The 60,899-nt window shown below is 31.1% G+C and overlaps 5 protein-coding genes across 7 annotated transcripts; 3 read left to right on the top strand and 2 right to left on the bottom strand.

Annotated features, from left to right (window-relative positions):
* Positions 1-932: 932 nt before the first annotated feature.
* Positions 933-4,702, top strand: LOC130801616 (mitochondrial import inner membrane translocase subunit TIM14-1-like). Its single transcript, XM_057665493.1, has 3 exons — positions 933-1,127; positions 3,499-3,671; positions 4,271-4,702. Exons 1-3 carry the CDS (start codon positions 1,125-1,127, stop codon positions 4,425-4,427), a joined length of 333 nt encoding a protein of 110 aa, XP_057521476.1. The 5' UTR covers positions 933-1,124; the 3' UTR covers positions 4,428-4,702.
* Positions 4,703-17,055: 12,353 nt separating this feature from the next.
* On the top strand, positions 17,056-26,190 carry LOC130801185 (calcium-dependent mitochondrial ATP-magnesium/phosphate carrier protein 1). 3 transcript variants are annotated; one of them, XM_057664965.1, is made up of 8 exons: positions 17,063-17,228; positions 17,368-18,910; positions 21,390-21,807; positions 23,302-23,446; positions 23,814-23,929; positions 24,013-24,091; positions 25,415-25,648; positions 25,763-26,190. In XM_057664965.1, exons 2-8 carry the CDS (start codon positions 17,722-17,724, stop codon positions 26,093-26,095), a joined length of 2,514 nt encoding a protein of 837 aa, XP_057520948.1. In that variant the 5' UTR covers positions 17,063-17,228; positions 17,368-17,721; the 3' UTR covers positions 26,096-26,190. The 3 variants fall into 3 exon arrangements, with proteins under 3 accessions (XP_057520947.1, XP_057520948.1, XP_057520949.1); XM_057664966.1 differs by having other exon boundaries at positions 17,363-18,910; XM_057664964.1 differs by having other exon boundaries at positions 17,056-18,910.
* Positions 26,191-29,968: 3,778 nt separating this feature from the next.
* On the bottom strand, positions 29,969-32,168 carry LOC130801691 (uncharacterized). The gene is made up of 3 exons (XM_057665577.1): positions 31,401-32,168; positions 31,180-31,323; positions 29,969-31,094 (listed from the first exon to the last, which is right to left on the bottom strand). The coding sequence occupies exons 1-3, from the start codon at positions 32,139-32,141 to the stop codon at positions 30,153-30,155; spliced, it is 1,827 nt and encodes a 608-aa protein (XP_057521560.1). The 5' UTR covers positions 32,142-32,168; the 3' UTR covers positions 29,969-30,152.
* Positions 32,169-36,703: 4,535 nt separating this feature from the next.
* LOC130801514 (amidophosphoribosyltransferase, chloroplastic-like) lies at positions 36,704-38,919 on the top strand. Its single transcript, XM_057665383.1, has one exon. It carries the CDS (start codon positions 36,876-36,878, stop codon positions 38,583-38,585), a length of 1,710 nt encoding a protein of 569 aa, XP_057521366.1. The 5' UTR covers positions 36,704-36,875; the 3' UTR covers positions 38,586-38,919.
* A 6,144-nt stretch (positions 38,920-45,063) lies between these two features.
* Positions 45,064-49,950, bottom strand: LOC130801358 (LOB domain-containing protein 1-like). Its single transcript, XM_057665201.1, has 2 exons — positions 49,580-49,950; positions 45,064-45,721 (listed from the first exon to the last, which is right to left on the bottom strand). Exons 1-2 carry the CDS (start codon positions 49,886-49,888, stop codon positions 45,362-45,364), a joined length of 669 nt encoding a protein of 222 aa, XP_057521184.1. The 5' UTR covers positions 49,889-49,950; the 3' UTR covers positions 45,064-45,361.
* Between the last annotated feature and the right edge of the window lie 10,949 nt (positions 49,951-60,899).

The raw sequence follows: 60,899 nt of genomic DNA, 5'->3' as shown, positions 1-60,899 counted from the left end.
TAAATTTAATAAATGGGTTAAACAGGTTTTTTCGGGTTTAAATATTCAACCTGAACCTAACCCATTTAATAAACAGATCAGGTCGGTTGACCCATTTAATTAATTAGGTCAAAAATCTAAACCCAAACCCGCTAATTTCGAGTTGGTTTCAGATCAGGTTAGCAGGTCGGGTCAGCTTTTGCCAGCCCTAATATTAGGCAGATCAATTTATTTCAATTAGTTTATATATATATATATATATATATATATATATATATATATATATATATATATATATATATATATATATATATATATATATATATATATATATATATATATATATATATTCTGTATGCAATCTCTTCTGTATAGAACCTGTGTTCTTCCTTTTTTCGTTTTATTAGAAAACAGAAATTGGACTTAATTTGCTAAAATTAGGTGAAAATTTGATTTGGATTTATAACAGTTCGATTTACAATCGGTTCGGGTTTGTATCAGTTTGGGTTAAAAACAGTTCGGTTAATAATCGATCGGGTTCGTATCAGTTCGGGTTAAAAACAGTTCGATCTTAATCGGTTTTAGTTAGGTTACATTCGGTTACGTGCATAATTCGTGTCGGATTTGACTCGGGTCGATCATTGTTCAGTTCGGGTAACATCGGTTAAGGTTTATATGTCGGTTATAAAATTCGGTTGCAGTTCGAGTTCGATTTTGCCCTTTTCGGTTATCAAACGGTTCGAGTGAAGTATCAGTTCGGGTAATTGCGGTTCGGTAAACCTAAAAACTTCCATTTTTCGGGTCGGATTTTCGGGTCGAGTTTGTTTTGAACAGCTCTATCTCTCAGTAAAATAATTTCAAAGTAAAAAACTCATATGCTAATAATTTCTATTAGATATATTATTTAACCTATATATAAGACGAATGTTATAATGCATGGTAACCCAGTCACTTAAATAAACACAATTTGAGTCTTTCGGGTTCCGATTGCTGGGCTTCAGTTGGGTTCATCGTGACCCGGTCTAGTTAAAGGAGTTTCATTTTGTGTACGCCTAATTTAAGGCTTCTAGCTGACACCCAAAACTTCACAAAACTTCGAATGAAAATTCAAATCCTCGTTTCTCCATCATAGATTCCGCATAATAATGGTTTGTACTATTTTTCTTGTACCATTTTTGTTATTTTCGACTATTTTGATTGTTAGATCAATCGAAAATCATTGATTATTTTGCAAGTGTGTGTTAGCTTGATGAATTTATTTTATTCTGAACATTTCAAATTTTCAACCTTTTTTTGCATCGTTTTGTGTGATTTTTTAGTAGATACATTCGATTTTCTTAGCAAGATAGGGTTAGCTCTTTGGTTTCTGTAAAAACAATGCAACTCAAACTTATAATCTAAATGTATTGGAGCTTATTGTTCTTAGGGTTTTTGTGAACATATTGGCTAGGATTTGGTTGATTCTAACATGATCTGCTTTGTAATAGTTCGAGTATTTCTTACTCGTCTTGTGTTGAATTGACATTTATGAGTTTTGTAGCCTGGTTTTCCATAAGGAAATTATGTAAATGTTTTGTTTCTCTTTTGTACCTTTAACCTTGGAGTTTGACTTATTTAATGTGATTTGAAAAGCTAACTACTGCTGCAACATATCAAGCATAAGGAAATTATTTATTTTCATATGTGGGGTGGTTTTGGGCATGTGCAAGGTGTTAGTCGCACATGATCCTTAAATTAAGGGACCTTAGATAGTAATTTGAATTGTTTACATTGCTTTTGATGCTTAGGTATTTGTCTCTTTGCCTTAAAATTGCGAAAAAAATGTAAAATTAACAAGGCCCTTAAATTATTGTTTAATATTCCTCTAACCCTGATTCATATTTGGCCTTTATACTAGTGTTCTATTGGAAGCTTTATAACATAGAGTGTTTGTTTAGTTGATTCAAATTTGAGATAAAGTTGAGCTCCTAATCCTTGCTTTCAAACATAAGGAATTATGTATGTCAGTTTATCTCGATGTTATAGATATTTGAAACTTTGAACCATAGAGGTTCTTTTTAATAAAGTGCACTCTCTTTCAACACTTCAAACATAGGGAAATTATGTATATGCCACTTATCTCAATGTTTTAGATGTTAGAAGCTTTATACCATAGAGTTTCCGTTTGATAAAGTGAGTTCCTGCTCCAATAGCAAGCACAATGCTAAACAGGAGACCTTGGCACCACGACTTTCCTAATAGCCTCGCTCTATAATGTAATGAGGAGTGTGGAACAGCCCTAGTTTTATCTTTTAGGCACATCCTGGTTTTTCGAGATGGCATTATGGCATCATTTCACTCAGGTCATATTGAGCAAGGTGCTTGTTAAAGATTGTGAGCGATGGGGTAGGGACCAGTATTGTGACAGCACGGGAGGTAGTTCACTTATGCAATGATTTATACAAAACTTGGTAGTGTATAATATTTGATGGTGACTGGTTGAAGGCTTGAAGCAGTATGTAATTTCACTATTCAAGAACTAAAGTCCCATCCATATGTCTTTGGTACCAAACTCCATCTCCAAGAAAGTGTTTTACTTTTAAAAAATTTATTGCATCCTTCGAGTGATAATGGGTGTTACTCCAAGGTCGATAAGTATCCATGGATGTAGACATTGGATTTTTATAGAAAAATACATATGAATTCAGTCCATTGCCAGTTTGCCACTAATTCTTATTGGTTACCAGATGAGTTGTTTAGAGCTATAATCCTTCTGAATCAATTTTTCGGATGTGAGTGCAGACTATATACTTGTCTTCTTGATTAGGCGAGTGGTTTTGGGGGAATCACTTTTTAGTAAGGTAACTGTGAATTGTCATATAGAGGTATATCTTGTATTACAGGCTTATAATAGAACCGCACATTGTTGGCACATGTTTAGACATCCGTTACTTGCTGTTAGTAATCTCAGCCAATATGTAAACCTTGTATTTCATTCCGAATTTGGTGTTTTAATGATGCTTCAAAAGGCACTTTGTTCTCTTAGGAATTATATGGATTATTGTGTGTTTTTTTTTAAATAACCTACACACAGGTTTTACGTGTAATGTTTCTTTCTCTTTTCTTCACCCAGCAATTAGCTTTTTGATTTGCAATTCCTTTAAAATGACCCAAAAATAACCTAAAATCGACCATAATTTTCTTTTTTATGATTCGTGATTTTGTGAGGACTGCTTTTCTTTGTGATACTTCTGAGCAACTTATTTTAAATATTTGTTCTCATGCTAGAAGATAAACACACACACACCAAAACTTGTTATACTCATAATGTTTTTAACAGCATATAGGCAATTGTGTTTGATGTGGATTAATTCAGGACCTATTTGTGAGTCTGGAAGTATTGGGACTTGTGTTCACTTAATACTTGCTTTTTAATGTGAACCTTCATGATTGTTTGAGTTTTGAAATTTACCATATTGTGAAAAACTCTTATTGTGAACATTAGAGTTTTGAATTGAAAGCGTTGCTAGATGTCATCAGGCAACACCTTTTTTCGCTGGGCTTGCTGTTGCGACTGCTGCTCTTGCTGGTAGGTATGGTTTACAAGCTTGGCAATCATTCAAATCTCGTCCACCCAAGCCCCGAAGATTTTATGAAGGCGGTTTTCAACCTAAGATGACCAGGAGGGAAGCAGCTCTTATTCTTGGCGTAAGGTAGTTTTGACAACTTGTTTATTCTTATGAATTTATTAGCTTGCTTTATAAAGCAAGGAGTGGGTTTCCATCACCAATTTATTGTTGTGCTATGTTCAGTACTCCGGACGCAGAATAGGTGCTTGGGTAGCACAGGTGACAGGCCCCATCAGTTTTTTACAAATTTTCCTTACATGATTTTAGGTCATTATAAAATTTTGTTCTGCAGCAGTAATGTGTAGTTATTGGAAAATTTTTAACAAACTAGTGGTAACCAAGTATTTGTATAAAAGCGATGGTGAAAAAAAGTTGTCAAGGACATCAAATGGAACTTAATTCGAAAATCTTTTCTTTAATCTGAACATGTCGTTCTTTGTTATTTTTATATTTTGAATCCTCATTGAAATCATGAAGTCTAATAGTTTTTGATTTGCCACTTTCCCCTTCTAATATTTGCTCATGTCCTTTCCTGTCCTGAAAACTAAAGTTACTTAAAGTTTCAAAGTTCCCTCTCACTAACTTCTAGCCTTGAATTTATATGATCGTAGTATTTGTTTTAGTTTCTTAAAAACAAGACTTTTTTTTGTAATCTCAGTAACTTCTGGACTTTGCCATGGCAGGGAGAGTGCAGCCGTAGAGAAGGTAAAGGAAGCTCATAGAAAGGTTATGATTGCAAATCACCCTGATGCCGGTGGCAGTCATTACCTTGCCTCTAAAATCAATGAAGCCAAGGATATAATGCTTGGAAAGCCCGAAGACACCGGCTCCGCCTTCTAATGTCATCAAAATATCGATTCAGAAGTTTCCAACAAAGCTTAGTTGCGCCAGCATACGAGCTGCAAAAGTTGAGGGCTGTCTAGGTGATTTTAGCTTACGAGCTTGGAAATGGGATTGTTTACTGTCCAACGAATGGGGTTTTGTATTTGTTGTAGTGATAGCAATTATTATTTAGTTTAGCATAAATTTTTATAGAACGAATTTATTACATGCAAACATTGTACTCTTTCATTAGCTTTGTATCTTTAATTCTACGTACTATGATTCTTCGTAAATGCGGGTAATCGTTCGCCTATCTTTATTGAATCGTACACTCGTTCACTCCTTCAAATTCCTTTGATTTCCTCTAGGGATAGTTAATCCATGGACCATTAATCTCTAATTCATACTTGAACAACACTAATCGCCTATTAAACATGCTAATGAATCAATAAGCTTCTACTTCTAGAAAGAAAGTACTCGCACATAGTGCAAAAAGACAAAAACAAGCATGTTATGACTTATATCAACATCTCCCTAGATTGTCAATGAGTTGCCCTAAATCCAAGTTATTGTATCCAAGTTATTTAATTGGTGTTAAATTTGAATTCCAATTCTTATTGATCCAAAACTTTTCAATCAATCTTCAAACAACTACTCTTGTGAGAGACCATGTCTTAAAGAGATGACCTTAAAATAAGTAGCCCACATTTTTATTTTCACTTTAATTTGTATTGATTGGACTATTTAACCCATATATCTATTATGCTGGTCGGAGAGACCATTTCTCACGACAATTTGTGATCTCCTCAAAAATAATTCCCTTCACTAAGAATCTAAGATTGTGCAACCTATTTCCTTTTCTCCTTATGAATACAATTTCATACTTGCCACTAATACTAGTTATTAGGAGGTGTTTATGGTGAATTTACAAATGTTTTTAATTACTTGTCTATAGGTTTCAACAACTCTATCAATATGGCCCGAGCAAGAGAGGGAGAGGCTAAATTTTCTACCTTCGATTCATAGAAAATTTAAAGTAAATAAGCAAAATAATACTCCCTCCGAATCAATTTAAATGTCCCATTTGCTTGGGCACAATTATTAAGGATGGTGTGGGGTCCATTAAAAAGGGTAAGTAGTAAAGAGTGAATAGTGAAGGGTAGTTGGGTAAGTAAGGTATATGAGGGTATATTCGTAATTACATGTGTGAACTAAGGATATTTAGGTAAAAAAAGATTGACAAAAATAGAAATGGGACAACTAAAAAGACTTTGCCAAATAAGGAAATGGGACAACTAAATTGGTTCAGAGGGAGCATTAAAAAAATCTCAAAATAAGTGATGGGGAAACTTATTTCCCAAAATAAGCACTTTTAGCTCAATACTAAGGTCTGGTATATGTTCGCACTTACTAACAGCAACCCATTGCTAAGTTGAGTCAAAGGAAGTCAGCTCAGCAATGGGCTGCTCTTACTAATAGTGGCCGATTGTTGAGCTGATTTTCTTTGACTCAGCTTATTAATGGGTAACAGCGACCCACTGATAAGCTGAGTCAAAGAAAAGTGCCGACCATTAATAAGCTGAGTCAAAGAAAAGTGCGGCCCATTAATAAGCTGAGTCAAAGAAAGTCAGTTCAGCAATGGGCCGCTTTTACTAACAGCGGCCCATTGCTGAGCTGACTTCCTTTGACTCAACTTAATAATGGGCCGTTGTTAGTAAGTGCGAACAAATACCAAATTTTAACATTGGGCTAAAAGTGCTTATTTTGAAAAATAAGTTTCTCCATTATTTATTTTGAAATTTTTAATATTATTTTACTTATTTACTTCAAATTTCCCGATTCATATTGCACAATTGGGCATAGGTCTTGGGGGCTCATAAAAGTTATAAAATGGGCCTTTGGGCTTGGCTTTGGATTATTGGCTATACAAAAATTTCTACATAAACCTTAAGCAAATAATATCAAATCAAAGCATAAAATCATGAGATAAACATAACACATATAGAATATTAATGGTCAATCATGAGATAAATACGAAGTATCTGATTTTTCAAATTAAACTTTTGCTAGTCCCTAGCAAATAAAAAATCCAACCCACACACATAAACAAAAAGGCACTCTACCAAAATTGTAGCAAGTGTGCAAGATGATTGTACAAAAACTAAACTAGCCAACTAAGATTAAAAGCATGGAAGAACAATCATTCAATGGTTCTCAATTCTAAATGCTTGAAAAACACATGAAACACCTAGATTTGGTCTTAAAAAGTGCACGACCAAGCATTCCATTGAATGTAAGTCATAAATTTTTCTTATCAATCACAAGGTGCTTGAGAAAATCTCACTTTATGAAAATCTTACTTAAAGAAATGTGAACCATATGTTTCCACCACAATCAAAGTGTTTGGGGCGTTTTCACTCATTATACAAACCTAAAACTCGAGTAATATTAGTCTTTACACGAGGAGCTATCGATTTGAACTAGTTTTTGTTTACCACATTGGCAATATCTAATCCTAAATTGAGATCAAATCAGCCTGTTGAGCTAGTTACTCTCTCTATTCTTAAGAGATTTCTACACTTAATCCTATATAGTCTATTTCAACCAAACCCAACTCACATTTTTCTTGTGCAAACATCTATAAAATAGATAAAATTTACATAAATAAGAATTATAAAATTTCAATCTTGATAATGAAAACCCATTAATGAAATCAAATACCACAAAAAAAAGTGAGACAAAGGTAAACTACAATACAACCTTGCTTGATTAATAATTTTTTAGCAAGCTTTTTAGTTGACTTTTATCCGCTTGTTTATTAGTCAAACAAACAAAAAACGTTATACTTGAAAGAGCCATTTTGACCACTCTCTTTTGAAAATATTTTTGACTTGTAATCTCACTTTTTTTCTACAAAAAATTAACAACTAATACTTAATTTTACCAACATTTCTATAAACAATCGACTTATCTAACGGACGTAAAATCAGTAAAATTAACCAATATTTCCAATATATCAAATAAACTAATTGAATCGTCCAACAAAATCATCATCGCAAAAAATTTGTAAGCTATGACTTCATTATGAGACCACACTAATGACCAATCCAAACTAAAAAAGTTTAAAAAATAAAAAATTTCAATTTTTGACATGAAAATGATTAATTTCAACTTAAATTATATTCCCTGCGTTTTTTAATGAAGTTCAAGGAATGTTCATGGGAATAAAGAAAAATATAATCTTTTAGATAGTGGATATATTATTTTATTGAATGATAAATTTGATGGAGAAAATGAGCACAATAAACATTAAAAAAATATTAAAAGAAAGTTAGTGGAAAAATTATGGGGACCACAACAAATAAAAAATGTTACTACTTATAAAGTTAGTGGGAAACATGTGGGGATCATAAACAATAAAAAAAATGCTAAAATAAAATCAGGCTCTCTCTTGAGAGACCGTCAATACATATACGCCCCTCAAAAGAGCCCAGCCCACAATCTCAACTTACTATTTTTAGAAACACAAATTTTTTTAAAAAATAAAATAAAAAAAAATTATCTATGATTGCTGTCAGAATCCATACGCGCATGTATGAGGTTCCTTGGAATATGAAAAGTTCCATCATTAACCGCCTATTCCCCTTGAAAAACCAAAAATAGAGTCTTGAACATGAAGAAATCAGAATTTTAACTTCCATCTTCAACATTGCTCTATATTCTTATCCTGAAAACTAAAAGTCTTGTAAAAATGGAGGAATTAATGATGGAATTCAAAAGTATTTATTTGAGCAAAAATATGCAAAAAGACGACATTAATATTCTTCAAGATATGTTATTTAGAAAAAAGTTGCTGTAATGCTGTAAAATTTATGTACTTATTCAGTTTCTTTTTTTTTTTTCTTTAAGCTTTATTAATGGCGGATATAGTTGAATATAACGATGAAGGTGACATTCCTCCCAAAGGAAACAGTGCTGAAGATTGAACAAGTATGTTAAAATATTTATGGTTATTAATATTTGAGATTGAAGATATAACCAAGTGCTATTGCTGTCAATAGCATGAGCATTTTATGTTCCAGTGATGATGGAAAATCGTTTACATCTGAGATCTACGGTGCTGGTGTTTTCAGTTGGGAAAGATAAGGAAGCATATGAAGGATATAGCAACGCCATTTGCTTGTACGTAGGTAATAAATTTAATATCGTTTGTGTTTGTTGTTATAAAGTAATATTTTTGTAGTTATAATAACATGTCGTTGGTATTATAAAATAATAGATTTGAGTTTATAATATTTTGTGTTTTCTGTTATACTTAAATGTATTTTATATTATAATATAGTATATATGGGATTATTGTATAATATATTTTAAAGTATAACATTGATGCTGTTGATTAGCTAATTTGTTTTTGTTGGGTAAATCTTATCTTCACCAACATCTGCAACTCAATTTTCTATATACACAGATACTCATAGTATGCTCACTACACGTTCTTGCTGCAGTGTGGGAAAGTCTGTGCTCCTAACCACACTTACTAGAACTAAGATCAGCTAAATAATATGCAGTGTGGGATAGCTTGAATGCTAGGAATTTGGTAATTGATGGATGGCATGAATATTAGAAATTGGAATCTTGTTTAGGAATTACGATTCTCAGTAATTACCCAAGAGGCTTTGGGTTTGATTATCCCAATTCCCCCTCCCTGAGGCTTGTGGAATGTGGATTCATTGTTGGGTACTACTTTGTGGCAACCTTCTGTGTAACATACACAGTACGCCATGGTTGTCGATTCCCTCACAAGCTCTTGGAGGTTGTGTCCTCTGATACTAGTGATTTACATGAATAAATATACGGTCAATTTCCAATTCTTTCACCTAGGTTTTCTTCTAGCATATTATTAAGCTGATCTGGTGCAACAGTATGCTGCTAAAGCTAAAGGGATTAACCTTTCTATAGTGCACGTATTTGGGGTTTGTTAAAACACTACCACTGAGATTTTATGTACTAAATTATATACAAATCTTTATTGTACTAGTCTACTACAATCTATAACCGAGCTGTTGCGTAACAAACTCAAAATTTTTAATTATAAACTTCCGATTAATTATTCTGAATTTTCAATTCAAATCTCTAATCCTTTGGTTATTCATTTCAAATCATCTTTAAATTCTAAACCTTTTCCGATTTTGTAATTTCTTTCAAATATTAAACTTAAGAAAAAAATATTATTTTGTTTAAAATCTTTTTATAAACACTAAAATATTATATTATTATTTTTTAGTACGAAAAGTAAAGTGTTATTATTATATTCACGGTTTTGTAAAACTTTATGTTTTAACTTTCTTCCTTAAACTAACATTACTACTTATTATTTTAACCTTATAACTTTGATTTAATTATTTTATATATAAAAAAGAGTTGTATTTTTATTATTAACTTTAAATATAGTTTAAGCAAAATTTTCTAAGTAAACTACATATTTTCATTATTAAATTTACCCATTATTTTAAAGTATATTTACTTGTACATACTAGAACAAAATTTTGATGAACCGAAATCCTTTCTATAGTAATCCATGATATTCATCACTTATACAAATTATCACCATTTCCTTACACAAGCTAACCTTCTTCTATACTCCTAAAATACTTTTTCATACAATCTAATGAACTACAAAATTGTCTAAACCCATTATAAATACTCCCCATAGCCATGAGATCACTTACACCACCATCATCAAATCTTTCTAACATTCTTTCTTATATTTTCACTTCATTTAAATCTTACGACCTTAATACCTTTATTATTAGTTGAAGAAATTCAAGAAGATGGAGCTTAGAACACTTTTTATTTAGCTAAATCATTATCATTATGGAGCATTATTGGGCTATTACGTTGGGTACTTAATGTATTATTATTTTTGGAGTTTGGATTTAATTATTTTGGGAGTTTGGATTAATTATCTTTGAAGCATTATTATCTATCTTGGAGGGTCTTATTTCTTATTGTTTTCCTAATTAGTACTTAGTACTATCTTTGGTGTTAGTATGGTATAACTTCTTACCCTACTCTTTTTGTGGAATTTTACATTATATTTACTTTATAATATGCAAAGTATGAAATATGTTGATATGTTTTAGTAGGAAGTTAGTTTAATGAAATTATGATCAAGATTATATTAAGTATGTGTATGCTAAAAGTATTTTTAGTATGTTAATTTAATAATCTTTTAACAAGTTTAGGAAGTTGGGTGCAAAATTATATTCTAGTGATATTAAGTATGATTTATGTTATAAACTAGTGCTAGTATGTGTATGAGTTAAGTGTTACATTAGGAATGTTATTATTATTTTTTTTATGTTAGAATTTTTATTAATATGTTTATGTTAGCCTTCAAACTAGTTTATAAGGTAATAAGTTATTTTATGAACGTATTTTACTAAGTATGATTATATTAAGAATATTGTTATTATACTTTATTTTGAGATTTAAGTTTATTCTTAAAGTTATAGTAAATTTCTATGTTATTGAGTAAAGTTTTATTTTTGTAAATGGTTATGTTCATTATTTAAATCTAGGATTTAGTATGATAAATTAAATTAAGTCGTTTTTTATGTGAAAAGGACCCAAAACACTCATAGGCCATTCGAACACTATCATACAATAAAAAAAAAAGAGTTTGATTTACTATTTTAAATTATTACAACTATTTTTGTGATAATACTAAGATAATAATTTAAAAAGATATTTTTGAGAAATTTTTATAAGTTATTAAATATTAAAGTGTTTTTCTTGAATACATGAGATTTCATAATAAAAGTAACTTTTAATCACTATTTAGTACAAAATATTTTATTTGCTAACTATTTGACCAAAATTTATGTAAAATGATGTAAAAGTATTTTTAGTAAACTTGCCGCTCAAATTATGTGTGATATATTGATTGTGTGAAATTACAAGTTTTACTTATAATTAGAAATATTGACTTTTGTGAAAATTATAAGTTTGACTTGTTTTTAAACTCGAAATATTGATTTTTGTGAAATTATAAGTTTTATTTGTTTTACAACTAGAATGTTGATTTTTGCAAACCTAATAAGTTTACTTATTTTTCTAAACTTGAAATATTGATTTTTGGTGAACTTGTAGAATTTTGAAAACTTATCCAATGATGCAATTTTAACTTGAATTTTAATTAGAATACTTGATTTTTTTTTGAAGAGAATAAAGTTTTATTTATTGTAAAGTTGAAAATGTTGATTTTCGAAACTTATTTAAATAGATATAGATTTTAGTAGCTACTTGTGGAAAATATTAATTTGGAGACTAATGATAGAATATTAAGTTATTAGTGTGAATTTAGCGAGCAATTAAAAATAAAGTTATAAATAAAATTTAATGTGTAAAAGTTTAATGATGAATATATAAAGATGTAAAGATTAATTTTACGTTATGATTTAGAATCTTATTAAATAAAAGAGGTTATCACCTAAGTTGATTAAAAGTCAAAGTCAATGTCAATGTCAAATTCTAGTAATAAAAATGTGATGTACTTGTGTGAATGAATATTGATTGAATGACTCGATAGTAAGGTAATGTCGAACCATGGACCGGCATGTAAAATCCCGGCGCTCGTGTTAGCCGACACGTAAAATGCAGTGTAAGACAGGGGGTTAGCTACCTATATCCTGTAGAGCTCGAGCATAAATTGTATTGGAGGGGTGACGACTCCCACCACAGTTAGGGTTTAGGACTACAGTCCTCACCTAACCAGACCCTTACATATATCAGGTGTCATATTGATGTGCTTGCTGATCAGTTATAAACTTGATTAGTGTTGATGCTATGATGAGTGGTATGGTTATGAGTATTAACCAAATGAACTTACTTAAGTGTTAAGATTACAGAATTGTATAAGTGGCAGTAACGTACTTCTGTCAGAAATTGAGAATGGTATCTTAATGACTTAAAAGTATGGAATAGAAAAAGAATATGGTAAAAGTATACAGTGATGTCAATTAATTATCAGTTCGTATTTAAATTATTATTTTGTAAATGTAGCGTATAATTTTCGTATTTTGAGCTAGATAGGAAGTTATGCTCGGCGTTAAGCGCTGACCGATTCAATCGGCTGTCATCCGTATCATGGATGGCAGCATTTTGCAGGATTTAGTTCAGGTTCCGATCCAGGCCGCAGTAATTACTATTTATCGAGAACTTACCTACTTTTTATATCTTTATTGATGACTTGATGATGATGTATTTTTTCCATTTTTAGCAAACAATATTTCTTATCAGATGTAATATTTACTTTTATTTTAAATAGTTTCAATTGTTATGATTTAAAATTTTTAACACTTCCACTTCGGCATTGTGAGACTTCTGCAATATTCTTGTATTAAACATTATTATTAAATGTTCATTATGTATCGAGATTGCCGCTCCTGTTACATGTTGGGTGCACTAGTCTTGGTGATAACCTTTTTTACTAGATTAGTGTTGTTAGTCTTAGACCTTAGTGATATTACTCCGTTAGTCTTCTACTTTATTTGCAGATTGTTGATATCAAGTTTTAAACTACATTCCTTGCTGTTGATAATTTAAGGGCATCTTTTGGACAGTTTTGTTTTGGGCTCGAATTCGGATTGCATGGTTCTGCTGGGATACTGTGAGATGAAGCACAAGTGAAGAATAGGATGTTCAACACTATGAACAGAGCTTGTGATTTTGAGCTCAGGAGATCCATTTCTTCTTGAAAAAAAAAAATACTCCCTCCTATTCAGCTTATGTGTCCCATTTCCTTTTATGGTCAAGTCACCTTAATTGTCCCATTTCTATTTTTGGTATGGGTTTTTGACTTTTATGCCCTTAGTAGCTTTATCCTATTTTCAATTATATCCTTCATTACCCATACTAATTTTCCTCCCTTACATTAAAAACCCATAATACCACTCTCTTTCCTACCCTTAGGGTCCCACTTTTGACTCTCCATAAAATCCGTGAAAAGTTAAATGGGACTCTTAAGGTGAATAGGAGGGAGTATTAGTTGTTGTATATAAATGTTGATAAATATTGATATCAAATGTATAGTTGCCTTATTTTTTGTTCACACTTATTTTTTATTCTATATATGTGATAGAAATATTTATATGTAAACAATCTCTTTTGGAAGATGATGTATCCATATAGATTTTTTGTTGTTAAGTATTGTTATGACCCTTGAGTGTTAAAGTATTGTTATGAGCTTTACTTTAAAAAAATATATTATTATATTGTATTTTATTCATAAAAGGCAAATCTTTTCGACGTTTAAATGCGAGTAAAATGTTTTCAACCCTTAAAAGCGTCTAAAATGTTTTACACATAAAATCGCCTACAATGTTTTCAACTCATAAAAGCGTATAAAATGCTTTACACATAAAATTACTTAAAATGCTTTCAAAGCATACAAGTGTCTAAAAAAATAAGCGCTTAAATTCCTTTAGTAGGTGGGTAAATTCATTTTAGACACCCTTAAGCGTCGGAAAACAATCTTACTTAGACGAAAGAAAGCGTTTAAAAGCAAGCGTCAAAGATTTGTAACTTCTGTTTTTTAGACACTTTGTGAACCGTTGAAAAAATAATTTTCGACGCTTTTTGGCATTGAAAATAATACTGTTTTTCCGTCTAAAAGCTCTGTATTTTTTTTGTAGTGAGTGTAATAATTATTATGTATATAGTTTTTAATATTAATTGGCGAATAAATATAAAAAAATATATATGCACTATATGCTGCGGTTCGGAACCGCAACATATAATATTGTGTCATATGCTGCTATCACAAGTGCTGTAGGTCAGAACCTTAGCATATAGTGGGGATAAAACCGCATCATATAAGCTTTTTTCCACTAGTATATTATAACTCCAATTATATGATATAATAAATCCAAATATATAATATTATAACTCCAACCTCAGTGTTATGATCTAAATACATCATATGATAACTCCAATTATATGATATTATAAATCCAAATATATAATATTATAACTCCAACCATCACAAAAACAATACAACACAACACTTTATAATTTGTCATGCATTCAACGATTTCATAATTCCAATTAAGTGGGTCAAAAATCCAAAATATGTAATGCAATAATCACAAATTAGATCAAAAAGATGAACTTACATTCCCTCGTCCGTCTCTATTTTCACCAGTGAAGTCTGAGGCCTGGGAGCCCTTTGTTTGAGGACTTTTTCGGTCGCCTCTGTCACTTGATCGGTAACATTTTGATCCCTTGGAGGAACCCTTTTGTTGTTTTTAGAAAAAACAGAGGCTAACACATCATCGTCACTGATTTTTTTCATTATGAAAACCTAAGCACATTTCATGGAATAGCGAAAAATCAACAAAATTAAAAGCTTTTTCAAACGAAGAAGTTGTTTGAAAACCTAAAAACACTACAAGAAATACCGAATAATCAACAAAAATCAAAGCTTTATCATCGTTCATGGAATAGCAAAAAATGGTAAAACCTTAAAAGAATTTTGAAACACATACCTTTGATGAACTGAAGAAGATATTTGAAAACCTAAAAACAGTACAAGAAAATATCGAAAAATCAAACAAAAATCGAAGCTTTTTCATGCGAAAATAAAGAAGCATTGATAAAATTTTGGAAAACATACCTTGAATGAAACGTAGAGATTGAGAAATTTGACCAGATAATGAAAATTGCAAGTGAAAATAATCTTGAAGAACAAACAGGAAGATTAAAAGATGAAGATTTGGGAGAGTAACACACGAAACTGGACCTATGATGGAAGAAATTGGGTGATGTCAGAAAAGAGGGTAACGAGAAGTTGAGAGGAAGTTGAAGTTGAAAGGTTGTGACATGACTTTTCAGAACGCACATTTTTCAAAATAGGCAGTTACCTTAATTTTTTTTAAAAAAAAAATTTCAAAAACTGGGCCAGCCCAAAATGTAGCCGTGGAAAAATAGATGATTCTTTATGAGAACAACAAATAGAACACCTCAAATGGAAAGTGAGCACTTCATTAAGGAACGGAGGGAGTATAACCTTAAATGGATCAAGAAAAAGTCTAGTATGGACTTAGTCTACACTAATATTAGTGCGGACCAACATTTGTACTCCCATCCACTCCATTCTTATACTCTTACACTCCATTCTTAAAAAATTTTAAAAAGTTAAAATTAAAAAAAAAAATACAATTTAAAAAAATAAAAACTAAATTAAAATTTAAAAATTTAAAAAATTAAAAAATTAAAAAATTAAAAAATTAAAAAATTAAAAAAATAAAAAATTTAAATAAAAAATTAAAATTAAAATTAAAAATTTTTAAAAAATAAAATTATATTATTTTTTTCAAAAAGTTTTTTCCCTGTTACTTTGCATTAGGTAATAAAGAGAGAAAAAAGTGAAGAGAGTAGGAATAGGAGTGTTACAACTTGATCCACACTATTTTAGTGTGCACCAAGTCCACACAAGAGTTCGATTATAACATTAGAGCTTATAGTGCTAAATTATAAGTCATCACATGTATATTGATCAATTATCAGTTATAACTTATAATCTTAAACGAGTTAATTATTACTTTAAAGGAATCAATTATAACTTTAAATTAATCAATTAATAGTCATTTATTGTAAAAAATTTTAGGAAAAATTAATATTAATAATCTAACTTTTCACCCATACGCCGTAAATAATCTCACATTTGGATTATTTTTTAATAATCCAACCTTTGCTCTAAGTTTGCTATCAGCATAACTATTTATTTTATAATAATTCAATCTTGCCTGTAATTTGTTATCAATATACTCTATTAGTATGTTGACAGTAAATTGAGAGCAAATATTAAATTATTAAAAAATAATTTAACGTTGAAATTATTATAACGAATGAGTGAAAAGTTGAATTATTTTAATTTTTTCAAAATTTTAAATTGAGCCAATCAAATTACTTTTATAATGATGATCTCATGGTAAGACGGTTTTCGCATGACTTGGATCCCGGTGAACTACCATTAGACAAAAATGGTGCAAACCGTATAGCAAAACCGGATAAACACGTATGTAGGTTTTGGGTTGCGAGAATTAAAAATGGAGACCGTCAATAATGAAGTCCTACGTGTCATTTCCATAGGATTACATTTCATGTCTATCCATTTCTCCACATAAATTAATAAAATATATACTACACCATTTTATGTTGTTTTGGTTCCGCTAATAACAAAACAAATCGTTCCACGCCGATTATAAGAAAAAACTGTATGTTTAAAATGAATTTAATTTACATTATTTTTATAAATTAATTTAATTTACATTATTTTTATTGTGCAGTATTTTTTTTATAATTTTCTTCATAAGTATAGACTCACGCGACTCTTAATCACATTCGCTAATTCATATTTTTAAATTTAAGGTCAATATATATTATTTTAATATGCACTAAATTTAAAAAAGACTAATTTTAATAATAAAACTGCAAATAAAAAGCATTAAGTTTTTTTTATCGTAAGTCAGAACTTATCGGTCGCATCACTTTTTATGTTATAGTTTAGCGTTATTTATTCATTTAAATTCTGATCTTAGTTTCTATTAACAACATATACATATACAATCATAAAATTTAAATTAATAAATAAAATCCTTGAAAAAACAGTATCAGAAAAATTACGCCAAAAAAAAGAACTCATCTCTTTCACTTTTAGCCACCAAAATTATCGTTTTCTTCTTGATTTGTCTGAAAAATTATCTGGGAAAAATTTATTATCAGAGATTTCTCTCTCATATCCTCTAATCTTATCAGGTACTTCTCTTTCTAAAGGAAACACTAGATAAATAGCAAAAAAAATGGACAAATTGCATCTGTAGATCAGACTTTTTAATCTGTTGTTGATAATATTTGGATTAAATTTCTACCCTTTATGTTTTTTTTTGAAGTTCAGGTGTGCTCATTTGTTTAATTCATCAACAGAAGCTGATTTTTTGTGGTGTAAGAGTTTTGTTTAGCCTTTTGCTACCATGGACAAAGTTTATTTATGGGATCCATGTTGCTGTTACATTGACACCGAATTGCATTGAATTCTTCGTTTTTTAATTGGGTTTTTGTTATTTTTGGTAAATTTGTTAGGAAGATTTGATTTAATTGAATAGCAATTGAATTAAGTTGGGGAATTGGAATTTGATTGATGAATAAGTTCATTGGTTTGAGTAATCTTTAAAGGGCGTGTTGGTATTGGAATTATTTGTATTTTTTGGATTTTGGATTAAAAGAGGGCTTAAGGATTAGGGTTTTGGGAATGGTGTCTGGAAATGACCCTGTTGAATCATTACTTAATTCAATTCAAGTTGTTTTTTCTCCCATCGAAGCGGGTTTTAGGAAGGCTACTAAAGAGTTTGAGTTAACATGGTTGAACTCGAAGAGTACCGCTCGTAATGTTGATGTTTTAGGGCATTTGAATGATCCTAATGGTGTCAATACTAAAAACAACAAACTTCATTCACCTACATTGAAGAAGAAAACTACACCCCCTTCTCAATGTACTTCTAATGAGGATAAGAGAAAAGGGTCATCAAAAAAGCTTCCAAAAAAGACCATTTTTAGCATGCTTTCCCCGAATTGTGCTAGTTCCGATTATAAGGACAATGCGCTCAAGGAAAGGTCGAAAGTAAGGGATTGGGAGAAAAAAGATGGATCATGTTCCAACTGTTTGCAATTTGCAATGAATTGGTCGATGTTTGTCAATGGATTTGCTCAGGCATTTCCCATGTCTTTTAAATTAGGAAAAAAGCGTTGCTCGAAGACATGTGATGAGGAAAAGAATTTGTATGTCTGCTCGCAGAAATCTTCGGTTATACATGACTTCGAGAGAAAAGAAACGAAAAAGGGTACGCTTGTAATGGTGTTGCCAACCGAGGATACTAAGAGCAAAGACGGGAAGCATCTAAACCTTGAGCTGGTTTTAGCTCTCATTTTAGACCAGATTACACATAATCTCCAAAAGCTTGATCAGGGTGTCAAATTAAATGGGGAAAGAATATGTCGATCTTCTCCAACTCCAATTCCAAATCCAACCACAACCACACCCCAATCCCCCTCTCATTTTGACCATTGGAAGGCAGTGACTACCATCATAGAGGGCAAGAAGGCAGATATGAATGTGTTCTTGGGAAATTTTAACTTTGCTAGGATGGGTGGAGCACCATCTACCCTTGTAGGAGTTACGTCTGCAGTGAAAGAAGACAGGGATGATAGTGTGACTGCTAGCAATAATGAAGAATCGGGCGGGTTATCAGCTCAAAAGATTGCCAGTGGGCTGCTTAATATCCCCTTGTCCAATGTTGAGCGCTTGAAATCGACACTGTCGACTGTGTCAATATCAGAACTTATTGAGCTTCTGCCACAACTCGGTCGTTCTTCTAAAGACATTCCTGACAAGAAGAAGTTGTTTTCCGTGCAAGAGTTCTTCAAATACACTGAGGCTGAAGGTATGTTTGAATAGTTCATTTAGCACCTCTAAGTTTAGATAAAACAGTAGACCATTTTGCTTGTCTTTTTTCTCCATTGGTGTTTTAAGCTAAATGTATGGTTTTTCTTTATCATAATATCTGATGACTAATCTAAAAACAACAGTTACAAGAACCTGATCGAAATTTGGAGAACAATAGGAAGGAAAGTGTAGTACAAGCAAATAAAATATAATGATCTGATGCTCGGATCCGCCAAAAACCCTTGCCATACTTATGTTGACACAATACGACCTCATATAGATACGCGGGTCTGGCTAGGTAGAAGGAAAGGGAAGTTTCTCTTCTCTAGTTGTGACACATTGTGAAACAGAATATCAACACTTACATGTTAAGGCTTTGTTTGTCTTGGGGGTAAACAATTTCCAGAAAATTGGCTTTCCACCTCCAAAGTCAATCGGTAGAAAAGTAACAAGGAAAAGAGTTCTCACTTTGTGTGAATCATTTTTCTTTCAAAATTGGAGGATTCCAGTTTTCTTTGCTCTTTCGTAATCTTACTCGGTATTTGTTTTCCTCTTGCCACTTTCTTCCTTTATCCATGTTATTCTGTAAGCCTTTCTGTTAGTTCTCTATTTTTTTCTGCATAGAACCCAATAGAGGAACACTACTTTTCATTTGTGGAGCAACGTAGAGGCTTTGGCTTCTTTTGACTTTTATCTACTTACCAATCTACCAGCCTCCATGTAATATCTCCTTTTTTGATGTGGGGTAGGAAATTGGGATTTCTGAAGAACAGAGGGCAATCGAAAGAGTTACCCACATGATAGTTGATGGCGAGTGCCTACTCACTCCCTTCTTATTGCTCCTATGTTTTCTTAGGAATTGGGGAGTTGTTACTATTAGGAACGTCCTTGACTAATAATTCATACAATTTTCGTATTATTTATATTTATTTTCATTTGCTCCCATAATATTTCTATTATCATCATCATCATTATCGTACTCAGTATATTCCGCTCACAGAAACTATGATTTAGCTCCTGGGAGGGATGAGAGACGACAACCTATACTCTTAAAGGAGGATGCGGCCAAAGAGCCCCTTCGGACCGAGAAAGACGACCATATGAGAGGATCCTGCAGCGAGAGAGAATGAGTAAAGCTAAACCCGCAAGCTTGCAACTTACAACACAAGCCTGCACTAGAATGTTTCTATACAATTCCCATTTCTTTTGTGAAATTTTTTATATAAAGAAGAAAAAGAAAATATTGCTCTTCCTTCGTTCTATGAAGATGTTAACTTAACACTTTCCATATTGTATATACTTCACAAAGTCTTTTATTTTTTCACTTTAGTAAGGTGTTTCTTTCACTCTTTATGTTTCTAGAGGTTATTAATCTCTCATGTGACGTGTCTTCACTTCACAGTTCACATCTTTATGGAAGGTGCGAGTGTCAAGTAATAGATACAACATTTTATTACCCCAATGTCACTAAGTGATAGTGTCAAGTGATAGATAAGTTTTAAAAAAGTTGTTTAGGTGCTTCCCTACATCAACAACCCTGTTTTTTAAAGGATGATTGGTCACGTGAATGTACATTATATGTACTTGTATTTTACAGTCTATTATACTAACAAAGGTAAACAAGCTTTGGAAATCTTTTGGTGATGCAACCGGAGAATTCTGTTGCATTAGATATATTTGTGTGTTTCTCTACTATTTAGTCACGTGAAGTTTGTGCATTGTTGACACTTGACTCTTGTGCCAGAGTGGTGAGTTTTGCATGGAAGGAGCTTTGTTGATGCATATCTATTTCAAATTGTTGTGTCGTGCTTTTATTCCTGCTTTAGCATGCATTTTATTGAAGCCCATCAACAAGGTCTTCTCGAACAAAGAAGTACGTAAGATTGTTGGAGGGTTCTAAGGACAAGAGTTATTGTCTATTTGATTCGGAAACCAGTGGACATATGTTTCTCAATATTATAGCCTCCACATAGGATCTAGTGTATTACTATTACATACTCTGTTTTGGTGCTAATTACGATAATTGATGTTCATGTGCATTTTTACGTATGTGGAATTTACTGAAATAATGTATATTGATGAAATGATGTGAGTAGATCATCAAAATTACCACCATTATGAATTTGTAGTTTGGCTTTGGCACTTTTTCCAAAATGGAGGATTGGAGAAAATTTTTTTTATCTAGAGTACTAGAAGAAATTGAACCACCTTAATTGATTTAATCCTCCAAACTGTAAAAGCTAGGTGATGCAATCTTTTCTTCTTTTTAGATAATTAGTTGGTCGAACTATTTAAATGAATAAACAATAAGTCCATTGCCAAAAATGGTTGAAAGGTTTTGTGGAACATAATGGAAATGAAGCAATAAATCTAATTATTTCATCTATTTCACACTTGATTGTTTTATAGGATTCTCGGGGATGGGGTTTATGGATTTTAGAAGCTCATTAAAAGTATGATGTCATGAACTTTTGCAGGAAGGAGATTCTTTGAGGAGTTAGACAGAGATGGGGATGGGCAGGTAAACCTAGAAGATCTCGAGGATGCAATGAGAAAGCGAAAATTACCACGCAGATATGCAAAAGAATTTTTGCAACGTGCTAGGAGTCACCTATTTGCAAAATCATTTGGCTGGAAGCAGTTTTCAACCTTGATGGAGCAAAGGGAAGCAACTATTCTACGAGCTTATACCTCTCTATGCCTCAGCAAATCGGGTACCCTTCAGAAAAGTGAAATATTAGCATCTTTAAAAAATGCTGGACTCCCTGCAAATGAAGACAATGCAGGTGCTATGATGAGATTTTTGAATGCTGACACTGGAGGGTCCATTTCTTATGGACATTTTCGGAACTTTATGATGTTACTCCCTTCTGATCGTTTGCAAGATGATCCTCGGTGAGAGCTCATTATCATTATCTTTTATACCTTATGTCTGGATATCTTACTAGTGTAATTATATATAATCAAGCTCCGATTTCTTTATAAATGTGTCTTTGCTGTACTTGGCTATTTTATGAAAAATTGTCAAGATCTTTGTCAACATCGAAGTGTCGAAGTGTTGTACCCATGTCTTGCAGAGGATCTCCATTATGGGTACATTAAGGTATATGAAGGTTCTGGGCGACAAAGTTAATATCCTTGGTAATCTGTGAGGATTCGGCGTAGGATTTCCGGTGGCCTTGTGGCTATTTGGATGCAATATTTTTAGCTTACAATTTAAATGATGCTGGGAGAAAGGTTAATTTGGATGTCCTTATGATAGGCTTAGATGGGGTTTTCTTGGACATTATAATGAAGCTTAAGGATTTTGTTCTGTAACAAAGGAAGTGGATTCTTTTTGTCTTAGCTTTCTTTGGCTTCTTAGATATCTCTGTTCTTCTTTCGTCTTGTTTTTCTTCTTCCAGTTTACCTTTTCTTTGATTTTTTTGCCTACATTTTTCCTCTGCTTTTTTCTTTTAGTTTCCACTTCTCTTATTGCGTAAAATTTCCTTTGTTTTTTCTTTCTTTTTCTGGATTCTTTTTTCCTTTTCTTCTTCTTGCTTCTTCATCAACTTCTTTGATACAATATGATAACCATTAGACAAAGAACAATTACACACAATAATGTTGGTTTTAGGTATGCCATTTTGCGCCATATTAATCGTTTAGTATGATAATAATGAATGTTTTAGATCTTTTATGCAATTATGATATGAATATTATATGGTTATAAGTATAAAATATGCTAGTATAAGTTATTTGTAAGTCTTTGAGCAAAAAAGTGTGCATCACCCACGTTTGCGCTTTCACCTTGCACCTGGCGCTTAGGTTCTAGGACCCTTCCGTATCTTGGAGCACCTTGCACCTTTTAAAACTATGATCATGGATAGCTATATGCTTAGGATTCACGGGGTTTGTGTTCCCACACATTTAGATTTTTGGTTGTAGGAGCTCAGCCTTCATGAGGATGAAGCCATTAGCCATGCTATCGATTTTTCTTCCATGCCCCTCTCCGTATTTTTTGAAAGCGGATTATGTTCACTTTCACCTATTTTGGTTCCCAATGATCACTTAAATTTGTTTATCATGATTATTGGGACATGAATTGAAGGATGTGATATTCATGTTTTCTTGTTTATATACGGTTGGGATGTGCCTTTAATGCTGTTGTGGCTCATTCAACATCTTTATAGGAATATTGTGATCTTATCTTGTAGCAATTGTTAAGTTGATGCGTTCACAGCCTCAAAAGAATGCATAAGTTTTGGTTGGGCTTATCCCAATTCTGCGTATTCAATTAATGCTGGATTGGGTTGTTTAAAGTTTTTCTGTATTACGGTTCATGTTCTTGTTCTTGAGCTTCATTGAATAGGAGAAACTCATTAAAGCATCTGTATTTAATGGACACAGGAATGTATGGTTTGAAGCTGCTACTGTAGTTCCTGTTGCACCTCCTGTTGAAATTCCCGCAGGAAGTGTTTTGCGATCAGCTTTAGCGGGAGGCCTTGCTTCTGGCCTCTCAACATCTTTATTGCACCCAGTTGACACCATAAAGGTACTTGTTCACGTTTGAACTTCTAAATATTGGGATATTGAGGTTGCTTAGCTTTTACCTCTGTTTCATGTTCTAGTGGCATTAAAAAATCGGATGCGGTAGTAACCGCATGTCCATAACACTTTCACAGAACTTCTGTGGGGGCAATGTAGATTTGGTTTTTGCAACTTTCTAAACTGTAAGTTGAAGAATCATTTGCAATGTTGTCATGATGTGATCGAGATCGAATACCATGTGGCTTTCTGAGTTACTTTTTCGGTCATAGTTCTTAGTTTCTGCTAGGAATAAATAGTCTCACAGCTGTCAAGTTCCATAAATTGTCTATGTTCAACGTTAGACGCTCTTAACACTGCTTTATTGGTTGCAGACTCGAGTTCAAACATCAACTCTCTCTTTTCCGGAAGTTATATCAAGAGTTCCACAAATTGGAGTTCAAGGCTTATACAGGGGCTCCCTCCCTGCAATTCTTGGGCAATTTACCAGGTTATTGCTGCCCTCATGTCATTTGTCACTCTTATCCCTATAGCTTGTTTCGCTGTGTCCTCTTACTCTACTTGAAATTGCAGCCATGGACTACGGACTGGGATTTTTGAAGCTACTAAACTTGTGTTGATCAACTTTGCTCCAAATCTGCCTGAACTGCAGGTAAGAGTTTTATACTAGTAGCTCCATTGAATATTTGCTTCATCACAGAGACAATTGGAGGATAAGTTTTAACTGTACCGAGTTTGCAAACCATATTTAAAATTGAGAATAGTCTTGCGTGTTTTGTTGTTTGTTGTATCATTATATAGGTTGTTGTATGAGGAATAACATATGGCTTCAATGTGTTGATTGAATACCTACTTGCAACCGGTGGCATATTTGGGGTTCGTTGGCGGAAGGTTAACTCAAATCCATTGTGTTTAGTAGTTACTGTTTTATGTGTTCAAAATAGACCCGACGATCCGATATCCACCCGACCTTGTAGCCGAACGGATTTGACTTGACTAAAAAATGGATTTTCAATTATGTAAAAACAATTTGGATATCCGATCCAATCCAAAACGCCCGACTTGAAATCGACTTGATGACCCAAATGAACTCCTCTCAGACATGGGTTCCCAATGCACTTATTGTAAGGCAAAACTATGGGTTCGCACAGCGTACTTTTTGTAGGGTTGCCATTTGCACAGTACCCTTAGATAAATGGGAGAACATCGGGCCAGTTTTGAGGAGAGGAAATGAGATTTATGCTAGGTATTGAAGTCCTCAATGATCCCTAGGCTTGTTGATGTAAATCCTGAGCCCTACTAAAAATTTTTGCAGAACATTGGCCCCAATGCCCCAATTTTAAAATCTTCAGCAAAATTTCAAATCACCTATGCAATAACACCAAGGGATAGAATTTATATATTTAAAATTATATGGATCCTGATAATTGTTCTTCTAGAAAGGATCATATATCAAAATTATATGTATGATGAGATGGATATGCAATAACACCAAGGGATAGAATCTATAATAAAGATTTTTGGTGGAGCCTGTATACGTGATTTGGTTTGTGATGCATAATTTTGTCTCTCTTTCATCTTTCACCTCTCTTCCATCTTTCACCTTTTGTTTCCTTTGCTTGTCTTCTGCTATGTTTCTATCTATTCTATAATGTTCTAACACATTTTATTCTTTTTGGTATATGCCTTTCCACCCTCTCCTGTTTTTAGTGTTTCATCCACTCTCTCGCTCTTCTTTGTTCTCAACACCTCGCTTTTCACATTCTCTTCATTTTTGTTTGCTCTTTTGGGGGGGAGGTAGATGTTGAATGTAAAAGCTTCTTTGTGATTTTCTGATTCTTTTGTTGTCTTCCCCCAAACATATACTCAATGTTAGTTCTTTTTATTCTTTTGTGACTTGTGAGCATGCATTTTGCTCAATTGTTATGTCTTTTCTAGTTCGCCGTCCATATAATGGTGTTTATATATGATGTAGATTCAATCTTTAGCATCATTCTGTAGCACATTGCTGGGAACTGCAACGAGAATACCATGCGAGGTACTGAAGCAGCGTTTACAGGCTGGGCTTTTTGACAACGTTGGAGAAGCTATCGTGGGTACTTGGCAACAGGATGGTCTCAAGGGCTTTTTTCGTGGGACGGGTGTGACTCTTTGTCGAGAAGTTCCATTATATGTTGCTGGCATGGGGCTTTACGCCGAGTCCAAGAAGGTAAATCAGTTTACATGAATGTTAATTCTAAGATTAGTCCCGTGTGTAGAACTTTTGTTATTCATTCCACTCTTCCCTACTTAATATTGTGAACGGTTTTCCATTGAACACTAGCTCGCTCAGCATCTCTTGAATCGAGAATTGGAGCCATGGGAAACAATTGTCGTTGGGGCGTTATCCGGAGGAATTGCCGCTGTTGTCACTACACCTTTCGACGTGCTAAAAACTAGAATGATGACGGCTCCTCATGGCCAACCTATATCAGCTTCCATGTTGGCGTTCTCCATTCTGACACACGAGGGCCCGCTTGGATTCTTTAAAGGAGCAATACCGAGGTTTTTCTGGGTTGCTCCCCTCGGTGCGATGAATTTTGCTGGTTATGAACTCGCAAAGAATGCAATGAGTAAAACCGAAGAAATGTCGGTGGATGAAATCACTCAGAAATAGCAAACTATTAGTACTTAAAAAGTTAAAAGACAGTTTTCTTTTAGTTTTTCTGTGTTTTGTAAAGCTGGTTTTATGCAGTACAGTTGCAGCCTCTTTTTTTTTTGCTTCTTATAGAGATAGCCATGTAGTTGCTGCTGCAAATTTTGAGGTGTTTTTTCCTTTACATTTCAAGTGGAGTATTTTTATTGCATGATGTTTATAGGTAGAGGGTGTCGAACATGTTGAATATGTTTAGTTTCTCTTTCATGTTTATAGGGTTTTATGTTCCGAAAAATGCAATTATCCTTTATTTAGTTTTTCGTTTTGACATGTAAGAGTTGAAGGGGCCAGGTCACGTTTACTGCTCCTCTTGAGCGTGCTTGATGAGTCTCTTTTTTTATTTCCATGGCAAAAAGAGGTGAACAAAAACGAAATTTGAGTCCCTTTAAGTTGAATATGCTTAGAAACATGTTGAACATACTCAGAGGCCTCTTGATGCTTGAATCAGCATATGAAACTTGATGCTCGGGGTCATTATGCGGATTTAGAAAAGAAATTGACTACCACATAGAAAAGTTGAAAATTTAGAGTTATTACGCGAAATTTTCCAGTGTTTTTTTACCATGTCAATTAAAAAAATTTTATACCGCTTGTAGTCTTGCTTGAATATAAATTAATCTAAATTAATTCTCGCTGGCCTGTAGCCTCAACTTTAGCTTATCCGTTAGAGCACTATCAATAGTGAGTAAAAAAATTTCCTCATCAATCTCTACATTTTCCTTTCTTTCACAACAAATTTTTTGTGTGTAAATATTTATAGGCAAAATGTTAAAAAACTACCTAACATAAACCCAACTTTGCAAATAACTACCTTAACTAAAAAATTTTGCAAAAAACTACCTTACATAATACATTATTTTGCAAAAGAGTACCTTGTAACGGAATTAGGCCTTTGACCGCTAATTTTGACGTTGACCAGCACGTGCCAGTCACGTGTCACCTTCATTAACCTAAGTCTCCTTCTTTTCACTTCCCAGCATTCAATCCTGCTTCATCTTCCATTCATTCCTCTTTTCTCCCATTTGCGATAAACCCTAATTCTCTCAAAGATCATCATTTTCTTCCAATTAATCAGTTATGTCTGCTTCTTCTTCAAGCGAAAACTCTTCCATTGAAAATTGTGCGTGTGGAGTTCCCTTTGCAAGGAGGGTTTCATGGACCAAGGAAAATCCTGGAAGAAGGTTTAATACTTGCGTTTTTTATAATCCTGATACAAAATCGAGGGGTTGCAAAAAGTTTAAATGGGTTGATGAACCTGAAATGGTTGTTTGGCAAAGAAAACTCACTAACAAGCTTGTGGAGGAAAAGCGTCAATTGGCAACCGAAATCAAGATCTTGACATCAAGGATATGTTGCTTGGAACACGAAAATGAACAAGCTCTTTCAGAAATTAAAATGTTGAAGAAGAAATGGTTGAATCAGAGGGAGCTTGGAAATCATATCAAAAGCTTTTTTTTAGGGTTTTTGTTTTGTTTTCTGTTGGCCTCTTAAGGTTTTGATGATGACTTTACTTTTAAATAAACAAACATATTTTAGAGATTGTTTTGTAGGTATATATCCGATTTAATGTGAATCGTTGATGAAGCCTATGACTTGATTCGTGAAAGAAGTACATGTCTCAAATATCCAAGAAGTTGGGAAATTGCTCCTGAAGACAGTTTACTGTTCCTAGAGTTGAAGTTCTGACGAATGTTGTAGATGGAGACAGTGTGCTGTTCCTCACGATACAGGTCCGAAGAAGACATTGACTGGAAGTTACGAAAATTATATTTTCTGTTTTTAGTTAATGTAAAAGGTTAAAATTTAATTAGTTGCTTATTTAAATTTATTTATTAATTGGCAAAGTGATTTTAATTCGCCTAAAAACATGGAGAAAATCAACTCCTTGTTTATCTCCTATAAACTCGGAATTCAAGAGACTTGTTCTCTTCTTTGAATTGGTCTCCTATAAAATAGGATCTTCCTTAACCCATGATGTTTTAACCGTGCATGTGTACAGCAGTTACATTCCACTCCTACCTTTAACTAACTTTCCATTTTCTTTGGGAGCAAGTAAGTTATGGAGAACGTGGGATATGTGCAACTCGTGGAGAACATGGGCTAAGTGCACTACTTGCTGTTCCCCTTATAAAAGAGGGAAATTACGGTTCAGTATGCATGGATGGATGAATGAATGAATGTTGCATTGAGAGTGTCCATCTAAGGGAGAATTAATTGAGAAAAATATTCTAAGTTTTAAATGCCAATTAATTTATAATATTTTTCTTAAGCAACAATTTCATTTTGATCTTTATGAGAATTGGCCTTGTAAAGGGTATTTAAGTGTTTTGTTGTAATTAGACTTATGGGAAGTCTAAGGGAATAGAGAATAGAATCGAGAAAAGAGAAAGAGAAGGAGAGAAGAGAAGAGAAGAGAAGAGAAGAGAAGTAGGCCTAAGTAGAGAAGCTTTGAGTAAAGCGTTTAGAGAATTGAGAAGCTTCAAGTGAAGCAAAACATTGTTATGTGTAATTGTAATTGATTGCCTTAACATAGTGAGAATTTTGAAATCCCGGGGGTCGTGGTTTTTCCTTCTTATTAGGCCAAGAAGGTTTCCACGTAAAATCTTTGTCTCCTTTATTATTTTTCTTTTCGTTTTTAAGTTTAAGTTTTTGTCCTTTACTTAATATAATTCCGCAAAAATTAGAGGCAAAAATCTTAAACCTACTACACAACAATTCATCCCCCCCTCTTGTTGCATTCGATCATCCATTAGTATTTCTACATTTTCTGTTGGTATTTCTTGTATTAATCAAGGGTGCTAACTGATGTTTAGCACCTAGTTAAGCATTATTGTAAGATTGATTTGGATATTGTAACATGATAATTCTGATTGAATGAATGATCTTTTTATTTTTTCCATTTAATTTTCTTTGCAGGTATTGTTCTGTGCTTCCTTTGTTTGATGTGGTGCTGTGTATGTTTGTTGTGGTGCTGTGGTGTTGTGTATGAATGAATGAATGAATGATGTACTGAGTTGTTGAACATTGCTGTGGTGCTGTGTGTGAATTGATTTGCCAAAATTTGCTGTGTGTTTGCTGGTGAACTGATGAACTGATGTGGTTGATGATCTGTTGAACATTGAATACTAAACATGGCTCTCTTCAATTATTGAACATTGCTACATACTTTAATGTTCAACATCAACATCAACATTGTTGCATACTAAAATGATCAGTTCTGTTGGTGATGTGTTTGATGATCAGTTCAAAATCATCCTCAAACACAATTCAAACACATTTGCACCACAAGATCAGTTCATTGCTGTTTCAAACACCTTGTTGCACAACATCAACATCAACACCTTGTTTCAAACACATTTTCTGATTATGGCCAATATTGATTCAATTTGTTGATGCACACACATTCTTGATTCAAACACACATTGCTAATGATAAACTTAAATTACTGAACTGATCATTTCAACTTCTATTCAATATTCAATTTTAGTTGAATTACTGATTACTTCAATACATGCTGCACAAACAATCAGTTCAACTTCAAACACACAGTTGCTGCAACAGAAATCAACTTAAATCCACATGATCAGTTCAATTACTATTCAATTACTATTCAATCAACTTAAACAATCAGTTCAATTACACATTGCTGCACATATTTTCTGCATACTCATCTTCTGCATACTGATTCAAAGCACAAAAAGTACTGATTCAAAGCACACTTTGATACTCAGCTTCACTGATACTCTGTATACTCATCTTCAAAATGTGAACTGATTCAAAGCACTTCAGGGTACAGGGTACAGCAACATTACTGATTCACACATATATGCCTACTGATTCAAGATAGTGCAAATAATTCAATTACTGATTGCAAGGAACATTACATTAAGTTCAACTGGGTACAGCAATATTAGAGCAACAGTACATTCTGAGTATACATACTTCATTTGCTAAAAAACATTTAATTAAGCTCAACATTACAGGGTACATCCCAGACATAATTCAACATAGTACAAGTCTATATTTGACTATTTTGATCCATTATACATGAAGTAGATGCAGCGTTTTGCGTTTGTTGTTGACCACTGGAGCTAGGCACATCATTGGTTGTAGATTGTTGAGTAGAAGAAGATCCCATTTTAGGCCTTCCACCTTTTGACTTGGTCTTTGTTGGTGGTGGTGGTTTAGGTTGATTTTTGCAGCCCTTTTTGTAGTGACCAACTTCACCGCAATTACCACATCTCCTTTGCTTGAATTCTGTAATAGCCTTCTTTCCTCCTTTACCTTCACCAACTTCCTTCTTTCTTTTCCTCTTGTTAGGCCTTCCAGGCATCTTTCTATATGGTGGAGGAAGTGGTTTGGCTAAAGTGGTTGTTGGCCACATTTTGTGTCCTGGCATACCATAAAACTTTGGACTATACGTTTTTCGATACGTTTCTATGAGATACGCCTCGTGGACAAAGTCTTTGGCATCTAATTTTCTAAGCACAATACAAGCAACGGCATGTTTGCAAGGAATTCCTATAAGCTGCCAACTTCCACAATGGCAAGTTCTATTGGCCAAGTTTACAACGTAACAGTCTTCAATATCATCCACCTCAAACTCATAAACATCCACTGGGATTACCCTTAAACCATATATTTCTTTTGCATTTTTTTCAATAATTTTAGTGATAGCTGGCATCAACTCACCTTGAAAGTTACTCAACCCTTCCCTTTTGGCTGCGCTTCGTTGCATTACATATCTCCTAATCCACTCCATTAGGGAAATTATAGGCTTCGCCCTTGCTTCTACTAACACATTGTTGAATGCCTCACAAATATTGTTCAATAACATCCCAGACTTACTCCTACTACAAAAAGCATGCCTAGACCAATGTTTTGCAGGAATAGCAGCTAGATATGCATATGCGTCAATAGAAATATTCTTTATTACATTCATTTCTCTATCAAAATGATTCTGTAACGAAAATTGTTACTAATTAGTTTGACATTAAATTCATTTATGTATCTAAAAGATTCTATAAACATAAATGATTCCATACCTTGTTGTAGGCTCTGGCTGCACTCCAAAAGTGTTGTTTGAACAACTCTCCAGGGAACTTGATCTTGAAGTTCGCCCATATATGCCTACAGCAGAACCTAATTTCGCATTCAGGAACCACTGAGTTCAAAGCTTCGACCAAACCCTGCATTTTACACAAGTTTTTTTAGGGTAAATTCATTAGTTACATTTGAAACAAGAAATGTATTAACAAGAAATTACCTTTTGCCTATCGCTCATGAAGGTGAAAGCTTCACCTTCTGCTTCAACCCAACTACTCGATGCAGTTACCGACCTAAGGTCTTCCACCAGAAGATTTAGAAACCATATCCATGTTTCTACATTTTCAGTTTCAACCACAGCCCATGCAATGGGAAAGATATTATTGTTCCCATCTTTACCAACAGCAGTCAACAAAACCCCAGGGAATTTTCCCTTCAGATGTGCCCCATCAACACCTATAATAGGCCTACAGCCAGCTACAAACCCCTCCTTACACGCTGTCAAGCATATATACATCCTTTGGAACAAAGGTGGGGGTGTGTCTATTCCAATGCATTTAACGATTGCTGTGCTTCCTGGATTAAACGTCCTTATTGCTTCCGCATAATCCCAAACCCTGCTATACTCTTCACTAGCATCACCATATAGCATTTTCATTGCAATTCTTTTAGCCATGTAACACTTAGAATACTTCACTTCACAACCTAACTCTCTATTAACCCGTTTCTTAAATGCCTTTAATTCCCAGGTTGGATTGTCCCTCCAATCATCTATGTATTTCTCAGCTAAATACAAAGCAGTGACTTTCTTATTTTGGTGTTGGTGACCACATGTGTGGTTTGGAAAATAACTCCTTATTTGAACTGTCTCCTCATCTTTCAATTTCACGGCATGAACCTTAAAATAACACTTCTTCTCCTTCCCACAAACACAGTTCACAATTCTACCTTTCAATTTCATGCAATCACATCTGTTGTAGCAATACACACTGATCATATTTGTACCATTATGCAGGTAATAATAATTGTAACCACATTCAATAGCATGGTACCTTAGTGCTTTTCTAAACACATATGTCGAAAGAAACTTAAGCCCTAAAGACAAATTAATCTTACCCTTGAAATCAATCTCAGGGTTGAATGTAGGATAGCTGCATATACCTTCCTCATCATCAATCAAGGCACTCAAATCATAATCATCAGACTGCGGTTCATCATCATTAAAGTACATGTCTGTGTTGTTTTGCTCATCAACCTCCTTATCTAATATCAACCTAACTTCCTCATTGTCTATAAACACATCATCAAGACCATAAACTACATTTTCCGCAAACAAATCAGAATCATTCTCATATTCATCTTCATTAACACATGTATAATCATCATCACTACTACTATCCTCAACCTCATCAGCATTACCATCTACATTTGCTAAAAACAGCTCAGAACTTTCAATCAAGACATCATCTACCCTTACATTACCCACCTCAGTTGACAACTCACACTGCTTCTTTTTCGAATCAATGGCTTTTTTACGGATTGTCAATTTCTTCATCTTAGCTAATTTTTACGGATTGATATAGCTAATTTTAAGAACCCTAATATAGTATTCAGATACAACAACAATCAAATTACAAATTAAAAGATATGAAACAACAAATTCAAATACAAAAAACGCTGCAGGAGGAAGCAAATCTAAAAACGAAAAAATTTAAAATTATAACTAAGATGCAACAAAGAAGTACAAAACCATAATTAATTAGTAGTACATACCGGATTTGCTTAGAAATTCCAATGAACTTGATCTTACGAGCTGGATGGGAGCGAATTGAGAAGGTGAAAGCTTCAGGAATTACGAGCTGGAAGAATGGCTGCGAATTTGGGAGAAAGGAGATTTAGGTTAATGAAGGTGACACGTGACTGGCACGTGCTGGTCAACGTCAAAATTAGCGGTCAAAGGCCTAATTCCGTTACAAGGTACTCTTTTGCAAAATAATGTATTATGTAAGGTAGTTTTTTGCAAAATTTTTTAGTTAAGGTAGTTATTTGCAAAGTTGGGTTTATGTTAGGTAGTTTTTTAACATTTTGCCATATTTATATCCTATCAATGAGAAAACAAAATTTCCACACTAGTGTCTCCCGTTTACTTTTTTTACTTTATATTTTTTTTTATTCTCTTAGTTTTTATTTTAAAATTTATTTTAGATGGTAGGGCCCACTATTTAGGAAATCCCAAAAATTTGCTTTCCCTTGGTGCTTTTCAGAAATATTTACATATTTTTTGTGGGCTTTCATTAACAGGAGTAAAAAACTCATTAAAAATTTTCCACAACTTAAATATTTTCTCACGGATAGGAGTGCTCTTAAAAAAACTCATAAAGCTAGTATTGCATTGTTTAAAATCCCCATAAAACAAAGGTGTAAGTTGTAATGATTCGAATAGCCGTTTAAGGTACACAAAAAACAGAAGCTACTCACTCTATTGTTTGAATTTATCACACTTTTCATTTTAATTTGTTTTTATATTTTATAATATTTTCTTTTTCAACGAAATATATTAACTATATTTTTTATTCTCAAGTGCGTATATTAAATCTTTAATAAAATTATCGACATAATTCAAATATTTCTACTATTTCGTATGTTTATGTAAAGATTTTTGTGTTGCAATATAAAAATGTTTAAGTAAAATAAGAAACTTAAAATTTAGGAAACACGCAAGTTGAAGCAGGTGGTGGGGCGCCAAAAGTGCAACCAATAGGCTTGCGTGGAGCTGACGCTTATTAATTTTATCTCTTGTATTTTTATTCTATACTTCACATTTAGCAGCCACAAGTTTTGGAGGATATAAATTTTGATAAGGACTTCAATTAATTTTTGAATTATATTTTATAAACTTCTATTTTGGGTGGAGCTTAATATTTAGTTGGACAATTTCTTCCCAAATTATTCTCCATTTTTATTCAACTTATTCCACCCCTTCAATTCTCCAAAACTACTTTCAAAATATCGTCTTTGTCTTTTGAAATTTACATGATCTACACCTTTCGTTCGTTTTTATTTTTTTCTCGTCTACTTTTTACATAGTTTTTCAGCAAATGTTAAGCAGACGAATTTAAGGAGATCTCATATGAAATAGTTTATCTTTTAAATATGTCTCAAAAACATTAATCAATTTCTCCCTCCTTAAAGTGGAATATTCCAAACGAAAAAAACTTTAGAGAACGAAAATAATATAATTTTAGTTCGCTTCCCTTAATTTATCCTACTTATACTTTTAGAGTTTATATATAACTGACACTATTTTTAAAATTTTCATTTATATATTTATCTTTTTATCATTTTTTACCCCTTTTCTTAATTTGCTCATCAAATGTACTTGGAGTAAAGATGTCAAGAAAATTGATAGTAGTATTCTTCATCAAAAAAAGGAATTAGTACTCCTTATTTCTAGTCAATATTTCATCATGGAAGATAGTAGTCCATTTATATATGAAAAACAATTTTATAAATTTTTAAAAATATACCATGTTATGTTTTTTTGGAAAAATTTAATAAAAAACATATAAGTATTTTTTAAAAATCTCTAATCGTTTGTATTGATTCAAATCCGACCAAATAAAAAACAATACAGTCCAAAATAATCTGACTCTAAATTCGCATGCTTTATTTTTTTTTGACAAATTAGAATCTAAAACGCTTAATTTTGATATTTTCATACATGAAATAAAATCTATATATTATTTCGAATTTTTTAAAGTACTTATTTTGAAATTTTAGAAGCATAATTGATAGTTATCTAAAGACACCATAGAGATAACAATCATGTCAATTTTCATGAAGCTAAACAACAATACGGTAAGAGAATAAATTAAAGTAGTTTTTTTAAAAGCTTAATTTCGATAATCATAGATTAAGTCGTTGAACACTTTTCCCTTCATTTTTTATAACAATGAATTAAGTTTTACCATCCGTAAAAATGATTAATTCATCTTTATTTACAAGAAGTTCTTCAAAACTTTTCTCATATTCAAAAGTAATTTAAATTTCGGAGATTCAACCTTGAAATTGAGTGGTTTGCATATAGTGATTTTATAGTCTATTATCAAAAGAAAAAAAAGTTAAAAATGTAATGAAAAAAATATATTCCATCTGGTCCTTAAAGTTGTTCCTATTTATCATTTTATGTTGTTGTATTTGTTGTTCTTCACAAATTTTGATCAATATTTAATTTATACATCCCTATTTTAATACTCCATGCTTATGGTCAACTCATATCTTCTAGTAATTTGATTTTAATATTTTTATATTGCTTATGGTCTCTATATATATCTCACTAACTTTATAAAAGTACTTTTTATTAGTTGTTGTCTCATATTTTTTCCATTAACTTTTTTTTAATATCTTTTTTAATGTGTGTAGTCCTCTTTTTTCCTCCATCAAATTTATTATATAATAAAATGAAATTCACCATCTAAAAAATTATGTTTTTCTTAATTCTTAGAACATTTCTTATTGGAACTTCTTTATGGAACAAAAGGAATACTCCCTTCTATTCTATCCATTAGTCCTATTTGTTTTTTTCACTATTCACTTATCACTCTTAATTTGTATTTTATTATTAGTCTATAAGTTAAAACATAGTCATGTAAGATCTTATTTAATTCGTCTCAATACAAAGATTATTAATATCAATTTTTTATAATTTTTAATTAAGAATAATTAGAGATATTAAATGTTAAATTGTTGCCTCGACAAGTGTGAAAAACTAAATGAGACTAATGGATAGAATAGAAGGTAGTATATTTTTTTCCTATAAAAACACAATTTCATAACCCTCCATTCTGGTACTAAATATTAAAGATTCGTCTCAATGTATAAAAATTTATTATATACTTTTATAAATTTTTGTGAAATGTATGGATAATCAATAATTAAGTAAATGAGAACATAGGAATATACAAATTCTCAAATGAGAAAGTCTATGGTGGGACGATCGATTCGTCTATATACCTTCAATGTGTTAAAGTGATTACTATAATTATAAATAACTAGTATAAATTATATAAATCTCTAAGGTAAGTATGAATTATATAAAAATATAGCTTCAAAGAATAATGCAAATATATATTATTATGACTGATTTTTTTAATGATTTATTGAATACATCACTTTTTCATTTATTTTTTTCTTGAAATGACTTTTTCAATCAATTAAATCTATCCAATTGTAGGTTAGATATATGAAATTGTTATAATAAATTATATAAATATTATACCTAATTTAAATATAATTCTAATTTTAAAAACAATTAATTTTTAAATTAGATAAATATTTTCATGTAATCAACTATACATCACTTCCTAAGAATGATATTTATTATTTATTATTATTTTTATTAGTATGTTTAATATGATAGAAATAAGTTTATTATATGAACTAAGAACGAGTGAGAATATAAAGTAATGTTTTTAAAGATATTTTTGTTAAAAAGACTTTTTCTTAGGAAACACCAAAAAAGTATGTTTAAACAGTCAAAACAAAACGGAATTTCCTCATCTTGTGGATCTTCAGCCCAAAGCCACTCTTCTCTTATCCCTCTCTCATAAAACCCTAGTCCGCCATAACCATTTTATACCTCCACAAACCTTGCCCTCTCTTCTCTACCTTTTGTTTCTCTTCTCAACTTTCACCAATGGCGTCTACTTTTGTGCGCACACCTTCCCTTCAAGACCCATCTCTTTTATCTCCTCACTCATCTTCCTTCTATCCCAGAGCTCTCTCTAAACCCTGTTTTTCGATATTTCCCTCTCCCATATCCCACAAATACACTTCCGTCAAAGCCTCTTACAACCCTATTTCCACCTTCTACACCGCAAAAAATCAAACCCCAGATGAAGAATTTGTCGATTTTTCTGATGATAAACCAAGGGAAGAGTGCGGTGTTGTCGGAGTTTATGGCGATCCAGAAGCATCTCGTCTCTGTTATCTCGCTCTTCACGCTCTACAACATCGTGGGCAAGAAGGTGCTGGTATTGTTACCGTAAACGACGGCGTTTTGCAGAGTATTACTGGGGTTGGATTGGTTTCTGAAGTTTTTAATGAATCAAAACTTGATCAATTAATTGGAAATAATTCAATTGGTCATGTTCGCTATTCAACTGCCGGTTCTTCTATGCTCAAAAATGTGCAACCCTTTGTTGCAGGTTACAGGTATGGTTCAGTAGGTGTTGCACATAATGGTAATTTGGTTAATTATAAATCTTTAAGGCATATGCTTGAAGATAATGGTTCAATTTTTAATACTACTTCTGATACTGAAGTTGTTCTTCATTTGATTGCTATTTCTAAAGCTAGGCCTTTCTTTTTGAGAATTGTTGAAGCTTGTGAAAAATTACAGGGTGCTTATTCTATGGTGTTTTTGACTGAAGATAAACTTGTTGCGGTTCGAGACCCGTATGGGTTTCGACCGCTTGTTATGGGTAGGAGGAGTAATGGGGCTGTTGTTTTTGCTTCTGAAACTTGTGCACTTGATTTAATTGAGGCTACCTATGAGAGGGAAGTTTTACCTGGTGAGGTTTTAGTTGTGGATAAAGATGGTGTTCAATCATTGTGTTTAATGCCTCATCCTGAACCTAAACAGTGTATTTTTGAACATATTTACTTCTCTTTGCCTAATTCTGTTGTTTTTGGGAGATCTGTATACGATTCTAGGCGCGCTTTCGGTGAGATTCTTGCTACTGAATCACCTGTTGATTGTGATGTTGTTATTGCTGTGCCTGATTCTGGTGTTGTTGCTGCTGTTGGGTATGCTGAGAAAGCTGGAGTGCCTTTCCAACAAGGGTTAATTAGGTCACATTATGTGGGTAGGACCTTTATTGAGCCTTCTCAGAAGATTAGAGATTTCGGGGTTAAGCTTAAGTTGGCACCGGTAAAGGCAGTGTTGGAGGGTAAGCGGGTTGTCGTTGTGGACGATTCGATTGTTAGGGGAACCACATCGTCTAAAATCGTTCGATTGATTAAGGAGGCAGGAGCGAAAGAGGTACATATGAGGATTGCAAGCCCACCTATCATTGGTTCTTGTTATTATGGAGTGGATACTCCTAGTTCCGAAGAATTGATTTCGAATAGGCTGAATGTGGAGCAAATTAGGGAGTATATTGGGTCTGATTCACTTGCATTTCTATCTCTTGATAGTTTAAGGAAGTTGTTGGGTGGTGATTCACCCAATTTTTGCTATGCTTGTTTCTCGGGGAACTACCCTGTTGAGCCTAAAGAATCGAAAGTTAAAAGTATCGGTGATTTTGTTGATGATGGCTTGACCGGAGTTATCGACTCCATCGATGGAGGATGGGTTCAAGGGCCTAGATTGCCGAAAGTAGAGAAGGTTGGTGGTGCTTTGTAGTATGTCTAGCTTAGTATTTATCTTCAAGATCAAGATAATAACGTATCCTGATCCTCTTCTCGAATCCTCGACCTAGTTTTTGTAGTAGTATACAGAAGATGGATATAGAATCTTCTAATTTGTGACACTAACAATGAAGGGCTCCAAGATTTGGAAGAAGACTTGGAAAGATAAAGAAGGGTCCTGAGCCTTTGTCTTGGTAAAAGTTTGGATCATAAGAAACTTTTGTTATTATTGCTTATCAATTTATGCTTTTTTCATTTTGATTTCTATGTTTAACTATACTCTTTGCTTTGATGTTGATCATGATATACAAGCTTTATTGATCTCAAAATATTTTGCTTGCTTGATTAACAAAAATTACTAACGTAAAACAGCTATTAAATCACATGGGCTTCTTATTTACACGAAATTGTAGACAATATTTACAAACAAGCTTCGATTGGATACTTTGTTTTGTTATTTTTAAAGTTAAGGTTAGTGTATATCTGACCTTCAAATATAGAAGTATTTCAATTGGGTATAAAATGATAGAATAAGTCTAATATAGACTTTTGTGTGCTGTTCATTCCCTCCCCTTGTTGATTGTATTAGCCCGCACTTTCTAACCTATATACTTTCTAAGTCTAAGATTGATGCGCATCAGGGTACATAGAAGCTTGAGATAGTTGAGCACGTATTCGATCTTTCCCTTTGTTGATTGCATTATCTTCATGACATTAGCCATTCATGCTAGATTGCTAGTTAGTACTCCCTCTGTTCCTCTCTATTTGAAACACTTTCTATTTGTCTTGCCTATTTTGCACCTTTTTTTACAATGCTCTTGCTCTCTTTAAATCTCATTCACAAGCTTATTATTTCTTTCATTGTAAACACTTATTTTTATCATCCACCTGTATTTATGTCTTATTTTCCAATATAATTTCTTTCTTTAAATCTCATCCAAAAAGTATTGGGTGTATTCTGAGAGGGACAAAGGGTGTACTTAGTATTATCTCTGGCTAGATAATAATATAAGAGCTTTGGTTGCTCATATTGTCTGTCATGAATGTAGTCATACTTTAATGTTAATACTTGAATGTGTTTCATGTAGTTGAAGAGCTTCTGATAGTTTGCAGGGTTTGGAGTTGAGTTTTGTAACAATTTTTGTAGGGAAAGCTGGTTATTATGCTGTTATTACCTGTATCTAAGCGACTCTTGTTAATTAGGCCCGGTCTGGCCTGGCCTATTCTTACAATCGTACCGACCTACAAGATTAGTGAAAGTATGAAAATGGGTGTAATTGAATTCTATTGAAAATGAATCCTAATGAGAGGGCCTTGTATAATCTAAACAGTAAAACATACTAGCCATAGGGTTGCACGAACTTGTATAATGGCATTCTATCGTACCACTCGTTGGGTCGAATCAACTGAACCAAAAAATCTAACTATAGAAAGGGAATAACGTATTCGGGTAATCTAAGAATGGGTTCCATTTCTGATACTGGATTAGGATTACGAAGAAGTCGCGATAAATTTGGACTCGCTGGTCGGAATTGGGATGGAGATTGTCTTGGAGGGGCGTTTTGCCATAGAGAAAGCAGGGGTTAATAATTTTTAGTAACTGAATGTCCGAATTGAAGGATTGAAATTCATTTTATTTTTTTTTTAAAAATAGGTATTCACAAGTTGTTGTATGAGACGGTCTTATCGTGAGACGTACTCCATATTTAGGTTAAATACCCTAATAATAGAAATATTAGCATAATAGACTTTTTGTATGGACTCGTCTCATGGTGAGACGGTCTCATACAAGAGGGGCCGGTAAGCTTATTGAATTGGGCTTGTGAGATTTAAGGATACTTACATATATAAATATAGAATCAAATTCGTCAAAGTGGGATTTAAGAGAACTACCTTGTTCTAGTTGTAGATCAGAGAATTTGCTCTTCAACAACAATCGATTTGTAACTGATTTTTTCATGTAGAAGGATTTTATCTTCGACCAAAGTCATGTTGTTGGCTCCTCTTTGGCCACTTCCCCTAATACTTCATTCGATAGATTAAGTTATATCAATGTAAGGGTTTTTATGTCTAATTCTTCAAACTTCTCCATGGATTTGCATGAAGGTTTTTTAGACTTCTCAGACTGGGCTTCTCTATCCCATTTTGCACCATAATTGCTCTCATATTGAGTTTCCATAACATCAATATATACCCTAGTTTTATAAGAGTCATCTTCAGTAGGGGTTCCAACCATTGCTTTTTGCATCAAATGTTTAGAGCAAACAAGTAATATAAATGCCAATGATAAAGATGATAAAAAAAAATATATATCATATTCGGCTATTTGTTTTTTCTTCTCATTTATTTTTTTATGTAGTTTCAAAAATAATTTTCAAGCCTTAATATCCTTAAATATACATTAAAAAAAATATATAATAAAAATTTATACATTAAAACGAGTCTAATAAGATCTCATATAAATATTATCTTTTATACATCTCTAAAAACTTTATTTAAAGTTTATCTCCTTAAAATACTCTAAATGGAAGATACATTAAATACGGCGAAATGTGAAAAAAATAAAAATCTGCATTCCTTTTATGATCTAAAATACTCATGAGACATATTCCTTTAGAATAAATTCATTCCATGATAATTAATATATATAACTCCACTTACGACCAGCCCTGTAATAGGCGGACCTAGTTAAAGTGATGGTTTTAAAGAAGTTGTTCTTAGGGCTTGAACTCGTAACCTGCTGCAAATTGTGAATAATTAATGCCATTTTAATACCACCAAACTACAACATTTACATTTAATAATTTATAATTTTAACATAATTTATACTTCATGTGAGCAATTACAAATAATGACTATTAAAGAAAGAAAATTAATGACTATTTAGTTTCCTTAACTTGGTTTCTTTAATTAAGTTTTGTATTGTGAATTTGAGTATGATTTGATTTGTGTATAATTTTAATCAAGTTTTGTATTGTGTATATGTTTGGGTATTATTTGTTCATGAATTAGAATTTTAATTTACTTTAAATTATGATAATTTTAATTTTATTTGCTTTAAGTTATGATAATTTTAATTTTATTTACTTTAAATTATGATAATTGTCAATTTAGAATTAGAATTTGTATTTGTATTTGTGTATGATTTCATTGATTGTTGTTCATGAATTAAATTAAAATCATAAAGAAATGCTAACGAGACAATTGAGTTTTGTCTTCATTTTATTTTATTTATTTTGTTGTTTTTTCAAGTTATGTTTTACTTGTTAATAAGAACCAAAATACTTTTATTAAGATCGCAATCCCATGTTTCAAATCCTAGGTCTGCCATACTCCTATTTTGTATGTATAAAAATTTAATTAACATAATGAATTTGAGAAACTAAACTACTAAATTTGTTTTTTCCAAAAATCATAATTGTTTATTTTCTACAAGGGGTTGGATATTGTCAAACCATGTATACTTCTAATCGAGTTAGGATCCTCTCTATTACTTAAAATGTAATGGAGGGTCCATTACTCAATCTAAGGGCCAGAATTATTTTATGGAGATTAAAAGGAGAGATTTTAACATTTTATTTTTTATTCTAAATTAGGTGTCAAAATCCTAATATGAGTAATGGAGAAAAATAATAAAGAGGATCTTAATACCTTTTGATTATGTGAAACAACAACCACATCAAATCACAACATAATCAAACATATATAAATAATAACTAAACGAATCTCAGTCTATTTTTTGATTTTCACCATTTTAATTGTTTTCACGTGATCCTTTTTCTTTATATATAATGTTTGTCTAACCTCACAAAATAATTAAACCTTACATGGCACTTGAACCAAGCATGTTCCATGTTACCACATTCAAGAATCTTAATAAACTATCCTATTTTTCAAACAAATATATACTAACATATAAAGTGCATTAGCAAACCTAATGAAACATGTCACAATTTCATTTACTTTTTTTCCCAACCAAATATTATTATAATAATAATAATAATAATAATAATAATAAGTGTAGAACTAAAGGTATTCTAGATCGAATTTACAAGGGATCGAAGTTAACCTGGTAATAACAACTTTAAAGATACTCTCTCGCCCTTTCAATTAACATCACTAGCTTTTTGGTAAAAAAAATTGAGTCGGAAAATAAAAAAAAAAGTCATTTCCGAAAATAAGCTGCATCAAGTCAAAAGAAATGGTGTATTTTCTTGACAAGATACTTTTTAAGACATAATAATAAATAAAGAGCAAAATAAAAAATTACTCCTAGAAAATATTAATATTTGGCAATTTGTTAGATTATTAAAATAAAAAGGCTGTCATTCAACGGATTTATTAGTTTGCCGTTGTAGTTTTGTTTTATAGTTGATATTTTATCCCCTTTCAAACCTGTTTTAGTAGAACTTAAAGCAATGTGAGCGGTCCAAAGTGGTCATTTTATTCTGCGTTGGGTATTATTAATGGACAAAAGACATGCATTTTTATACCTAAATTAGCTTACTATTAATATAATGCCGACACAATTTTACACCAAATATACAAGACTTTATATGTACAAGACTTGACATTTCTAGGTTATCGTATACTTCCTACGGATTTAAGTAGTTGCTTAATTTGTATTCGTAAACTGATTTTATTTAGTATATATTTTTTCATTTATAATGTAAAATATAGTCAAGTGTGATCTTATTTGATTCGTCTTAATACATGTTTTCATAATATTAACTTTTAGAATTTTTTATCATGTGAAATTAAAGATAATAAAAATTAAAATCGTACATTGAATAGCGTAAAAAAATAAAAGTGTAGCATTTATTAAAAATAAAGGAAGTATTAATTAGACTCTCTCAATCGAAGTATATACACCCTCCCTTCCCTTATTCATGTTTTCATAAGGAATATTGATGTTTTCATAAAGAATATTCAGAGTTTGAATTTCAATTTTCAACTATGTATAATTGTTGATAGAGTATAAAATATATTGGGGCATTAACTCATAAGCTTAAGCTTAATTTTTGTTGATTTGATTACTTGATATGGTATCAGTACGTAACAGAAGGGTTATGAGTTCGAATCTTATTTAACCTTTGTCTCAATTGGAACATTTACCACCATGTATGAAGAGAATGTCTGTTGAATTCATGCTTTTAGTTTAAATGGTCTTGTCTAAGGAGACATGTTAGCTAGAGCAAGCTTTAACATGCTTCAACTATAAGCTTAAACTTTTGGTTAAATTTTTGATTAAGTTAGTTTTTTGACAATAATTTAAGCTCTTTTATTCAATTGTCGTTTATAAATGTCTCACTTTCTATTAAAATAATTTATTTTTTTAAAGAAAAACATGCTAATAAGCATATTGACAGTTCTTTGATATTAGTATAGGATACAGTGAGCCGCGATCATTCACCTTATGAAAAAATTTCAATGCCATATGTGTTTCATATTACACGCTACCTACTTTTTTTTTATAACTGAGTTTTCTACCATTCAAAGGTCTTTCTTTGATCTTCATTAGTGAACAATCCTTAGCAAAAGGTGTAGTCATGAATCTTGTTAGCTTCGCGGTCATATATAGTTTCTGTAATTCACTTTTAATAATTTTTACTTATATATAATTAGAGATATTAAAATTAAAGTTAAAAATTATATTTGAACATGTGTTTAATGTTGAGAAATGTTTCTATTACACCAACTTAATATTGAAAAATACATTTTTTTCATGGAGAAAATGTAGAAAAAGTGTATGTAGAAGCACAACTAGGGTTCTCATTGGACTTCTTAAATAGGGAAGGATGTCGACTAAAAAGTAAAAAAAAAGCTTATATGGCCTAAAGGCTAAAAGAATCATCCCGTGCTTGGTTTGGATATAAATAAAGCAACTACTTAAATAACATGTAAGCCCACAATTTTATGAACTTGTTAGGGCTTAAAAACACGATTCTAATACCATGATAAATTGTCATGGGCTTGTGTGGACATGTCTATGAAGAAGAGAATTGACTACATACAAATCTAATGAATTCTCAAAATTATATGATAGTAAGAAGAGTAACACACTAAGATGGTAAGGCGGTTTCTTAGTATATCACCAATGTACGATCACATGTGAGCATTTGTTCAACACGCATATCTCTCAAGCTCTTTTTAGGGTTTATCTTTAGAGCATTCAACTTATTCTCCAGAAAGCTCTCATAAGAGCTACCCCTAAGCTTCAATGAAGTAATTAACCCTTTTTGAAATGGTACTATTGTACTATAAAAACGAAACTAGTTATGTAAGTACACACATTAATTAATACAAGAGATTAATATGAGAAAATCTTTATGACATCTCTTATGCCACATAGATGAAAAATCTAAGATAAGATTTAAATATTTAGACAAATAAAAAGGAAATGAAAATAGAATAGATTAAAATGAGAAAGAGACATAAATTATAGTTTTATTATAAGTAAATAAGATGGAAAATAAATAAGAATTTATTAAGATAAAACAAAATTAGGTCACCAAATAAGAGTTGTGTGTGAGTGTGATACATGGATTAGTATACTAGTCATATAAGCTAAACAAAGTTTGCATTAAGCTTGACTAAAAGGACATCATTTTTTTCTCTTTTTTTTTTTTTTTTTTTCTATCATCTCAAGTCTCTTTATGAGTTAATTAATAAATGAAACAATTTGTCTTGTCTCATTTTCACTAACAAACTATATTTATATTTAGCCTTATTTGTGGAAAATAAATGTCTAAATCCAATTATGTTGTTTAATTAAGTCCAAAGAGGTTCCCAAATGGAACTTAAACTACTATTATTGTCATCATAAAAATTCAAAAAACTATTATTGGCGCTAGTCTCAATCGGAGCTTGTGGCGACGATGATATTGTAGGCATGACAATATCTTGAGATTGTGTCATTTCCATGCAAATTAGGGCAAGTAAATTAGCTTGTTGGCATTGCATATTAACCATTTCTGCTCTTGCCTTAGCTAATTCGGCTTGTAAATCACTAACTTGCTTTTGAAGTTGGCAAATAGCACCCGCACAACCATACACAGGGTCTCTAAGCCGTGCGTTTGCTTCGTATACCATACTGCTTACTGCATCTGCTCGTTGTGTCTCTGGTAGGTCCTGTATATTCGTTTTCACCAAAATATATATTCATTAGTCAAATTTTTAAAGTCTCCTATAGTTTGTACTTCAATGTTTTCTATTTCATTTATAGTACAAAAAACAATATTTATTTATTAGGTTTTTAAAGTAATCTCTCGCTAAATGTTGATTATTACTTTGAAGTTTATAAAGTCAATTATGGCATACTCTTTTAGTCTCAAAGTTGGTTGGTTTAACCTTTGAGTTCAAATTAATACCATTTTAAATTATAAGAAATTTCTACTTGTAAATGTCTAGAATATAAAGTACTCTCTTCGCTAAATTTATGAGAACTTTTTAAATAAGTTTTGATAATTAATAATGTGACAAACAAATTAAAACATAATTAGTATGATAATAATAATAAAGGTAGAAGCGATTGGTGTAAATTAATATATGTTTACTCGTGAGTGTGACTTAGCTCAAAATTAGTTGGAAAATGGAATATGCATATGAAACAAATGAGTGCGTTCATACGTTATATTCTTGTTTACATATAAAACACAAGTTTGAGTACCTAGCTAGTGTAAATATGAAATCTAACTTAGTAACATCGTCTGTCCTTAAGGGATTGATACACTTATCTTTTTAAACGTTTTCTTTACATTGCTATATAATTTCTTTTTACGGAGATGTTTTTATTATTTTTTTTTAGTCTCATTCACATATTTTAACTTTCTTTTAATATCATCTACATAATTTAAATGATTTTTTTAATTTTTATATAATATAAAACTGTGAAAATTTCTTGAATATGAACATAGTAGGTTATAACACTATACTTTTGTGGATTGTGGTTGTACATGGCTTGGCCAATTACATGGTAAGTGACCCACAAATACTTTTTCAAGTTATCTTTATTAAAGTGATAGGAAGAGTTGACCATTTTGTGCATGAATGAACACTTGATACCATTAGTGGGTTATTTGTTCTTTGCGCATTGACCCCATATCCTCCTCGTTAGGCGTGTGAACAATTTTTTTGACAACAACTTGTAAATGCTCTTAAACCCTATACACATTACATTTTTTTATTGATTTAAATTCATTTTATTAATAATATTAAAATTTTCGTTAATGAGCTTAAATTCTCAAATATAGAGAATTATGAGTTAATTTAGTGCTTAAAAATTTTCCTTTTATAATTTACTAATAATAATTCTCTATTCTCTAGTCTAACATTGAAAAAAATATATAAATTATTTCTAGCTAAAATGACAATATATTGATCATGTTTAATTCACACTTACATGAAAAGAAATTAAAGCTTGTATTGTGGTATTCATTACTTTATATTAGTCATTCATATTTATTTACGTGTGGTTCATCCTTTGAAAGTATATGCTACTAATTATGACTTTACAATTTTACTTTATAGAAAGAAAAGGAACAAAATAAAAAAAATATTACTTGTACATCATGATAATCTTTTATATATGACTTTTAATTTATTTCGAGTCAAGGGTTACCTACCTAGGACTTTGTTTTAAACCAACTAGGGAAATTGTTTGAATTAATATGCAATTACCTATCAATTTTTGAAAGTTTGCTACAAAGCTTATCAAGAATAGTTTATGGCTACCTACCTAGCTTTAGGTGTTAAGGTTTTAGCTAATTGATCTAGTCATGACAGGTAGGTTGAGAAAAAAGACGAAAATGGTTAACTGAGAATAATTGAACTCATAATTTATTCTGAAAAATAATTTTGCTCTTCAACTGAGATAAAATCCGATTCTCAGTTTAACTGTTAAATTTAGTCCTTGATAATAAACTAATGAAAAGATCGTGATTTGCATTTATTATTATTAATTTGATTAATAATTGTTAGTTGATTAGACAATTTAATTACACTTTTAAAATAGGCATTATTAAACTCAAAATCTTTAACTATATATGACAGGTCATAAAAAATAATTATAATAATTAGACTAAAGTTATTCAACATTTGAATTTATAATTTTTCTTAATCAGTTTAGTATAATAATTTATGGTGGGATTTAAGCACTCTCAAACTCGTAAATTTATAAATTTATAGACACACTTTGTGCATCGGACTATTTAATTTTTTTAAATAAAGAATTTAACGTATTATATGAGTTCGTTTAGAATATTTCCTCAATGGCTGTGTCTTGACTTCAACTACCATTTCACCTTAGCTTATCGTATCAGTGGATAACTTAGTGATCATTCTAACAAATATTCCACTATTTTCATGTAATTAATTAACTATAATAAAAAATGACTAAATTTTTAATCATTCTTGTAACTTTGACTATAATATGCTATAAAAAAATAATTAGTATTTTGGAAAAAACATTTTTTTATTATTATCAGTAAGCTTAGGAAACGGAAAGGTCAAGTAAAAATAGTGAGATCTAATTCTCAAGGAAAATTTGAATAATAATTTGAAGCACATTACTCTCTACGTAGACATTGACACACTTTTCATTTTAATCGTCCATCTCTGTAACTTTACAATATTTCTATTTTAAGTAGTGTCTTTATCACTTTTTTTAATTCTTATTTGCATATCTTCTGTTATTCTTATTTCTACTCATACGATTGAGTGGTTTTTATCAATTTTTTTAATATTAATGCTAATTATTGGTGTTATAATCTCTTAAAGATAGAGGGGCATGTATGTAACAATATTGTCCGAATCTTCATCTCATAAAATATGATTGACTATAAATTTTTGCCTAAATATTTAACTTATATCTTAATATGAAATAATATTTTTTCCAAAGAAAAAATGAAATATAAAAGTGGAATTAAAATATAAATAAATAAAGTGACGATGGAATAATGTGAATAGTAAAAACTTTGTTAATTTCAATAATAATGCATGCATTAAGCAAACACCAAAAGAAGAAAAAGAAACCGGGATCCAATGTTGGGGCATAAAATGGATCACTTTCTAAAATAATTAAAGTGAAAAGGCAATCACTAATTAATGCAAAAAGTGTAAAGAAAAATATGAACAAAAAATAGTACTATTATCGTTTTAATTTGTTTGTCCCATTTTTTTAGAAACTGTTAAATTTTTAAAAAGTGTGACAAATAAATTAAAATGGAAACACTAAATACTAATGTGAATGAAATTGTTTAGTAAAACAAATGTGAATGAAATTTAAAAAGTAAATAATATATAATATTTATTGTGGTTGTAATTAAATATAACACTTGTATTTTAAATTTTACACCATTTATTGTCTAACTTTTTTTCAAGCTAATTTATTCAGATTAATTAATCCATTATCGAATTTAAGTAAAATTACAATTCTAATAAAAAATAACCGATTGCAAATAATTTTTTTAAACATTGTTGGAAATGACTTCTAAATAAATTCTTACTACAAATTACAGATTATATTTTTGTAACTAACATCAATATCAGATTTGGTATTAAAATTTAATAAATACGTAATCCCATTAAATTTATGGTATTAATTAGTTACTTTAAAAGCCAACTACTATAAACTTACATCTTGGTTTATAAATAAGTAATGAGTGAATATATGATGTAATTTGTAACTTTAGAAGTGTAGTAAAATAAAATATAGGATCATATATATATATATATATATATATAAAATTTAGACCTATAAAATAAATAATTAGTAGTTTTTCTAACCTATATATTATCTGGTGTATAGGTTTAGATTACAAAATAAATTAATTTGTTGAAATCAGGTTAATCTATTCTCTAAAATTTTATTATAATTATAAATTTTAGAGAATATTATAAATTATGTTTCAACAAATTTGTGCATAGATTAGAAAAACTGAATAATTAACACTCCATTTCATAAAATATAAGAGGATATATAATGTATACCTGAAGCAACTTGATGATATTGCTAGCACCAAAAACCTTATGAGCAATGGTGAATTTGAGAGGATCAGTCGGAGGAAAATAAGGAGCCAATACACATTTGTCGGCACACCTACGCCGAAGAATCTTACAAGCTGCACAAGGACTCATTATCATGGGTGCACCATTTGCATGCATCCCCGAACCACCACCGACTGAAGACGGTGGTGAATTCGAGGACTGAGGGGATTGTGGTGAAGGTGTAGTTATAGTCATAGTCATAGACCCCGGAGAACACACTACTTGCTTATAATCACTCCCCATATTCTCCATTTTCTTTAAGTTTTTGGAGAAAGAAAAATGAGTCAAGTGTTTGTAAAGTAGTGATGTGAATGGGATAATTATGGTTTAAGTGTTAAGTAGAAGGACGTCATGTATTTATATACAAGTCGTGTAAAGGAAATGATCAAATGCCCGGGAAGATAGTTTAAAGGTCAAGTTGGGCAAGTCGAGACCGTCTCACCATCAGATCTCATATAATTAGCCTATATCTCTACATAATTACTTTAAAATTATAAGTGATTACTTTAAAGTTATAAATGATCAGTTAATCACTCTAAGACTACAAAATTAAAAATGATCAGTTTTAAATGATCACTTTAAATCAATAAGCATATATTGAGTCAACCCAAAAAAGATTGTATCACCTTCAGACTCTCTAATTTGAAAATTTATAAAAAGATAAAAATTATATAACGGTGAAAAAAATATATAAATAAAATAAAAAATGTAAATTAAATATAAGAATCAGAATTAATAAAAATATATATATTAATTAATGCAAAGACAAATATGGTGAGAATGATAAAAAATTATGATACAATGGAGTATCTCAGATATACGTCATTTGAGGTCATCTCTTACCATTCACCTATAATTTGGGGTTGACGTGGCCTTTGGGTGGTAAATATTTTTCTTGCGCTTGGAATAGGGTATGACTATACTATATATGAGGGTAGTTTGGGGTTTTCATTTTTAAAAGTACTTATTGAGGAATTAAGGAAAATAATGTAATGTTGGACTATCTTTTTGATTTGGTCTAAGCTTAAAGTCCACAGTCTACAACGTTTCGCCTTTTACTAGTTTGATGGCAATATAGAGGCAATTTATACTTTAAATACTATACGTTTATATATTTTGGGTCGGTTTAAAATTAGATTTTGTATACACATTGATTTTTATATTATTTTAAAATTATTGTGAAATTGGATTCAATTACAAAATCGGGTAAATATTAAGTCGTCAGGTCTTTTTTAAATACCTTTAGATGGCATTATAGTGGGAACATTGGGTCATTAGATATGTTTTGAACACCTCTAGATGACATTATAGTGGAATTTTTTATAGTTTTAAAGTGATAACTGATAATCTTAAAATGATCACTTACAACTTAAAATTATCAGCTAGAGAAATGGACTGATTATGTGGGCATGTTTCATGATGAGGCGATTTCATTTAATAATTAGTATATAGTTTCTTATAGAGTACATGTTGAGGGAAAGTAAGATTGTTTTTAATTTAAGAAATGAGTATGAGTAATTAATTTAAGGAGAAAAAATAACTCATTTATAAGACCAAAGCAGGTTTAATGAATAAAAATATAAGTATTTTTGTCTTTTTTGAACACGAGTGAATACATAAATTGAAACATGTGCTACTTTCTGAATTTTGAAAAAAGTGCGACTACTTTTTTTTTTTTTTTTTTTAACCATTATTAGATATCATATGGAATATCAATTTTTTAATCTAATCTACAAATTAATTCTCTTTTTTTTATTTCATTCACTTATTTCTTTTCTCCACTTGCAACTTGATATTTATTTTTACACCTTTGAAAAAGAGTGCAAAAAATCAAATGGAAAGAAAAGAATATCAAAATTGTGTTGAATTTTTTTTTTTTCAAATCTCTTTTAAATTAGTAAAGGTTTCTAATTTCAAAAATTCATGAAAATAAATTGAACCTCATCCTCTTGCTTTAAAGAAGAATTAGAAGAGGATTCATTCAAGTGGGAGTTACACTATTAGTTAAAGTCTTGTATTGTATATACTCATTTAACATTCTATTGTGCGTTCTCATGGAAAATATAACTTGCTCTTTTTTGTTATTTCAAACACTAATAGATATTCAAGTTTTGTTTTATTTTTTTATTTTCTCAGTCCACCTTATAATTAAAAAAAAATCACTGCAAAATACATGCTTGTGTTAATTTCCAACATAAAGCTATTTTAAATCTAATTGATCTTCTTAATTGGTATGTAATTTTTTTTTTGGAAAAATTGATTTTAAAGGTACGACATTTCTCACTTTTGCTTTTAAGGTTTCACATTTGCTCTACGTTTTAAAGGTTTCACCTTTGCATCATTTTGTTTGTAATTATGCAGGCTTGCAGGTTTAGATTCACTCAGTCTTTTTCGTTGTAAGAATATCTCTTTTTGAGAGTCTTTCTCGAGCCGAGAGACTACAATTGGCCGCATGCTTCTATATGGGTATAAGTTGCTGTTTTCCTTCCCTCCTCAAACTCTGAATCATAGTTCTTATAAGCGGAATACACTGATGGTACGATGATAACGACGATATAGTCTTTGCATAATTATTTTAACTTTTATAATGGAATTTATAAAATGAGAGTTTTATGAAAAAAAATTAGGAAGGTAATTTTAAACCTACTTATTAATGGATTTATTCATTAGTTTATTATAAGTATTAGAATGGTTTGCAAAAATTAATTAGAGGTAGCCAAAAATTAGCAAAAAGAGACATCTCATCGGATGCCGACTATTTACCAAGTTTGGACTTCAAGAGTTGTAATTTGCTGGCATAAACGAGACAAATACACAAACAACTTTCTTATCTTAACTACCTTCCTCCTACAATCTACTCTTACTTGGCTCTTTTCTTGAGGTGGCCTTTCTTTGATTATGACTAATTTCCATAATTCCATATATTGCTCTACATATACTTTTTAGTTTAGCTAACTTAGTGACTCCCACATTAACGTGATATGAGAAGCTGGAATAGACGGACACGTCTCTGAACTGGCGTGTCCCGTGTCGGACATGTGTCGGACACGGACACGCGAAAATCCGTGTCCGACACGCGAAATGAAGTGTCCAATATTTTAATATTTTTCCGGACACGCAGACACGGCAAGGACACGGAAGGGACACGACAAGCAGTCAAGGACACGTTTTTTTTAAAAAAAACTATTTTCCTTTCTTTTCTTCTCCGTTACTTTCCATGTTTCTGATAGATATGGTCTTGATATTGATGAATTATTACCACATCTATTATCATTATTTTCAATTTGATCATCATTTTTTCCTAATTTTTGCAACCCAGGAATGATTGAAACCAACCTTGAATCTCTAACTTCTTCAGAAAAAACAAAACCCAAATTCATAAACCCTTTAAGTTCTTCAAATTCAAGGTCAGATATACTCTTACTTAATCCCCTCTTTTTTCTTCTTGATCTGTTGGTAATTTCTGGGTTTATTCTCTTTAATGGAGAAGAAATCAATTTTAATTTTATTTTTTCTGGGTTTTTTTCCTTTTCTGATTTTGAATAATCTTCAAAATCTTCTGATATTTTCCCAGAAAAAATGATTTGCAGTTTTGATGTTAGAAGAACAGAATTTGGGGAAGAATAAGAATCACTTAATTTTTGTGGGGAATTTGAGGTAATTTAGTCTAGAAAGAAAATTTTAGTATGAATTGTTGGCAAAGCTGGGATTTCTAAATTTGATGTGGGTATTTCTGAAATTTTTTTGGGTTTGAATGGTTTTGTCTGGAATAAATTAATAAAGATTGTAAAATTATCTTTAATTTGATATATTTATTATATTACCATTTTCGTGTCCCCGTGTCCGCCATTTTTAAGTTGGCGTTTTTTCGTACCCGTGTCGTGTCCGTGTCCGTTTTAGTGCAACCTAGATGAGAAGTACCAAGTATATGCAATTTTATCTTTCTTAGTCATAATAGAAAATTTGTTTGGAATAGATTATTGGTAGCAAAAATTACCAAAAATTTCATATTAATAAAAAATATATATTATTTGGTAAAGCATTTGTATATCACAAATTTTCAAATGAGAAGTCTTATGGTGAGATTGTTTCTATTGGGATGACCCGGTGTACATTCATGATCTTAAAGTTATCACTTATTATTTTAAAATGATCACTTATAATTTTAGAGTGATCACTTTTTATATTTTTAAAGTAATCACTTATAACCTTAAAATGATCATTTGCAATTTTTTTTGCTATCTTAAACTGATCACTTAGAGAAATGAGATGATTTTATGAATTTGTCTCATGGTGAAACGGTTTCATACAATACGAGCTATTCTGATATAATCCAGAATACTAAATAGATCAAATGAATAATTTATAATTACAGTATGACTCGATTCGACTAAAATGGAATCAAAATGAACCGCATATGAAATCAAATCAGATTGTCAAGACATGTTTATATATAGAAAAATTGTTAAGTATATATAATATATCCTATGGCCTCAACCATTAGCTAAAGCTTTTGCTTTAGGCTTCAGGATATGTTATATAGTCTAACACACCTCACACATGAGCTCTTTGGGTAGAAGTGTGGATGCAACACAAACCCTTCTCATACTCAGCGCTTAATATTCCACTTTTAAATAAGGCGTGATTAAAATTTAAATCAGTTGCCTCTTGTTACGTTGAATCTAATATCATCTCTAGAAACCAAATTAAAAAAAAAGAGTTAAAGTTGATACAAAACTAACATCTAAATGTACATTACCAATTTAATTTAGTAGAGCAACAAAACTAAAAATAAATGATACAAAAAGACCCTATTAGTATTGAGTAGGGCCCTTGTGGGTTGAGAATGCTTGATGTTACTATGCTCGTGTGCATCATTTTGCCATTAAATCAAAGGGTGTGACTTTGCTTCTTAAGTTCTAATATTAGTCATCATCACTATCCAAATAATTTTAATTAATTAGTCATTTTCTTCTTGTTTTTCAACTAAAATAATATTGGTTTGTTTTTAATTTATTCTTCAACTTAGCCTCAAATTTCTCTAGTTAGAAAATTTTGGCCATTTTCCGTTTTTAGTGGTGGTGGCAGTTGAAGAGTCTTATCTCTTTTCTCCTTATTTCTTCACCCCCATCATTAGTAAGATTAATTATATATCTAATTGAAATTTAATATAGTTCTATTCAACTCAAATTCAATACACAATCATAATCCTAATTATAACATAATATAATAATTATTAATAAAAATTTTGAAAAATAATAAATATAATATTCTTTGTAATTTTTTTGAGTGAAATTCTTTATAATTATTAACACATGAAAAAACTGCAGTGAACAAATTCATGACTACCAACATATCTTAGGGTCAATATTTGCCAGAAAATAATTTAAAAACTTAATTAATTATAATTTCTGCAATACATAAACTAAAATATTTAAAATCATCATCATATCCAGTCTATTTCGCTCATAGGAAAATAAGATCAGGATTTGGGGAGGAAAGAAAGACGGTACACGTATACTGAAATCAGTTGGTGGTCAGAATTTCGACTAAAATTGCAACTTTTTTCCGACTATGTTTATACCAAGTGTTTCTCAAACAGTTACAATTTAGTCGGTATAAATTAGACCTGGCAAAAGTTGACTCGACCTGCTGACCTGAACCAAACCTGAAATAAATGGGTTTGGATTTAAATTTTTGACCCATGATTAAATGGGTCAGCCAAATCTAATCTGTTTATTAAATGAGTTGGCTAAAGGTCAAAATTTTAAAACTTAAAACCAACGTACCCATTTTTTTTTTGAATAATACCTGATTCATTTATGAAGAGTAATATGACATCTACATCAGAGTGAAAATTAGCAAGTACATAAACAACTTTAATCAAATATAATTTAAAATTAACAAAACTACGTGTATATGAGATCTGACAATTCTGAATATTCTTTTCCACATCGCTGTTTGACCCATGATTAAATGGGTCTTTCGATCTGTTGTAGTCTTGAGATAAAATTGATTTTGATGTAGTTGATGGTAATTGCAATTTTGGTGTCTATTGCATAATCACATTAATCTCTACCAACAAATCAATTAGAGACCAAACTTCATAACTCCAAACTCTCACGAGAAGATAGATCAAAACCCAATATATGGGAGAATCAACCCAATGAATGGGTAGAACAACTCTCTTGTAGAGAGAGGATAAATATTTATTCTAATCATATTTAAAAGGAAAATTTTTTGAGAATAATCCCTACTTTTTACGTTTCCTGTGAATAACCCCTAGCTACTTTTGATTGTTCATGAAAAATCCGAACTTTTCAGCTTAGTTGCTCACAACACTCCCACCGAAATTGTGACCGGCTACAGCAGGTCGAAAAGCTGAGTTTAATATCTTCACCAAAATAACCTTCTTCAACATTCAATTTCATGCCAATTTGAATTACATCCAAATTCATTTCACCCCCAAAATTCTAGGGTTCATTCTAAAACCCCCAATTTGCATTTCTCCAATTCTAGGGTTCATCATCATAATTAAGAAATTGTGTTGTTCTTTTAGCCTTGTGTACGCTGCTATTCTTCATCATTATTTTCAAATTTGCGTTCATCATTTTTCGAATGAGAATTCATTTTTGCAAAAAAAAGAGAAAAAAAAGTAAAGGGGTGAATTGAATTTTCTCTCTCCTAAATTTGGGTTTAACAATGGAGAAATAGAGTAAGAAGGAGGAAGAAGATGACAACAATAAGAAGGAAGAGAACATGTTAGAAACGTCTCGATCACCTGCTGTAGCCGGTCACATTTTCAAAAGGAGTGCTGTGAGCAAATAAGGTGAAAAGTTCAGATTATTCATAAATAATCAAAAATAGGGGTTATTCACAGGAAAACGTAAAAAGTAGAGATTATTCTCAACAATTTTTCCTATTCAAAAATAACCAATCTACCCATTTATATGAAAGGGTTAATCTCAAATTAATTCAATAAGTGTAACTAGAACTTAATTCATTTAATATCTTCCAATTTTTTCATGAAAAAAACACAAAAAGTAACTCATTAACAAAAATTTTAAAATTGAGGTCTAAAAAATAAAGATGTAGTCAATGTCAAAAATCCGACAAGAAAAAAACTATAAACGAGTTAAGTAGGTCGAAATGAGGTCAACCTGATATGATGCAAATCACGTACGGGTTGAGATTTTTGAATCAATTAAGTAACCGTGTTAAGTTTGGATCAAAGAATTTCTAACCAATTTATACATGACCCAAACTCGATTTCGATCCAATCTAATATGTTTGACAGGCCTTGTATAACTTTATGTCCCATACCAACTAAATTTGATTGTTAGTGTGATACTTCGGATTGAGCTTTAAAAAGAAATTGATAAACTACTCATATTAACAAGGTGCATCCTTTTGTCATAGAAGTTCATTTGGGGCGCACATGAGTTGGCCAAAGTGTTATGAAAGGTTCTGTATTGGTCCGTGGGCTAGTCTACAACTTTCATGGATTGTCGATCATCGGTGGTCTAATGGGCCGGAGTATTACAATTTTGGAATGTCGAACTTTCAATAATTTTTTGCAGTGTAAAATTTTCAAAACATAATGCAAGTATACATTATTGTTATAAATCTTAAATATTATCGATAAAATAAAATCGATATAGACTGATTATAACAACATAACAGTTGCATGATTATACAAATAATTACCAAATAAAATAAATTAATTATTTATAAATAAATTGAGAAGCAAATTTAAACTGATTCATTTGGTTTGAAATTCAACACAATTCAAGCAACACTTAATAATTCAAAATTAATGTATTTTTTTAAAGATAATGTCTTACTTAGGTATAGGATTCGTTAATCACTTCAAACTATCGTTCTTATATATAAAGAATTGATGTGATAAAAACTTTTAGATACTTAACTAATTTATTTGCATGTTCATTTAAGAAAATAAAATGTCACATAAAAAATTAGATAGACATGTTAAATCAATGCATTTTGGCAAGGCCCTAAGAAGCATTCATTGTCATATTTCAAATCTCTTTTAATAGCATTTTATGATTAGATATGAAAATAAAAATTCGACCCGAAAATTGATTCAAAACTCGACTGAAAAAACATGGTTGAAACCCGAAATTTTTTACCTAAACCCTAGAAACCCGTTAAAAAACGGGTCGGTCAGGTTGTGACATGCTTGACCCGTTGGGTTGTGCTGTAGTTAAAAAAAAGGTAAACCTTTTCCACTTGGGCGCACAAATAAAAGAAATTAATTGTTTCTTTATTAACATGTTTTTTACTTTTGTATTCTTAATATTTAAATTGTTGTATTATGTTTAAGTCATTTGGATATCTTTTTTGTAGTATGATGCATTTGGATATCTTTTGTAGTATGTATTTTGTAGTATTATTTGTCATTTTTTAACTCTTTTACGAATATTTAAGATATGATTTGATTTATGATTCTTAAATCATTATTTTAAATGATACATTTCATTCTCTAAACTCTGGTTAAGATTATTCAAAAAAAACTCTATGGTTACGAACTAAAGTTATTAATCTAAATGACATACATCATTTTCTAAACTATTACTCGTTAAAACGTAAAATTTTCATTATATACGTACTATCTTCACCTAATTAATTTATTTTAGGTCATTTTCTCTAATCTTTCAATGTTTTCTTCTTATAATATTTCACATAATCGTCCAATAATATTAAACTAATTATTAATATATACAAATCAACTATGTAAATATACTCTTAAAATGTTATGAAGATTAATGATTTTAATGTAATATTCTAATATTTTATTTAATATAATAATAATACCATGTTATTGAAATCAATACTAACATTGCATTGATCAACAATACAATCAAAAAAAACTAAAAGCATTGAAGATATAATTTTAAGACGTACGGGTTTTCATTGTCACAAACATACATTAATTTAGTTTATTTATAAAAAGATAATAATAATAATAATAATAATAATAATAATAATAACAATAATTATTATTGTTATTATTATTATTTTTATTTTTATTATTATTATTATTATTATAATATATAAATAAATAAAATTAATTATTGACATTTACACGGAAAGTTAAGCTATAGTATGATGTATTTGAAACTTAAGGTGACCAAATAATGTCCCATCATTATCATTATATTACATAGTGTATATTACTTATAAAAAACAATGATCAGGATCTAAAAAGAAAATAAATTGACCAAACCTTTTAGATCAAAATTTTCCCTATGACTAACAAAGGGTTAGAAAAGCTTTTCTTTTTAAATAGAGTAATAGGGTTGTAAGATGTCTTGCAAAAAGTCAATAATTTTGAAGTGTTTCACGGAGTTAGCCTTACTTTTGGTTCTAGGAACCATTGGGAGTATATTAGGAGTATGATTTTTCTTTATAAACTAAATATAGTGATTTCTTGACTAGCGAAAATAAAACGTTTGTGTTATTGAATGACGTTTAGTATGAGGGATAAAAAAAATAAAATGAAAGGGATTAAGTAAAGAAATGGTATTAATAAGTATTAAACTAATTAATTATTTTGCATTAATATGGTAAAGAAAACACATTTCCCTTAATTATTCTTGTTATATATATATATATATATATATATATATATATATATATATATATATATATATATATATATATATATAAATATATATATTAAGATCACAACAGACAATGGAAACTCAAGTTTAGTTAATTCATTACACCGTAAAGATTACAAAATTTGATAATGGTTCCCTTTTTTTATGATTGTCCACTATTGATTTTTGGGCAAAAATTTAGGGGAATCTTACTTAATATAAAATATTATTTTAAAAGAGAAAATAAAAGTTTCATCCATGTTTTGAAAAGATAAATGAGAAAAATAAATAAAAATATGCTAATCATTACTCATCATAAATATGGTAATTCATGTCTTATATAATCTCACTTTCTATTGGTTAATTGAATGATAACATAGATTTACATAAACATTGAGTATAATGAGTATGAGGATAGTTTTGGAAAATTTTATGTTCAGAAAATGAAATAATTTTAAATTGGACAAACTTATAAAAGTATCCGTTTTTGTAATGTGAACAAACAAAAAGAAATGAAAGGAGTATGTCATTTTTGATCATAGAAGTCTAGTGAATTTACTAACAACCCATGACCAATTTATTAAGTAGCTATACAAAGAGTACTAAGATACTTGGAAGTTGCAATGGAATATTGTATAACTTATGGTGGTTTCCCTTCGGTTATAGAAGGATACACAAATGCTAGATGAATCACAAATAAAAAAAATAACTCTCATACAAATGGTTGTGTATGTGTTTGTTTATGGGGAGGTTTTATTTGATGATCTTCCAACAAAAACTTGTATAATTGATTTCACCATTGTATAATTAACATTACAGGTGTTCAACGGGTTGGTTTGAGGCAAAATTTAAATGGGTCGGGTCGAGGTGGGTCATGTCAAATGTTAAACGGGCCGGGCGAGTCAAAACGCGTTTAAATACAACCCTCTTTGACTCGTTTTTTAAAACTTCATAAAATGTTTTTTTTGTTATACTTTATGGCCCGCTGGGTCAATTGAACTACGTATATAATAATATCATATAAAAATATAAAAAAAAGTAGTAAAATATTTTTTACAACTAATTCGTATAATTATCCGACTCTACCCGGTCCTTTAGACAAAGGACTGCTAATGACCCGACCCGTCAATGATCTTTTAAAATGTGACTCGACCCTTGACCCGTTGGATCGACCCATCCCGTTGAACACCTCTAATTAACATAATGGCCTATGATTCAATGTGGTTAATCTTTTAAACCACGAGGTAGCCGTCTATTAAATATTTTGGGATCTAAAGCAAAAGAAATCTAGACGAAGTGTCATTTCACGAGGACATGATATCTATGCATAAGAGAACCTGCCTATATAAGTTTAAAGTGTGATCGTTTTAAGAAGTCAAGTTGGACATAATGTTACTAAAAACTTATATATAAATAAGAAACATGACCTTATAATGTGGCAAGTGATGAATACGATGATTATAGGTCATCCGATTTTAATCTCGATTCTCACCTATTCCTTTCATTTCCTCTCTCTACTCGGAAAACAAAAATTAAAAAATAATTAATAGTCCCACCCCTCGTGTTAGACAGGAAGAAATTGAGTGTCATAGACGTGTAACATTAATTTTGTGAGTCAAATCATTTTAACATGTATTTAA

The sequence above is a fragment of the Amaranthus tricolor genome, chromosome 15 (genome assembly GCF_026212465.1).
Source record: "Amaranthus tricolor cultivar Red isolate AtriRed21 chromosome 15, ASM2621246v1, whole genome shotgun sequence".
Taxonomy (NCBI): domain Eukaryota; kingdom Viridiplantae; phylum Streptophyta; class Magnoliopsida; order Caryophyllales; family Amaranthaceae; genus Amaranthus; species Amaranthus tricolor.
Note: the sequence above shows the minus strand (reverse complement) of the source record. Positions and strands in the feature narration are given on the sequence as shown.

Bases quoted from the DNA above. Each gene is read 5' to 3' on its own strand.
- LOC130801358 (XM_057665201.1), bottom strand. From the start codon at position 49,888: ATGGAGAATATGGGGAGTGATTATAAGCAAGTAGTGTGTTCTCCGGGG. The intron at 45,722-49,579 runs GTATACATTATA...ACGAATATACAG, and splicing joins ATATCATCAAGTTGCTTCAG to GACCTACCAGAGACACAACG.
- LOC130801514 (XM_057665383.1), top strand. From the start codon at position 36,876: ATGGCGTCTACTTTTGTGCGCACACCTTCCCTTCAAGACCCATCTCTT.
- LOC130801691 (XM_057665577.1), bottom strand. From the start codon at position 32,141: ATGAAATTGAAAGGTAGAATTGTGAACTGTGTTTGTGGGAAGGAGAAG. The intron at 31,324-31,400 runs GTAATTTCTTGT...TGTAAAATGCAG, and splicing joins TCATGAGCGATAGGCAAAAG to GGTTTGGTCGAAGCTTTGAA. The intron at 31,095-31,179 runs GTATGGAATCAT...TTTTCGTTACAG, and splicing joins CAGCCAGAGCCTACAACAAG to AATCATTTTGATAGAGAAAT.
- LOC130801185 (XM_057664964.1), top strand. From the start codon at position 17,722: ATGGTGTCTGGAAATGACCCTGTTGAATCATTACTTAATTCAATTCAA. The intron at 21,808-23,301 runs GTGAGAGCTCAT...TAATGGACACAG, and splicing joins CGTTTGCAAGATGATCCTCG to GAATGTATGGTTTGAAGCTG. The intron at 23,930-24,012 runs GTTATTGCTGCC...TTGAAATTGCAG, and splicing joins ATTCTTGGGCAATTTACCAG to CCATGGACTACGGACTGGGA.
- LOC130801616 (XM_057665493.1), top strand. The intron at 3,672-4,270 runs GTAGTTTTGACA...TTGCCATGGCAG, and splicing joins GCTCTTATTCTTGGCGTAAG to GGAGAGTGCAGCCGTAGAGA.